Genomic DNA, 72,089 nt, shown 5'->3' with positions numbered 1-72,089 from the left:
GAATTCAACATTTCATTTATATTAGAAAGTGGATAGTGATGCTCCACCTACATACCAGATCTTTACCTCAGAACATAGTTACAGAGCACCACAGGAACCCAAGGGAAAGTTGCCTGGATGCCATTTTCACCTTGGTGGGCTGTGAAGGTGCCTTCAGACATAGCCAGTGATAGAGATAAATTAGCGCGAGAAGAGAGTTGCAGCTTTGCTCAGCCACCTGTCTTTTAGTGGGAAGGTTCAATCGTGGAGTTCAATATGAATATATCAGTGTTTGAAAGAAATCCATACAAGTCAGATTGGTCTAACTCTTGCTTAGTATATGTAAAACTTTAGGAAGAGCAAAATAAACAGGGGGGAAACTGGATGCATGGCATGAGACACAATTATTAGGCTGGCTCCATGGGGGAAAGCTCACACTTACACAGGTCTGTTTGATCTAGTACCAGCTTTCGCTTCCCCTTCTCTTCCTGGCAGCATTTGTGACAGACTCCCATCTAATCCCTGCACTGCTCTCCTGGGAGAGCAGCGCGGGGATTGGCCTGAGCAGGCTGAAAAGACACTCCACTCAGGTCAGTGAGTATGTGGTGCGCATGTGGGTTTTGGTCAGCCTGAGACAGCCGGCCGAAACACAGATGTGCTCATAGCACTTCCCTTCCCTTCCCCCTCCCATGCCTCGGCCCGCCCCTCCCTACAGCGCTGGCTCACAGTCAGCATTAAAAAATAAAACGCTGCTACAACATCATTTTATTTTTCATTTGCTGGCTCTGAGCCAAGTAGTGGGGCGGCGCTCCTACGCAATTGCGGAGGAGCCACCGCTGCAGTGTATGTACATACAATAGGCCAACCTACTATGAAATCAAGGCGGCGCTTTGAGATATCAGCATGTCAATTTAAACAGATAGTAATGTGTTCCTCATACTATTTCTATGAATCTTGGATTTTATGGTGACCAGGAAGAAGTGTATATTGCTGTTAACCTGCAGACTACATAGGATGCATGAAGTGGTCCTTACTCCCTCTGCAGCATTAACTACGTAACCTCTATAAACAGAGCACGCATACAGAACCAGCAAGTTTGCCACAGCACGACAACTCTTCCCAAACAGGTCATATTACAACCACACTCCAATGCTAGGTCTGGTGGCTCAGTGAACTAATATGTCCACTGCAAGGGCCTGTGGTCAACCGCATGGTCACAGGTTCAAATCCAGACAGGTTCCACTCAGTCTTTTATCCATCTGAGGCTGATTAAATGAGTACCATTGAGTTGGGTAACAATAAACATCTGTTATTCAGTGTCAAGATACCTCCAGGTGAACGTACACTTTACAAATACACATGTTATGCTGCGAACATTGTGGCAGTTGCAAGCTATAAAAGTGTTAGTGTAACATAACATATGTTTCCCATGAAAATCTTCACACTACATGGCTCTCTGTTAACCTTTGGTGGCAGATTTCTCCCCAGCATGGGATATGCAAACTCTCACCAGGGTAAGTAAGAAAGCTCTGAGCATCTGAGGTTGAAATCAAAAGTTCCGACTATCAACAGAAAATACAGTGAACATAGCAGTTCAGTGGACAAAATAATATCTTTATTCATTCGTGCATTTAATGTATGTATGAGACTTTATTCAGCGCAGGCCAGGCTCTTGTCCACGCAGGAGGTGTTGACGTCAGCCAACCGTACAGGACACGAAACCTGGGCTAACATCACCATCAGTTTAATTATCGGCATTGTAAGCTAAATGACCGTGTTACGTGTACATTTCTATGACGCCCTTTGTGTTGAGTTGTCCATTTCACCACCGTCGGACTCCTGCACACCCCTCCTTTCCCTCCCACCCTTCAATCAATCAATCATAGCATTTGTATAGCGCGCTACTCACCCGGAAGGGTCTCAAGGCGCTGGGGGGGAGGGGTCCGTTACTGCTCGAAGAGCCAGGTCTTGAGTTGCTTCCTGAAGGAGAGATGGCCCTGGGTCAGCCAAAGGTGGATGGGGAGGGAGTTCCAAGTCTTGGCTGCCAGGTAGGAGAAGGATCTTCCTCCGGCGGTGGCTCTGCAGATGCGTGGTACGGTGGCGAGGGTGAGGCTGGTCGATCGTAGCTGGCGGGTGGGCGTGTAGAAGGTCAGGTGGTTGTTGAGGTACTTGGGGCCCAGGTCGTGGAGAGCCTTGTGTGCGTGGGTGAGGAGCCTGAACGTGATCCTCTTGCTGACGGGGAGCCAGTGCAGGTCTCTCAGGTGGCCGAAGATGTGGCTGTGTCGGGGGATGTCTAGGACGAGTCGTGCGGAGGCGTTCTGGATGCGTTGGAGTCTTTTCTGAAGTTTGGCTGTGGTTCCGGCGTAAGGGTGTTCCCGTAGTCCAGTCGGCTGGTGACGAGCGCCTGGGTGTCCGTCTTCCTGGTTTCGGTGGGGATCCATCGGAAGATCTTACGGAGCATGCGCAGGGTGTTGAAGCATGAGGATGAGACGGCGTTGACTTGTCTGGTCATCGAGAAGGAGGAGTCCAGGATGAAGCCCAGGTTGCGTGCGTGGTCCGTTGGCTTGGGAGTGGTGCCCAGGGCAGGGGGCCACCAGGAGTCGTCCCAGGCGGAGGGCGATGATCCCAGGATGAGGACTTCCGTCTTGTCTGAGTTCAGTTTCAGGCGGCTGTTCTTCATCCATTCGGCGACGTCTTTCATCCCTTCCTGGAGGCTGGTTCTGGCGGTGGCGGGGTCGTTGGTGAGGGAGAGGATCAGTTGGGTGTCTTCGGCGTAGGAGATGATGTTGAGGTTGTGTTGGCGTGCGATGGCTGCGAGGGGGCTCATGTAGACGTTGAAGAGGGTTGGGCTGAGTGATGATCCTTGTTGTACGCCTCCGATGACTTCGGTGGCCTCGGATCTGAACGGGGGGAGGCGGACTCTCTGAGTTCTTCCGGCGAGGAACGAGATGATCCACTTCAGTGCCTTTTCTTGGATCCCGATGTTGCTGAGGCGCTGTACTAGGGTGCGGTGGCAGACAGTGTCGAATGCTGCAGAGAGGTCCAGGAGGATGAGGGCCGCTGTTTCCCCGTTGTCGAGCAGGGATCTGATGTCATCGGTGGCTGCAATCAGTGCGGTCTCGGTGCTGTGGTTGGCTCGAAAACCGGACTGCGAGGGGTCGAGGGATCCGTTCGTCTCGAGGAAGGCGGCTGGCTGTCTGTTGACGGTCTTCCCGATGACTTTGGCAGGAAAAGGGAGGAGCGAGATGGGGCGGAAGTTCTTGAGGTCGGTGGGGTCCGCTGTTGGTGTCTTCAGGAGGGCGCTGAGCTCGGCGTGCTTCCAGCTTTCCGGGAAGGTGGCGGTGTGGAAGGAGGTGTTGATGATGTCCCGGAGTTGGGGTGCGATGATGGAGTCGGCCTTGTTGAAGACGTGGTGGGGGCAGGGGTCGGTTGGTGATCCGGAGTGGATGGTGTTCATCGTGCGGGTGGTGTCTTTGGTGCTGACCGGGGTCCAGGCGCAGAGGGTGGTGGTGGGGGGCGTTGGTTCGGCGGTTGGGTAGTTGGTGCGCCAAAGCTGTTGTGTATGTCGGCGATCTTGCGGTGGAAGAACGAGGCGAGTGAGTCGCAGAGGTCTTGTGAAGGAGTGATGTCGTTGTTTCCGGCGCTGGGGTTGGAGAGCTCTCTGACGATGCTGAAGAGTTCCTTGCTGTTGTGGGCGTTGTTGTCCAGTCTTTCTTTGAATGCTGTCTTCTTGGTGGTGCGGATCAGCTGGTGGTGCTTGCGGGTGGCGTGCTTGAGGGCGGTCATGTTGTCTGTGGTCTGGTCGTGGTGCCAGGCTTTCTCGAGGGTGCAGCAGTTCCTCATGGAGTCCTTGAGTTCTTCGGTGAACCAGGGGGCTTTCTTGCTGCCGGGTCTGCTGGGAGGGTTCTTCAGTGGTGCGAGGTCGTCGGCGCATGCGGTCAGCCACTGTGTGAGGTTGCTGGCTGCTTCGTTGGGGTCCGTTGTGCTGGCGGGAGGGTTCTGGCTGAGGGAAGTGGTGAGCTGCTCGGCGGTGATCTTGGTCCAGCTCCGGCGGGGAACCTGTTGCGGGTGGTGGTGGGTCGTGGTTCTTCTGAAGCTGAAGTGGACGCAGCTGTGGTCAGTCCAATGAAGTCCGGTGGAGTGGCTGAAGGAGATGTGCTTGCTGGATGAGAAGACGGGGTCAAGCGTGTGGCCGGCGTAGTGGGTGGGGTTGTTCACCAGTTGCTTGAGTCCAAGGTTAGCGAGGTTGTCCAGCAGGGTGGTGGTGTTGCTGTCCTTGTTGTTCTCCAGGTGGAAGTTGAGGTCCCCTAGGAGGATGTAGTCAGCGGAGGGGAGGGCGTGCGGGCTGATGAAGTCTGCGATGTCTTCGCTGAATTGTGTGCGTGGTCCCGGGGGTCTGTAGATGAGGGTGCCTCTGAGGGTCATCTTGGGGTCGGTGTGTATCTGGAAGTGGAGGTGTTCGGCGGCGGTGAAGGTGTCGTCGGAGTTGGTCGTGATGCGGATGGTGTTCTTGTGTACGATGGCGATGCCTCCTCCAGTCTGGTTGACGCGGTCCCTCCGGGTGATCTTGTATCTGTCCGGGATGGCTGTGGCGATGTCGAGGGCTGAGGAGGCGTTCATCCAGGTTTCCGTGAGGAAGGCGATGTCTGGCGATGTTGTGTCGAGGAGGTTCCAGAGTTAGACGGCGTGTCTGTAGACGGAGCGGGTAGTGAGCAGGATGCACTTGAGGTGGTTGTTGCTGGTGTTCGGCTTGGCGGGTGCGGTGCAGGTCCGGAGGCAGGTGAACTTGCAGGTTTGGCAGGTGAAGGGTCCGTGGGTGCGTTTCGGGGTGGCTCGGTAGCAGGCGGGGTTCCGTCTGGAGTTGAGTGCGTTGAGGGTGGCGGCGGCGTACGTCCGTCGTGTGGGCTGGCATCTTCGGGGGCCAGGGGTCCTGGCGGTGGGCGCGGGCCAGGTGCGGACGGGCGCAGAGGGGCTTGCCTTTGGCGCGCCTTCATCGCGCCAGCGGCGCGCCCGCTGCGTGCGTCCGCTGCGCGGCCTCCATATGAGGGCAGAGGGAGGGAGGAGCAGCTGGGAGGTGGGAGCGGGGTGGCCAATGGAAAGAGAGGGGCGGGGCCACAGGGACGCAGCGGCGGGAAGGGAAAGCGGCGGGAACCGGGGCTAAACAGCGGAACAACAACAATGGGGAGACCAGGAGCGAGAGGGGGAACAGACAGAGAGTGACACAGGGATACAGAAAATAAAGGCACAAGGGTTAAGGCAAATCAGACAACAGTAGCGGCGAGGACAGAAAGAACAAGCATTTACAATGCAACGGTTTCGCCTTTGGAAAAGTTACAGCTATTGGCATTGTAAATGACAACATTTTTATTTATGTGTTGGCTTTGACAACATAAATAAATGGCATTGTCATTTACAAAGCCAATAGCCTAATCTCTCGCAAATGCAACATCTATTGCATTTGCACCCACACGCTCACACAAAACCGGGTCACAAGCAGGCAACAGAGGCACACACAAAACCGGGTCACAAGCAGTCAACAGAGGCAAGGACCAACCTCCTTTAAGCTTAGGATGTCAAGATGAAATAGGAAGCATCCCACACGTAAACAACGATTTTTCAGTATCTATGAACGTAAAGAAAACAACCAGGAAGAAGAAATAGGACTACAAGTTATACATTTTTCTTCATTGCATCATCCGGGTTTCTCACTGAATAGAAAGACATAAAAATACTTTTAGGAGCTATTATAGACGCAAAGAAACTAGAATATTGCTTAGTCTGGAGAGGATGTCCTCATTACAGAAAAACCTCCATCTGAGACAAACATCACAGTCTCTGATAGCGTTGGATGTGATGACCTCCCACATTCATCTGCCTCTGAACGTCAGATTGCATATTCTTTTATTTATTGCAGCATTTGTATAGTGCATCTGTGAAGGTCTAGAACAATAGAGTTGTATTTTTGACACATGGTCTGGCTGCTAATTGTAAGGCAGCTCTGAGCGAGGCCGATTATGTAAATGGGACAGTAGCCAGTATAGCGTTCCTAGAGTTCCCGCCTAAGATGGTAAGTGTATGTACAGCAGTTTTAGGTTGGTCGGGTGAGATGAGTTTACTGCATATGAGATCACTGCAGGAGGGTTGCACAAGAAAGGGCCACGGGCGTGTGAGGTGAGGCCAGGGATCAGTTTCTCGTTTGTTTTCTCCACAGAAATTAGCCAGTTTCCCAGCCCCAAATGGCCACCATGACAGATTCCCTTTTGATAGGTTAGGGAATGTACTTGATAGCGCTGAAGGCATAAACAAACAAGCATTTACAATGCAATGGTCTCGGCAATATTATAGGTAGAGCTATTGGTATTGCTCATTATTTTTGTATCTTTTTTGTATCCCTAAAAAATGGCATTGTCATTTGTATTGGCATTAGCTTTGTTTTTTGCATATGTGATAACTATTGCATTAGCAGAGAGAGAGTGAGGTAGTGAGATAGAGAGAGCGAGTGAGGTATTGAAATAGAGAGAGAGTGAGGTAGTGGAGAGAGTGAGGTAGATAGAGAGTGAGGTAGTGAGATAGAGAGTGAGTTAGTAAAGAGTGAGGTAGTGAGGGAGAGGGATGTTGTGAGGTAGTGAGATATAAGCATAGAGTGATGTTGTGATGTAGTGAGATAGAGAGTGAATGAGGTAGTGAGTTAGAGAAAGAGAGTGAAGTTGTGAGGTTGTGAGCTAGAGAGTGAGGTAGTGAGAGAGTGAGGTAGTGATGTTTTGAGAGAGAGAAATTGTGAGATAGTGAGGTAGTGAGATAGAGTGGAGTAGTGAGGTAGAGAGTTATGTAGTGAGAGATAGGTAGATAGAGAGTGAGGTAGTGAGAGACAGAGAAAGTGAGGTAGTGAAAGAGTGAGGTAGAGGGATGTTCTGAGGTAGTGAGATACAAACAGTGAGTGAGTTTGTGAGGTAGTGAGATAGAGAGAGTGAGGTAGTGAAAGAGAGTGAAAGTGACTTAGTGAGATAGAAAGAGAGAGTGAGGTAGTGAGAGAGAGAGTGAGGAAGTGAGACAGAGTGAGGTAGTGAAAGAGTGAGTTAGTGATGGAGAGTGATTTTTGGTGGTAGTGAGATAGAAACAATGAGTGATGTTGTGACGTAGTGAGATAGAGAAGGATTGAGGTAGTGTAAGAGAGAGTGAAAGTGACTTAGTGAGATAGAAAGAGAGAGTTAGTGAGATAGAGAGTGACGTAGTGAGTTGGAGAGAGAGAGTGAACTTGTGAGCTAGTGAGATAGAGAGTGAGTCAGCGAGAGAGTGTTGTAGTTATTTTTTGAGTGAGTGACTTGTGTTATAGTTAGGTAGTGAGAGTGATATCGAAATAGATAGAGTGATGTTATGGAGAGCGATGTTGTGAAGTAGTGAGCTAGAGAGAGAGTGAGGTAGTGTATGAGAGAGTGAAAGTGAGTTAGTGTATTTGAGAGAGAGAGAGAGTGCGGTAGTGAGATAGAGAGAGAGTGAAGCAGTGAGTTAGAGAGATTGAAGTTGTGAGGTAGTGAGAGTGTTGTAGTGAATTTTTGAGAGAGTGTGTCGTGATATAGTGAGGCAGTGAGAGTGAGGCACACACACAGAGCCACCCACACAGAGCCACCCACGCACAGAGCCACCCACGCACAGAGCCACCCACGCACACACAGAGCCACCCACGCAGCTCTCACAGCCCACACAGCTCTCACAGCCCACACAGCTCTCACAGCCCACACAGCTCTCACAGCCCACACAGCTCTCACAGCCCACACAGCCCACACAGCTCTTACAGCCCACACAGCTCTCACAGCCCACACAGCTCTCACAGCCCACACAGCTCTCACAGCCCACACAGCCCACACAGCCCTCACAGCCCACACAGCTCTCACAGCCCACACAGCTCTCACAGCCCACACAGCTCTCACAGCCCACACACAGCTCACAGCCCTCACAGCTCACAGCCCTCACAGCTCTCACAGCCCACACAGCTCTCACAGCCCACACAGCTCTCACAGCCCACACAGCTCTCACAGCCCACACAGCTCTCACAGCCCACACAGCTCACAGCCCTCACAGAGTTCCAATCCCACCTAGGCACTCTCCCACAGTGGCCGGAAGTGAGCCCCCCCCCCCAATGGGATGCTGGCAAGGGGTTAGTGGCCAGGCTCACCTGAGGGTCCCGGGGAGCAGCGTCTGGAGGCAGGAGGCACTGACCGGAGGGAGAGGCCTCCAGAGACAGCTTTCCATCTCTAACCTCATGTTAGCACAACACAGCACTCTCCCACAGTGGCCGGAAGTGATTCCCCCCCCCCCCCCAAGGGGATGCTGGCAAGGGGTTAGAGGCCAGGCTCACCTGAGGGTCCCGGGGAGCAGCGTCTGGAGGCAGGAGGCACTGACCGGAGGGAGAGGCCTCCAGAGACAGCTTTACATCTCTAACCTCATGTTAGCACAACACACACCTTGTTTGTCATGCTCCCCAGCCCCACACAAGCTCACCTGACCGATCTCGCCGCCTCCAGTCTGTGGTCCCAAAGCGATCGCCGAATCGTTCCGGTTTGGACGGGCTACTGGGTGTCTCTTGCCCTTTCTCAATCAGCCTCTGGGCTCAGCACAGGTCCAGGCCCGTCCTCACAGCCCACCCAAAACGGTGCAACCGGGCTCATTTCCTTTTCCGTGGGCCAATCTACCCTCGTGGGCAGTCAAGCAATGCAGGAGCCCCTCCGTATTTCTGGGTCTCCGCTGGCAGTTCTCTTGTTGAAGCCGGCTGCTCTCCCAGTTTACAGCCTCCGCAACAGTGCAGCCGAGGACGGGGGGTGCTGAACGATCCGGTCCCGGAGTGTCCAGAACGGTCCCTGGTCCTGCTGGCGGCGAGAGAGGCTCTGGGGCCTGGTGTAGCGAGGCACGCCAGGGCCTCAAGTTTCGCGGCTGCCCGGGGGCCCCTGGGTGGTGAGCGGGCCGAATGAAAGGAGAGGCGTGGGGCGGCTGGCGGTCTATACCCGCCCCAACGCTGACCCTGCCGGACTGCCCATATTTGTCATCGGTGGCCCGTGAGAGCTCAGCGGTGCAGTTGGCGGCCGCCGGGGTGATTCTGTCCGCGACGAGGAGACGCAGAGACGCCCAAACAGACAGCGAAAATACACGGAGAGCGGGAGGGGGCGGGAAACAGACAGGGGGAGAAGCAGAGACACCCACCGAAACAGACAGGAGAAAGAAGGCACAAACGGACAGCGAAAATACACGGAGAGCGGGAGGGGGGCGGGAAACAGACAGGGGGAGACGCAGAGACGCCCACCGAAACAGACAGGGGAAAGAAGGCACAAACGAACAGCAAAAATACACGGAGAGCGGGAGGGGGGCGGGAAACAGGGGGAAGAAGGCACAGAGGGAAACAGACACGATCTTACCTTCACTGCGAAGGATCCAAAATGGCGGACGCAAGCTTCCGGATTTTTAGGATTTGTGGGCGTGGTTTTGATGTTCTGAGTGACAGACAACGTCACTGTCTAAAGAACATCAAAAATTACGCCCCCAAATCCGAAAAGGACGGGGCTACATCGGAGTGACGGATCTCTCCTCCAATGGCTGGCCTCCGTTTAGGAAGCCAGCCAATGAAGGAGAGACAGGGCAGGAGGCGGGACCTTCTGCGCTACTAAGAGTCATTAAATCTCCGGCCTAAGACTGCGCAAGCGCAGCCTTTTAGGCCATCGACCTAAAAAGGCGAATCTAGCGCCCCGAAGATGAGACAAGCGTGTTACCGTCCAAGTGAACCACCTTTCTATAAAAAGTATTGGTAAGTACTAAACCATACACACTCGCAGACCCAACACACGAGGGCACCACACACACACACACACTCACGCACACGCATATCGCCACGCACGCACACCTCTCTCTGCTGTTGTACAGAATCCCTCGCGTGTGATTAAACATGTACTGCTGGCCTAACGTTCACTTGTACTAATGCTCTCCACACATGTTCACTTTTGAATTGCCCACATGCACACGTGTGTTTCCAGGGCAGCTGCAGCAGACACTGTGCGCAGCCACCCTGCAACCACGCAGCGAGGACGCGCGTCGTGCGCTCACATGTATGCGTGCAGCGCCTAGACACGGAAAGTGCTCCTGACAGGCGGTGACACAGGCGCACTGAAGACCTCCCCGGTGCAGCGCGTGCACAGCGGCGCGTGCACAGCATCCTCGGCCTCTTCTTTCCAGAGCACGCAAGCACACGTGAGGGGGTTTCATTTGTAGGAGGGCAGACCTCCGTCTCTTTATAATGCGCATTAATCCGAAGATGGTGCATCGAAGTGTCTCTGGAGCCCTGGGTGCATGCGCCCCCCCACACCCCTCCAACTTCGGAGCTGACCCCCCTCCTCAATGCACCCCTGTCGAGGCCCTGGGCTGGGCAGCCCTGTACACCGGGGTGCAGAGACAGGAGCTGACCCCCCTCCTCAATGCACCCCTGTCGAGGCCCTGGGCTGGGCAGCCCTGTACACCGGGGTGCAGAGACAGGCAGCAGCTTTGTGCCACACACACCAGTCTGAAACTGCATGCTGGAACGGCGTGTGTGTGTTTATGTGCACCACGGTGTGATGCTGCGGTGCACACAGGGTGGGTGGTGATGCGGCGGTGAACACAGGCCCAGGAGGGCCTGATCTTAAGGCCCCGAGACCTTCGGCCACAGCCCTGAGCGCACAACGAAGCCTGACTCCTTGAATGCAGTGTGGAGGACTGGGGCACGGGGGGGGGTGTTCACATGTATCACCACGGTGGTGGTGACGTGGTGCACACAGGCTCAGGGGGTCCTCGAGGCCTCCCGCCTCAGCCCTGAGCGCACAACCAGCCCTGCCGCCTTGAATCCGGTGTCGAGGGCTGGGACACGGTGTGAGGGGGGTTTTGTTGTCACACAATCCTTCACACGATCCGGGAAGCACGTGCATTCCCGGTTTCCCTCTTAACTCCACAGTGAGCCCCGGACGACGATTCCCACAGCAAAAAAACAAAAAGAAAGAAAAATGAAAAACAAACAAACACCCGTGGGGGCCGCCGCCCCTCCCGGAGCCTGTTTGTGGGACTTGTTGATGTACGGATCGCATCGGAGAAGCCCCCCCCCCCCCGACAATGCACTGGGGGGGGCGGCCGCTGCTGGCAGCCACCTATGTCTGTCTGTCTGTGTGTGTGAGTCTGTGTGCGGGGGGCTGATTCTCACGGGGTGCAGTGTCTCTGGGCTCCCCCGACGGAGAGTCCTGGCAGGGGGGGCTGGTGTGAGAGGCCAGTGCTGGGGTCGGATGTGTGACTTTACACCTTGTACATTTGCATTTTTAGGTCTCGTGACCTACAATGCGCGCAAGCGCATTGAGGGATCGAGAATTCAAGTGCTCGAAATCCTCATGAAACCACCAGCTTTTTGCTGGCGTTTTCATGAAGTTCACGTGGCCACAGGCACGCGCTTTTGGGCCATAAACTAGCGTTTCTCCTCCCCCTCCCCAGCCAGCTTCCCCCAGGCCGTAGCAGCACTCCTCCCACACCAGCACCTCCCCTCTCTCTCCCCGCAAACACAGCCTTGCCCTAGCAGCACTCCTCCCACACCAGCACCTCCCCCTCCCACACCAGCACCTCCCCTCTCTCTCCCCGCAAACACAGCCTTGCCCTAGCAGCACTCCTCCCACACCAGCACCTCCCCCCTCCCACACCAGCACCTTCCCGCAAACACAGCCTTGCCCTAGCAGCACTCCTCCTCCTACACCAGCACCTCCCCCCTCCCACACCAGCACCTCCCCTCTCTTACACCAGCACCTCCCCCCTCCCACACCAGCACCTCCCCGCAAACACAGCCTTGCCCTAGCAGCACTCCTCCTCCTACACCAGCACCTCCCCCCTCCCACACCAGCACCTCCCCTCTCTTACAGCAGCACCTCCCCCCTCCCACACCAGCACCTCCCCTCTCTCTCCCCGCAGGCACAAGAATATGTGAAGGCTGACATCACTGGAGCCTTTGTGAAACACAAGGGCAGGGTAGATCGACATCTGAAGACCATCACAGGAGCAGCACACAGACAGACATATACACACAAATGAAGCCACGCAGATATATTGAAACTTTCATCCTGCAAAGGCACGTGGCAGTCTGTGTTATTTAGTTTTTGCTTTTTACATTTTAATAGGCTCACAAACCCAGGATGCAAATTTCAGTGGGCGAAAGGGGCAGAAAGTGACACGCATCACACGGGGCACTGAACAGCAATACAGACACATGGGCAATAAACGTCCAATGTCACACTGACAGTCACAGTAGTTGTGCAGAACACGCTACCTCACACACGCCACGAGCATTTGATCTTCTCTATCACAAGTGCGTGTCTGAATGGACTTCAGTCCAGTTTAAGCGGACACACAAAAGAAATATCTAAACCTTAACATGACGTCAGCATAAAAGAAAACACCCTCACACACGAGTAACATCGGCTCCAGAACCAAAACCTCGCCGAAGGCTGCATCGCCTCCCCCCTTTCACCCCCCCCATACAGTAAGAACTTCAGTCTCCCCTCCCACCCGTAGCCCCCAACCACGCGTGCATTCTCGTCGGCACTAGGTCTGTGGAAAGGCATTTAAAGAGCAGGGAAGTTCACTTCTCTTCCTGCACAACAGCGGCTCTGTCTCACAGACCCCTCATATTCGCAGACCAGAACCTCGCGATAGTCTCGCGGCTGAAGGGGTTACGTGAGGCCAGGGCTTTCCAATCTGCTTCCCGTGCACCTAAGCACCTTTAGGCAGGCGGGGTGGGGGGGATGGGAGGAAGAGAGACGTGCGCACAGGAAGAAAGGGGGAGGGGGCTGGGTGCACGAGGGCATGCCGAGGCACTCTGAGAATTAAAAAAAAAACAAGCATTTGCAATGCAATAGGTCTCGTTTTAACGCAAATTTAAGCTATAGGCCTTGTAAATGACAAAGCCTTTTATTTATGTTCTAAAAACCAGAACGCAAAAATAAAGGGCATTATCATTTACAATGCTAATAGTTCAGACTCGCGTAATTGCGAGACCTATTGCATTTCCAATGCTTGTTTTCTGTTTGTATCTTTTATGTAACGCATGTAATCCCAAGTCCTTATGTTTTGCACCTGGTTCTTATGTAAAGCGCTCTGACACCTTCGGGTAAAGTTCGCGCTATATAAAATCGCATAAAATAAAATAAATAAAAAATAAAATGTAGCTGGTGTGAGGTGGAGAGAGCGACAGTGCTGGAGGTGGGGGAGGGTCGAGTCCTGCTGTTTGACACCCCCCTCCCCCCCATCTCCGTTTTGGGGTGAAAGACCAGCGTCCATAAGTTGATTGAGTTTGCTTACCCCTGTGGATGGGGGGGGGGGCTGTACCTTCACCTCGGTACAAAGGAGCCTGGAAGTCCATTTTCCACTTTAGTGCGCTGTGGCCGCCGCTGACCCCTCCCTGCTCTTGCTGCTGGTAGCGGAGCGAGCCTGCGGTGGAAGGCGCTGCACCCCCACTCACCCCCCTCGGAAAGCCCGCATAACAATCCCATCACGGCGTCATTTCTGGCCTAAAAAATACGCTGTTCTCAGAAGGGCCGGATGAGGACGGCCGTCGGGCGCGTGCGCCACCCCAGTGTCCTTTTTTGATCCCATGGGCTGTATTGGCAGTAGTGCATTTTCACACTTCTGTACTGCATCCCTTGCACAATGCAATAGTGAACCGATGTTTCGGGAGTAGATAACGTGCACGGGGGAACTTTAGCACAACTATTTCGGGGTCGCAGTGAATGCAGAGGAGTCATTTTGCGCGGATACTTGTGCATCACACAGGTGAATGTTGGGACAGATATTTAGAAATTGCACAGACTGCACCGACCTTTGCGCTAACAGTGGCAGCGACCAGTCGGGGCAACATGTAATGTTGGCGCTGCCAGCTCCTGTACATGATAGGTTAGGGAATGTACTTGATAGCGCTGATGGCATAAACAAAAAAGACAAGGAAAGGCACGGACAGCGGGAGGGGGGCAGGAAAGGCACGGACAGCGGGAGGGGGGACGGGAAAGGCACGGACAGCGGGAGGGGGGACGGGAAAGGCACGTACAGCGGGAGGGGGGACGGGAACGGCACGGACAGCGGGAGGGGGGACGGGAAAGGCATGGACAGCGGGAGGGGGGACGGGAACGGCAAACGGCAAGAAAGGCAAAGCAGAAGGCAGCACTCACCTGGACTTCTTCCGGCGGCGGTCGGCCTGCAATGACCAAAACAAACCTTCCCCCAAAAAAAAAAAATAGGAACCGCCCACCACCGCAATGACGTTGTCAAAGGGGCAGGATGAGTAAAAATGGCCGGAACGCCCACGAATCTGCTCCGGCCATGACGGACAGATCTCTGTTCCAATGGCTAGCCTCCATTTATGGAGCTAACCAATGGAACAGAAGGGCGGGACATGAGTACACATCTCTAGACATAAGATTTCGCCCTGCGCGAACGTCTGCTTGCGCAGCTTTCGGCGAGGCGAAACCTAAAAAGGCACAAGGGTTAAGGCAAATCGGACAACAGTAGCGGCGAGGATCAGGACACACACAGGCGCAGGGGCTGCGTGGCGGTGAGGGGAGCGACCTGCCTGCCGGGTGACCCTTCCACCCCGTGCATATCCACTTTTCGGTTGGGTTTCCTTTACGAGTTTCTGAAACAACAACATTTGATTCCGTTGTTGCTTCGAACCAACAAGAAGGCTGTTTAGCTGGATGAGCAGTGGGTTACTGAAATGGCGGGAAAGGCAAATACAAGGTGCACTTGTTCGCTTTTGCTACAGTAAACTGGGGTGAGGGTAAACCCCCTAGACATCCGCGGTGCTTTCATTTTTGCTGGGAATTGTTCAGAGTCTCCCACAGGGTCAGGACCACTTACTAAGGGGTCCATAAATCACTCGCACCTGTGACAGAGCAGCGTCACATCTCACGCTCAGCGCTACAGGTGTAACACCCTCCCCACAGCGCCGCGCATATGGCTGCTGCTGCCTCCCTTATGAACGAGCAAACGGGTCCTTTCATCTCGGGCAGTGAAATTCCAAGGGTTAGATAAACAGGCCCGTGAATGGTACCTCCTTGTGAATGGTCCCTCCGGGACCCACACACAGTCAGTGAGTGAACGCGTCTGAAGCACCCACTCGCTGCTTCGAAAACTTGGGAAATTGGGACACCATGGGGCTTATTTAGTTGACCTCCACTTCCGCTTGACTCATGGACAGGGGCACCGACGGACAGAGCGGGGCCTCATACTCCCGAGCGGTTGCCGGGTGAGGTGAGGTCTTCACCCACACAAGGCTGGGAAGAAGACAAGCTTCTCTCCCGCCAGTGGACGTCTAAGCAATTAAGTTCCTGGTAGATATGTATCTGTCTATTAGTAAACTTGTTATTTTTTCATTTTACACATCACTTGTAGTTATGGTTGCAGTAGCTGCTTTACACCGAAGGTCCTGAAGAAAGCCGGGGCAACGCCCCATTGGCTGAAACATGTCGACCGTCCTGCACAGCGCCACAGGGTAGTCGTTCTACCAGGCGTGTTTTTAACCTTTGACACACAGATTTCTTCATGTACGCTCTTTCAGAATCAGTGTAGTCAATTTTATCTATCACCATCACTTGAGCACTGCATATTATCTAGTCCACTTTATGGTAAACATCATGGCTAGATTTCTGACATCCATTTTCCACACCGGCACTATATGGTCGGACGTGGTATGGATTGATCAGCAATTCCCACGTGACGTTAACTCCACCACGAGGGTGGTCTGATGGGAACTATTCTAGCTTTGGGTTACCAATATCTTTCAACAGCATTGGCTCACTTACACATCCCACTGTTTCATAGTCACAGGTATAGTTGCATACCATCTTCAGACCTGTTCTGCTCTGTTGTGTGTTTTGCTTATTTACAAGCCCCTTGCGCCACTTTTGTGTCATTTTAAACATGGGAAAAGTGACGTAGGGGTTGCGCAAGGGGCTTGTAAATAAGCCCCATGATTTTTACGATCGCTGTTACCCCTTTCAAAAGTTTTCAAATTGATACTGTTCGTTTGTCACTATTGTTTCCTTTGGATTCCCTAGTTCGCTTCCCAATTTTCCGGGTGCCTGTAGGCAAAAAGAACAGACACGCGTGTCATAACATAATCTGCCAAAGAAAGGCAAACTCACGAGCCCCAGTATTTAATTTTGCTTTGCATGGCTAGAGGGATCTCTCTAAGTGGCAGTTGGTGGGGCCAAGGGGGGGGAGAGAGAGTCTTCAGGGGGCACAGCTCAATGTTTCTAGTTACAGAAAGTACACACATCTCGCACCCAGACACACATACACACAAACATAGGCACTCACTGATACACCCCCTCCCCCCAATTCAATTCAAATGTTCTTTATTCGGCCAAGATAATGATCATAATAGCACATACAATATAAAAAAAAGAAAAAAAACATTATAGACCCTCCATTCAACAGCAGCAAAAAATACAGTAACTGGATACAGCAATTCAAAATGTCAGTAGAGAATAGTTTTTTTTATAAAAGCTAAAATGCACCAATCCTAAAGACTATCATAAAACTATCTGCTAAAATAAATTAAAGTGCATCGTTTTTCCTTAATCTGATAGCAGAAATAATAAAATTAAGAACAGCAGTACATATATCAAATGAAGCTAAGCTTTGTAAATACAATAGAGATTTGCATGATACTCACACACACACATATATACGCACACATACACATTCAGGCGCATGCAGACACGCACAGACAGACATGAAACACACAAACACACACTTTTGCTGAAGTATTTATTTAATAGGAACCTTATTTTGGCCTCGGATCAAATATGTGAATCTCAAGAGAAGTGGTTTAGGGCAGGTCACCTTGAATGAGATGAACATGGCCCTGAAGGTACTAAGGATTCTAATTTAATTGAAATGTATTTTATAGCACTTACAACCCCTGACAAGGCATTGAAGCGCTTTTTTTCGATGAGTAGCACTCTACGCCGGAACACAAGATTAGTAGTTAGTAGGTAAGTGCAATTCTTTTGTTTTGTTTTCGCTTGTGCATTAGTTGACTTAGGATCATTCTTTTGATTTCTTGTGTGTTTAGTAGAGTTTAAGGAAAGACTAATGGGCATATTATCAAGAGGGGGCGATAAAATTATCGCCGCTTTAGCGTCAGTTTTCGGCCGAAAAGCGGTGATAATTTTATCGCATTATTAACAAGGACACACTAGCGTGTGTTTCCATGTTTTAGCACCCGTTTTACTCACGCCTCGCATCGCATCGTTAATGAGATGCAAAGTAGGCGTGCCTCACGAAACTTCACCGGAAAATATCACTAACGCAGCTTCGTGATATTTACAACGAGGCCCCGACTGTCGTAGCGATTAAAATAATCTCGCTAACTTGCCATCAACGCAGAAATCTAACGTCTGCTAAATTCCTGACTGAGGCATGCTTAACATGGGAGGTGGATAGGTTTAAGGCCACATGGTTGTATCAGCAAGCTTTTCTCCATTTTGCATTAATTTTCGCTGGTTTTTCAGCGATGTTGGGTCATTTCCCCGCTATTGCTGGATTTTATATCGCCAATGCGCTAAGAGTTGTTAATACAGCACTATCATGGTGATATAATCCAGCGATAGCCAGCGAAATAAAAAAACGCGCTAAGCACGTTCAGCGATAATTATCGCTGCGTCTTGATAATATGCTCCCAAATCTATTCTCAGTTGTTCTTCTGACGCTTGCTATTCTGCTGGCACAAATTCTACTGAACATTACAGGTCATAATGTTTTAATCTTTTTTTGCAATTGTTTATAACATAATGGACAGGATTTAGAGCACTTGATCTGGTCACCAGACTACAGTAGACAAGGCCAGATTAAGTTGTTTGGTCATGGGGAGATTCAGTAATTTGCCTAGAAATATAGGATGTTGCGCCGATGCCAGGATTCCGAACTGGTTTCTCAATACCAAAGGCAGTAGGTGTGGCCATTGGATCACATTTCCTCGTACGCTTCATACTGAAGGCACCCTTTTAGAAGTTAATGAGTGGAATGGATGCCAGATTTAAGTTTTACTTGTTCGATTGCAGAGAATGGGATCCAGGACTTGGAGTATGTGGATAATTTTTTTATGTCGAAACTAAGATATTTACAGCGGAGGTACCCGCCTCTGGTTTTTAAAAATCAAGGTGTAAGGACAAGTAAAGATGCCAGTGATTATATTCATAATCTCCCAAATGGAACAATGTGTTATAGGACCTTAATGTTTTTAGGGGGTCTATGAATGAACTGCACCTACTAAAGAGAAGCGTATTGCATAATAATATATTATAATATGTATTTGCCATTCCTTAAAGATCTATATTAATTAATCCAATTAATTTGAATATTTAGTATTTGAAATCAGAGCACAATACAGAACACGAAAGGGGTTTGTTGTTAGAGCTCTGTAGGTAGCTCAGTTCTGGCATAATGAAATACTTCATGATAGAAGGGCATTATGACAGCTCTTGAGGTTGCTCCGTATTTACATTTATGTATTTATATACATACATCCAGACATCATTCAGCAGTGCTTTATGGGCTTGGAGAGTGGCCGGTGTTTTAAGGCGTGGGCAAAGTGAGCAACTGCCCAGGGCCCCAGCTCTCAAGGGGCCCTCTAATGGGGAAGGATCAGTCAGTAACAGTCCTGCTGTAATAACCATGTAAAATAAGAAAAAAAACTTTTTTTTACTTTGTTTTGTGCTATCAATTGACTACCTTTCTGGGTAACACCATTGAATTGAAGTGTTACAAAAATGTTTTTTTTTTAAAAAATGTTTTCTAAAAATGTATTACGTTTTGAATCATGTATGTTAAATTACTGTTGATCTCTTTGTAGGTCTAAGCCTTTAATAAAAAGTCTTGAAATCTTAAAGCTTGACAGCATTGCAAGCGTAAATGATTGGCTGAGCGTAACTTCAGTGAATTGGGCATGGCCAAGAGCCAAGTCCAACCGAAAGAGCTGCAAGGCAGAACTGTTCGTGACTGTGCACAAAGCTCCTCCTGTAGAGTCCACCGTGCTGAGACAGGGCATGGTTCTGGTTCTAGATTGACCACAGACACACAGCCTGACTCATAAGTGGGGCAGCAAACTAAAATTCCCTTTAGGCTCATCTTTGCTGCCAAACACAAGTGTGATGGTCCCAGCTCCCCCTGTCAACTGTGAGGAATGCAAAAATGTCCGTCTCTGAGAAGGTTGGGATTCCAGGTATGGGGCCTGAATTTATCCAGCGTTTGTTGGGTGGGGGTGGTTCTGTCCAATGTTGGCACTGCCACCTGGAGGCTGTAAATCTCCCTCCAGGGTCTCTCGCCCACATCAGCCCGCTGTATCTCCGTCTGATGCCCCAGAACCCTCTCCACCATCCATCTTGCTTTGAAGATAAGGTTTTTGCTTTGGGCACTTCAATTTTAATTTAATTTTTCTAGTTGTTTGTAACATGGTTTTGGTGGATGGCACAGTTCAGGGGTGCCAGGCTACTTCACAACACAGCACACAGTATGTAACATGCACACACAGGGCGTTTGAATTCACAGGCATCACGAAGTGGATCAAACCCCCAACTAAGACACTGCATCAGGGGCTGAAATGGAAAGATGAACTCAATATTATAGTGACTTTATAATGGGGAGTACTATGTGCAACAGGGACACTCCATCCCGTTGTGCAGAGACCGATAGTGGCCGAAGATGATGGGTGTATTTAATCAGGGATCGGCCGACTGATGGCGGGAACATCATGTTAGGGGTCTGAGACTTTTGTAGTGCCAGCTGAGTATGATGTACCATTTTATGTCAACGAAGGGGGCTGATCCCAGGCAGTGGCGGCTACTCCGCTATGGCGAAGGAGCGTCGCCCCACTGCCTTTGAGCAGTGTTAAGCAAAGGAAATATAAAATGATGATAACCGCCCAAACCAGTGATGGACACTTTCCCCTTTCTCCATGCAGGCTGCATTACAGCCTGCATGGAGAACAAGCCCAGGCTCCCATTCCCTGGTTGAGCGTCCCACAAGAACGCTCAAAACTAATAACAACGCTGCATTGCAGAGCTGGGATTGGTGAGGGGAGCCTGGGTGCCTACAAATCACAATGTTGCATTGCAGCATTGTGATTGGTGAGGGGAGCCTGGCTTCCTGTCCCACAACGAGAGCAGGAGCAAGGAGCAGAGACGTGGCAGCGGGACCGGCGGCAAATTAAGTGTTGTCATTTTTTATATTTTTTTTGTTATTCAATGCTCTACCCCATGCCCCCGGTCTCCCACGCCTGCCCCACCGCCTGCGAGTCATGCCGGTTGCCACTGATCCCAGGATCCTCCAGGCTGATCCTGCTGGAGGCGTGCAGCCTGACCGACATTAGCTTATGATGAGGGTGTATTCCATGCCATTTGCTTATGATGGGGTGGGACTGTGTAGTGTGACATGGTAGACTATGGTACGGTTGGAAGTGGCGATTTGTGTGATGGTCATTTCATGTCTTGGCTGGGGTGAGGTGGTGAAGTAATTTCATGCTTGGGCTGGGGTGAGGTGATACATTTTAGGGTCTGATAGAAGGCTCACACCTAGGGCAATCCAATTGGTAACATGCACCAGTAAGAATAAGTGCACACAGTAAGATGAGTCACTCTTAGGCCCTTACTTGAGGTAAAGGTGCTAAGGTTTGCCATTATCTGAAGTAATCGTTGAATTGGAAGCACTTTATTTGATATTCTCCATGAGAGCAAGAAGGGTGTTCCCACTGGGTGCACTTTCAGTCCTTGGCCTCTCGACAGGCGCTACCAACCTGCAAGGCCAATGTTGCGTTCAGGGTGGATTTTGAGTGACCAAGGAAAATATAAATAATGCATCAGTGAACAGACTGGGTTAGTATGATTGGGTGGGCTAAAAAGGTCAGACTGACGTCATTATTGTCGGCTAGAATTCCATAAGGAAGGAGAAATGAGGACATCACTTTTACACAAATGCTTTTTTCTGAAGGCTCAGCTTTCCTCATTGCCAATAAATGGGTTTCTCGGTGGATATCTCCATGTTCGCAGCTTCTGCCTGTGCTAGGACGCTGAGGTGAATATCCTGCCTTGAGATTATGGAGTACATGAAAGGTCGTGGTGTGTAGTTTCTTAACTTCACAAAAAGCATGGCACAAGGCAATGTCTTGTTGCAATATCTTTCCACCTCCGAATTACCCGTATGACGTGGAATCCAGGAGACTGGCAAATTGTCCAACGGTTATCCTGCATGGTGCTTCTATAAGGCCTTTAAAACTTTTAAACATCGACCTTTCTTAAATTGTGTAGCGCGTGAGAATTAGTAGCTTGATGACTTTCTTTTAAGTTTTACATTTATTTGAAGAAAAAGATATATATGCATACATAGAGTAATCATAAATAAGAAATCATACAATATGCAAATTTGCAATACAAATTGGAAATAATACAAAAGAACTAGAATAGTATATGAAAAAGAGGAAGGGGAGAGGGAAACAAGATGGGAACAGAGGGAGGAGGAAAAAGTAAAAAGATTCCTAGTTCAACATTGTTTTGAAGCTTGATGACTTTCTGTGTGCTATTTCCCTAACAATTGATTTCTTCTGGACATGGGTAGTCCCTAACATTGAAACAATACTGGTGCTGCATCTTCTGCAAGGGCTTTGTTTCTTGCATGTATGTATTAGGGGCGTCTGAGCAGTTTGCCCCCTTTCCGCTCCTTTGTTTATTTGTCAGTCTCTTGTGCTTTTTGCCTATATCTCATAGTAAAGACTCACTTACTGATGTACATTTTACTAAGCCTCAGGATGGAAAATCGAAAACACAAGACACACAGAGCTGACATGAGACACAGAGGCCTCAAGTACAACTTACTAGCCTCACTCCCAAACACGACATACACAGACATCACTCCCAGACACCAACACACGCCTCACTGCTAAATACAAAAACAGAAGTGTCACTGCTAAAGTAGAGACACATAGGTTTCACTGCTACAAGATAATTCTCATGCATGCTGAACACAAGACACACAAAGGCGTTTTGAGGCATGGTCAAAGTTTGCAATTGCCAAGGGTTCCCACCTTCTTTGGGAAAGTGATTGTATCAGTACACATTCATGACATTATAAGTGTGCATAACACCATTTTTTTGACAGCTGAATGTAGAGTGCAATATCTGGTCTACCAAATCTTGACCGTCACACTCTCAGGCCATAGAAGGTAATGTAATGAAAAAATAATCTTTCTGTGTCATGTCTCTCACCTTACTTCACTTCATCTCTTCTACCTCACCCCTTACTCTTTAGTCCTCTCTTTTTTTCTCTAACTTTCTCTACATTGGCATGTATGTACTCCTTCTGTTTCTCAATTCTCTCTATGCGTCGCCTATATCTACCTCATCTCTCTCAATATTTTCTCTACTCAGTCCATCTCTACTTATGATTTTTCCTCTACCATTCTAAGTGCCTACCTCTTTATCTCTCCCACTGTACATCTCTCACCATCAGCTCTCTCCCTATACAACCATTCTATCTGTGCTTTGTTCCAATCCTATTCCCTTGTTTCTCTCCTCCATCAATTTTCCCTTTCTCTGAACCTTATTTCTCGCTACATCTCACTTCTTTATCTCTATCTTACTCTTTCAGTCCTGTCTCTACCTCCCCACACCTATACTTCATTTCTCTACCTCAAATATCTCTCACTGACTCTTCTCTATCACACCATGCTCTCTCGCACTCACTAAACTCTCAATTTACTGCATCATTAATTTACTATCGCTCCTCTCCGCTACCCCTCTTTCTACTTCTGTTCCCTCTACCTCACTTCTTTTAGTACATTGCTCCTTTCTCACTACCTTTTTTACCTACCCTGTCCTCTTTTTCTATATCTATCATGAAATCTTCTTGGGCATCTCGCTCTGTTCCACCTTTTCCTTTTTTAACTCACCCCTCTACATTACCTCTCTCCCAACCTCTTTTTCTTTTTACATCTGTCTAACTCACCCCTTTGTCTCTATCTATACCTCACCAACCCTTTCGCTCTACGTGTTTATAAACGTCGCCTCACTATCTCTACTTAAACTCTTTTCAATGTATTCTACACTAATTACTCTCTACCGATCACTTCTCACTCTCTGTCATTGTGTGCTCCTAGCTACTCTCTTTACTAAGTCTCTTCTTTCCACATCTCCTCTCAATTTGCTCCTCTTTCTCTACTTACCATCTCTTGTTGTACCTTATGTCTCTGTTTATGTTTTGCTCACACTGCTCTCAAGATTCCCAGGTCCATGCCTGAGTAGGCGATGCAGTCCAATATTTGCTCTCCTTTATGTGACTTGTGGTCCTGGTTTTATAATGAGAGAACAGAACAACAAGAACTAGATTGCAAAACAAAATCCTCATAATTGAGCTACTCATGAATGGATCTGGGAAATGTGAACGCTATTTTCTCTCTATCACTGGTTTCTATACCTGTCTACCTCTACCCAACTGTGTCTTTATCTCTCTCTCTCTCTCTCCCTCTCTTAACTCTTCTCTCTTTCTACTTTACCTCTATTTCTCTACCGCAAGCCTCAGTGTACCCAACTCATCTTTCTCTCTCTCTCTCTCTCTCTCTCTCTCTCTCTCTCTTGTTGAACTGTATTTTAAAATGACCCACATGACTCCATTTTGTGTTGCCATGCTCTCGGCAACCTGGTGAAGAATTGCTTTCCACGTCCCTGTTGAAACTTGCACAACCCTCCCCGCTCCTTGTGGTCGAGCCGATTCCGAGAAGCTGCCTATGTGCCTCACCCCCCCCAGTTGTGCCAAAGACTCAGCCACATCCTGTCCATTGTTGGTAACTCAGCCTGTCACAAGCAACTCCTGTGCCCCGTGACCACACCAACTGATCGAGAAAGCACGAGGCTGTGCCCCGTGACCACACCAACTGATAGAGGAAGCACGAAGCTGTGCCCCATGACCACACCAATTGGGCAAGGAAGCACGAGGCTGTGTACATTGTGCAATCAGAGACAGATGTCCCCTGGCCATGATTGTGCCACATAAGACTGACAAAGAGATTGTCTGATGAGGAACATGTCAAAATGAGGAGCTTTGTATTGTGCAAATGGGCCTTGCTAGCGCTATCAATATGTGTGCTCTGCGGAGTAAAGCAGCAGTCTCCATAGAATTGTCTTTGTACCATTCTGGGACCCTGTCCTTAGCTCGAGCTAATAAATAACTTACTTCCCTCCACGGCTGGTTGTCCTGGTCTCTTTGGTAATGTATGATTCAAGCAAGAAGTACCCGTAGATTCTAGGTGTCCCTGCACCGCTGGCTTTGACTCTCCTAGTGGGGAGGGGTCTCCAAAAAGCCGGTTCTACAATTTGGTGCCCATCGTGGGGCGTCTTCGGTGGTCGTCATCGAGCCTGGTGGTCGTGAGGAGTCTGTGATCGATTTCTAAGCGAGGCGCGCCACTACATTGGCTGAAAATTGTCTTGGTGGGCCCGAGTTCTCCGATTGCGTGATTCCTCCCTCTAGTGGGCTACCCGACTGCGGCCCCGACTGACGTCCCAGTTCTGGTTCCTAGTTTTGGGAGAGCGGGACCTTTGTGACACCTGCCATGTGATGAAAGTTTAATGGTCAGGTAAGAGTGGGAGTGGCCCACTTCTTTGGAGAATTGTATTTTGGTTTTGGGTATTGTTCGACTTTTGCAAAAGCCGAAGCCAAAGGGTAAGTACAGTTGTATGCTGTAAACATTAGATTTTACCCTTTGATGTTTGGAACTAGTATACACGTCTAGAGATGCCTGGATTTAGTAAGTTTCAGAAATGGTGGGGTTGTTATTGTACACAGGACTCCGCATTGGAGGAATCTTCTCCAATTCCTCCTTTGGGAACCCCTATTCATGAAGTGTATGCTAAACATGGTGTTGGCCCGATTATGTTTTGCTCACTTTGGCATAAGTATACACAGGGTAATGCTGAGTTACAATGGCCAATATATGGTAGTTTTGAACCTCCTGTACTAGCTAATTTAGAGGAGAAGTTGTTTCAAAGAAAAGCTAGACCTGCGATGTTTGATTCCTTTCGGGTTTGGCGCAAGGAATCCAAACAGAAAGAAATCAAATTCAAAAAGAGTGAAGCTAAAGTAATGCGTATGAGTGTGATTCAGAAAGCCCAGGATCATGATTATCTGAGAATAGAAGAGGGTATAATAATGCATGATAGATTACATCGAATGCAGGTAGATGGATGTTACATTACAAATAAGGTTCCCGAAAATGCCTGGGACAAGGAGTATGACCCTCTCATGTCCTCCATGTTGAGCACCCCTCCAACTTATACCCCCGCCATGTATCCGGCCCTTGATTCCGCACAATTGACTCACGCTACTGCTCCAGTTGTTGCCCCTGCCCATGCCCTGGTTTGTTCGATTCCTCAGCCATTTGTTCCCAACGCCTCGACTGTTCAGGCCACTGTACCATTGCAAGTCCACTCTTCCCTTCCCCTTGTTGCACCTTCCACTGGTCCCGTACCTGTCCAACCAAATATGCCTTCAACTCCCGTTGCAACCAACCCATTTCTTGTTGACAGTCATCCGACACCTTCCCCTAGTGCAGGGCTATTAGCGGATGCTTGGTCAGTGGTCCATGATTATATCCCTTATGTAACTCCACATAGACCACCCACTCCCAGACGGCACACTTTGCGCAGACAAATAGGTAATACACAGGAACAACTCGCTATGGGTCAACAAGCTCATAGGTGGATGGAAAGTAGCACTGTGTACACCGCTCAGGATATATGGATGACAATGGATCAGTGGACGCGCATACAACAGATTGACATTTTTTGTGAAATGTGTGACATACTGATCCAAATGTGGGAGGATTTTGTAGAATCAGGTCCACCCCCAGGTCTGTATGACCTTCGCCATAAGGTTGAAAAAGGGGACATACAGGGCCCAGCACTATTATGCGATCCAATCACGCTGGTAGCCTACAGAGACTCCTTATCTGGTGGTACGTTAAATAAGGGTTTTCCAATGAGGGAGGTACAGCCTGTCTGGAGAGTACGGCGTTGTTGGCATAGATGGCAACCCTGACACACCGGCAGGTTTTAGACAAATGTGGGTCCATGTCCCTTGGAAAAGGTCTGACATCCTCCAACTTAAAAGCCAATTGCCTGACCCGCGTAAGAATCCAGCAGGTTATTACAAGGAATTAACCCAGACACTCCAATCTTGCATGATGACTTTAGCAGATATAGATATGTTAATGGGACAGGTAGTACCGACTGAAGTATGGTCTAAAATACGCCATAATGATCAGGCAGAATTTGGCCATATGTGGAAAGAATTTGAGGAATCGGACAGGGCTCGAACTGGTTGTGAGAAACCTGGAAAAGATGTTGACACCTCACCGTATTAATTGGGACAGATTAGCTGCTTGCAGGCTAAAGAAAGATGAAAGTGTCTCTGACTTTTTCACACGATTCGAAAGCACATTTACCGACTATAGTGGACAGGACATGACTTCAGAAGGGGGACAGCGAGTGTGGATAAATTTGTGTCCAATCTGTTACCAGAGCTTGGGTCTAAGCTTAAAATGTCAGAAAGTGCATGGCCCATCTCCACCCTGTCTGGCATTTTGACAATGACCCAGTACTATGAGAATAGGGAGAATGAAGAGTGAGATAGAACGGATAAAAAGACTAAAGACTTAAAGACAAAGGTCTTACTCCAACAAGCATACCTGACCCCGACCCAAAACAGAGGTGACCCTAAGTTTCAACGAATAGCTCAGAGACCTGCCCCTGTGACTCCTTGCCCGCCGCTGGGACCCAACCAGTGCGCTTATTGTCACCAGGAGGGTAATTAGCGCGATGAGTGTCCCTTGTTGGCTCAGAACAACTCTGCCCCTGCTGACCGCTTCACTTCCCCAGAGAGGACGAAGTCGAGGCGGGCCTAGAACGCAGTTATAGGACAAGCGCCCCCTTATGCAAGAGAATAGATTTGATACCGCTAATTATGAAGACCGCAATTATTTTACTGAGGATTGTGAGCCTGAAGAAGGGACGGGGTTCCTGTCCCACTAGGGTTGCCAAAGACAAGAGAAGGGACCTGTGCCTATTCCTGTTGACCAGAAGGGACCGTATGTCCATGTTACAACACTGGGCTCTACGGAGACATTTTTGGTCGACACTGGTGCAACCAAAAGTTCTATTGCTAGGTCTAAAGTCCCTGGGGCCCCCTTGTCTGGCGCAAATAACATTTCTGTGGGATTTTCTGGTACCCCAGTATTTAGCCCCGTTTCACAACCACTGGAACTAACGATAGGACCCTACACAGTTGATTCCCCTTTGGTTATGACTTCCACATTTGTTGGGTTTAGATCTGTTAAAAAGATTACATGCCACCATATACTGTTCTCCTGATGGGGTTGACATCACTCTGGGTCCCCCTACCACACATCCAGTATATTTAGCCTCCTCGGATCCAATTCCCCAGGAACTTCAGAATGTCCCTCCTGCTCTTTGGGCCCAAGGTGATACTGATGTCAACCTTTTGTCCATACCCCCCTTTTCTGTTACCCTGAAGGAAAATGCTCGCCCTTCCCAACTTCCCAATACAAAATACCCAAAGAAGGGGAAAGGGCCTTACTCCAGATCATTTCTGAACTTGTCGACAAGGGTGTGGTTGAAGAGACAAGAGGAAATGTGTGCAATAGCCCAATTTTGCTTGTCCTAAAACTCACCGAACCTTCCAAGCCCCCTGTTTATCGTTTTGTCATTGATTTACGCGAGATAAACAAAATAGTAGTTCCCCAGTTTCCTGTGGTCCCAGATATCACCACCCTACTTACTATGGTTCCCCCGTCTGCATGTTTTTTCTCTGTCATCGACTGAAAAAATGCCTTTTTTAGTATACCAGTCGATGAACAGAGTAGGGATCTTTTTGGATTCTCATTGGCAGGACGAAGTTTCTGGTTCTGCAGAGCTCCACAAGGATATGCAGAGAGCCCCTCAATTTACAGTCAGGCCCTCAAGGGCCAACTTGATTCCCTGACCCTACCCCAAGGTACCACATTACTCCAGTACGTTCATGATTTGCTTATAGCGGCAGACACCGAGGAATTATGTAAAGAAGCTGCAATTAAATAGCTCCTGCATCTAGCACAGATCAATCACAAAGTTTCCCTCTCCAAACTCCAATATTGTCAACATGAGGTGACCTACTTAGGTCATCTCCTGTCGAAGGAGGGACGCTGCCTCACCCCTGAACGAATACAAACAATCAGTAAAATGCCCCCACCAAACACGCAGAAAGAGGTACTTGCTTTTATTGGTATCACCTCCTACTGCCACCAGTGGATACCCAATTTTTCTTTACTCATTAAACCTTTACTGACCCTCACACTAAAAGATGTTCCCCACCCACTCCCTTGGATAAATGAGCGCCAGCATGCATTTGAAGAACTGAAAACAGCCTTGTGTTCGGCCCCGGTGCTAGGCACCCCTAGTTATCAGAAGCCCTTCACTCTTTTTGTACACAAGCATAATGGTTGCGCATTATCAGTGCTAACACAGTGTTTTGGTGACAGACAACGCCTCTGTGCATATTTTTCTGAAGTACTAGACCCCGTGGCCCGCGCACTACCCAGTTGCTTGATACTGCACTTACAGTTATGGTTCCTCACGCAGTTGACACTTTATTAAATAGGACAAAAACTCAACATCTTACTAGTGCACGTTTGTCCGGATATGAATTGACACTCTTAGCCAGTCATATCACCATCCGCCGCTACACTACACTAAATCCAGCCACATTGTTATCCTTTGTTGATGGTGACACTAATTCTGATCTGCATGATTGTGTCCTCCGGACGGAGGAAGAGACTAAAGGCCGTGTGGATTTGACTGACATACCCCTCACTGACCCTGATGGTACCCTGTATGTGGATGGTTCTTGCTTCAAACTTCCTGATGGTAGCACAACTGCTGCCTATGTTATCACCACGTTACAGACAGTAGTGGAAAGTGAGAGAATACCTTACCAATCAGCCCAGGCCACCGAGTTGGTAGCACTGATAAGAGCGCGTGAACTGAGTACGGGGATGGCCGTCAACATCTACACTGACAGCCAGTACGCCTTTGGCGTGGCCCATAATTTTGGGCGACTTTGGGCTGAGAGGGGATTTTTTACTTCTCACAGTACTAAAATACAGCATGGTCATCTGGTCAGCAGGCTGTTAGAAGCATTGACTCTTCCTTCAAAGATAGCTGTGGTCAAATGTAGAGCCCACAAGAAAGTGACTGATGACATAGGAAGGGGTAATGCATTTGCTGATCAGACTGCAAAGGAAACAGCTAGAGATGTCTCTACCCGTATGTATGTAGCTGGTCCCTCAAACTGGGTACCGGAGAAGGGGATGCATGAGGATACTATTGAGAATGTGAAGGAAATACAGGCAGAGGTGACTGGAGAGGAAAAGGCTCTCTGGGAAGAGCAAACAGGCCTATTAAATGAGAATGGCTGTTGGACGGATCTGTCTGAACAACAGCGATGGTTGTTACCCGATGCCTATGTTTTGCCAGTGGTCACTATGGCTCATGGCCCGGCTCACATTAGTGCAAAAGGTATTTGCAAATTGCTAGCTCCGGTATGGCAAAACAAACACATCCCAAAATATGCTGAGAGGTTAGTCAGGAATTGCATGATTTGTTTGATGCATAACCCGGGAAAAGGCACACCAACACCTGCTGGGAATTTTGCACCCCCATCTTACCCCTTCGACGTGCTCCAAATAGATTACATACAGATGGAAATATGCATCGATCTCCGATATGTCCTGGTAGTTGTGTGTGCCTTTAGTAAGTGGATCGAGGCCTACCCCCTTAAGGACAACACTGCTATAAGCACTGCCAAAATACTGTTGAAGGAATTTTTCCCCAGATTTGGGATGCCCAGAATTATCTGGAGCAACAACGGAAGCCACTTTACAAGAGAAATAATGAAGAAAGTGTGTGTAAGGATGGGGATCAGACAAAAATTCCATGTCGCCTCAAGGATTCAAAATTATTCTATCGGGCTATACTTACCACTAGCCCATATGCTTATGCTTTATCAATAATAATAATTCAGTCGGCAATGGAGAAGGTTAAATCGTTTATTCATCAAAATGCAAGCCCTGACAGGGGAGCCTCAGTCTACACGACCCTCGGAGGTGCACAGAGGAGACTGATTACATGTTCAAAATACAAAGCATATATACGTTTCATGCGTTCACGATGACACCCTACAAGGAAAGATACAACTTGTCCGCAAGCCAGGAGGAATACCCATATAAGGCACAATTGATTTGCTAGTAGCCTAGGCCTAAGCTATTCCGGGGGCAGGTCAGTAAGGTGCCTCCCTGTCTATCTGTAGCCCGGGGAGTACAGGAACAGGCTCTGCTAGAATGTGCGCATCCCACAGACAGGGCGGTGTGACCTTGGGTTTCCTTGAGCTACAAGCTAACAACTATAGCAGGCAGCTTGGCTGCCGTCGTGGTTTCAAGCAGAAAGCGTAATCACGTGGTTTCTGGGAAACAGCACTTGTACGTAGAGAAACGAAACAAAATGGCTCCGGTCATACCAATAGGAGCAAACAAGTCAAAAGTGAATCATTGATTAATATGTGACTATAATGTACTCTAATTTCATGATTATATAATTACGAGGTTATATTGTATATATGAGGCCAATAATACGTGTTATCAAATTTAGATCCCATCAGACGGCCCTTTTGGCCTACTATAGCCAATATAACCAGGTTCATTCTACGAAAACTCCCTCATCGATTTGCATAAGATCTGACACCTCCTTTTGGATCATCTGCTTTTCGGCTTTGGCTTAACGAGAAAAGTTCAAAGCAGATGTTATCCTTGCTGCACAGAATGAGCAGCAGGCCGGGCCACATTGGAGACACAGGCAACACGTAAATATTACTCCAAAAGCTCCAGCAAGCACCATAAATATCTTCCAACCCCAAGTAGCTAAAATACCCCAAAACCAACTACTAAGGGACCAGGTGCCGTTATCCACATGTGCTTCGCTGGCTAGTCGATGTAGTTTTTGTATAGCAAGGTAGATGGTAGGGGCCGAGTCAGGAATAAACACACAGCAGGAGCTGCCGATCACACGACAGGCTCCTCCCCTATCGGCAAGGATGACGTCAAGAACCATCCTGTTCTGAAGCGAAACAAGCCTCGTCGCCTGAAGCTCTACAGTAATGTTAGTTAAGATCCCAGTGGTGGTCTGGACCACGTTCTCAACTATTCGGGACAAGCGTCTTATACTGCGACTATTGAATATAGGTCCCCAAAAGGGGGTGAGGCCCTTGGCAAAATCCTCAAATTGCTGCAGGAAGGTGTCTGTTTGATCAGTACTGTCAGTGTCAAAGCTCCTAATATTTCGGCTAACCACTACCCCTTTTTGAACCAACTGATGGATTCGGTGATAATCGGGCGGAGCAATATACACAGGAGGGTAGAGAAACAAGAGATAGCAGCTTCCTGCCCAACCCCTTGGAAGCCACGGGTATGCATTTTCACCACATACGAAATATACATCCGGTGGAGTAATCATAGGTGGGGTACTATATACCTGTGTAGAGTGTAGGTATAATTACATCTACTCTTTCCTACCTTAACATGGCCTCGTCCCTGTATGCAAAAGGGAGAGGTAGTATTGATAATGGGGATCGGCAATGCTTTGTCATTCGTAACATTTCGTTCCTTAAAATGTTGGAAATACATAGTGTCATTAAAAAGTTCAAAATCCTGCATTTCCTCCATTAACCACGTAATATTTTTGTAATCTGTATATACATTCATGCAAGCATTGGGGTCCAAAGAACCCTCTCCGCCATTTCCTTCAGCGTCAAATCCTTGATGTTATTCTATATACTTCAAAATGGCCTCATAGTCTTTTTCAGTATATATCTTTGGTTCGGCTACATAATGTGAATACATCAAAGATAGTAATTGGAACCAGGCTTCACAGCTAGCTAAATAGGACATTGGTAAGGAGATGAAGAGTTCGTGCTGATGCATCACTGAGGGAAGTAACCCACATACCCAACAATTTGTTTTGTTCGTGGTGCTGTGAGTCTGATGCAACATTTCAATAAAAGCATTTTTCATATAGGTTTCTCTATGTCTTGCCTTATGAGGGGGCAAAGAATAGAAGATATGCTCTTCCGGGGCAACAGTAGTTCCTAACAGCTTCTGTACAGGGTGCTGAAACTCTAAGTATACAAATACACACATCATAATTACTGTAATGATAACAATAAAAGCAACGAATGCCACCTTCACTCTGGTGGACCATCCGGAAAACAAATGCATATTATCCACATATCGCCGAGGAGCCAGCGGTCTTTCATCCTCCATTGCAAATTGAGCAAAAGGAAACATGCTCTCTAAAAGTCCAATTCTAACTCGGTCCCTTACTATAAGTCCAAAACTATCTTTGTATCCACAAAGCACGCACGCCACCAGAGGGGATCTTCTTTCCTGTGTCCGTTTAGAGCCTCACAGGCAGACTCTTATCATCCATCCAAAGGAAAAGATGGCAAACAACTTCCGTCGTCTTGCAGAACAACCGCGGCCCTCAACTCAGTCTTTCTTTCTGAACAGAGCTACTAAGCACAGTGTTCCAAGCTCTCAACGGGTTCAGTCCAGTGTCTCGCTCAGTACCCCAGTGTGTCTTATCTGATGTTTTTCAACTCAAGTCTTTCCCTAACTCCTTCCACGAGAGACTGGGGTACTGCGCTGTTTTCGGGGCCGCAGGTCGTAGTTACAGCGACCAGGTTGCTCCTGGTCGGCAAACAACTCGGTTGCAAGAGCATCAGATGCATTCGAACCCTGTGATGCACCAGAAACAATGGCCTCCGCTGATTGAGCCGCCGCCCTGTCACCTGGGGGCAACGCCTCACTTGGCTGCCCCTCTTCTCGGGCTTCTGAAAAAGGTACAAGGCTCTGAAGCGACTCTCCTTCTTGGCTTGGGATTCCTTCGCGGTTTTGCAAATCAAAGGGCAAAGGGAGCGGGAGGCGCTTCAGATGGCTGACATGTATCCAGTGCTTGCGCCCATGCACCTTCACGGCCGATCTCGTGGCAAGTATGACTTGGTAGGGTTCGGACCACTTCGGTTGAAAAACTCGATGTCCGCTGATAGTTTTTCACCAGAACCCACTGGCCCGGTTCCAACCGATGTCCAGGACCCTCTGGTAGCGGCCGCAATGTCTCGGATACCTGTAGATGAATAGAACGCAGATCTTTAGTCAAGGCATACAAGTAGTCCGTCATCAAAGGATAATCAATATCTCTAAAGGACCTGGGCATAGGGACTCCCCACACATTGGCAGGACGGCCAAGGATTAGCTCATAAGGTGATAACCCCGTTCTTGTGTGTGGCGTTGTTCTCAGAGACAATAATGCTAAAGGGAAGACATCGGGCCATTTTAATCCAGTACTAGCACAAATTTTGGCCATCTTCAGTTTTAATGTACTATTATATTTTTCAACTAGACCAGCTGACTGGGGATGCCTGGCTGCATGAAATTTCTGTCTAATTTGTAACCCATCACAAACACTCTGAACCAGTACGGAATTAAAATGTGTCCCGTTATCAGACCAAACAATCCGAGGTAAGCAATATCGGGGGAAATATTCTTTAACCAAGGCTTTGGCAGTTGCAACTGCAGTGGCTTCCTTGGTGGGGTAGGCTTCAACCGATTTACTGAAAGCGCAAACCACCACCAATACATATTTCAAATTGTTCACTCTCTCCATTTGTATGTAATCTATTTGTATAACTTCAAATGGCAAGGATGGCGGTGCAAGATTTCCACTCAGGACAGATTCTCTGCCCCCTGGGTTGTAACGTAAACACACAGGGCAGTATTTAACCATATGTACTGCAGTTTTGGGAATATTTGGGTTATTCCAGACTGGGTCTAACACTGCACAAATACCTTTTGCTCCTATGTGTGCTGGACCATGAGCCATGGTCACTACAGCATATACTAATGCATTAGGAAGTAACCAACGCTGCTTCTCAGTTCGATCTATCCAACATTAATTTTTGTCAAGTTGTCCCACTTCCTGTTCCCATCTTTGTGCCTCATCTATGGTAGCTTCTTTCTGTAACTCTTTTACGCTTTCAATGGTATTGTCAAACACAGATGTTTCCGCCACCCACCAAGCTGAGGCACTAGGAAACATTGGAGTCATCTTAGTTTGTGCTGTTTCCTTCGCTACTGAGTCAGCATAAGCATTTCCCTTTCCCGTAGAATCAATGACTTTCTTGTGAGCACTGCATTTTATGATGGCAACCTTATCTGGTAGTGTCAAGGCAAATAACAATCGGTCAATTAAAGGACCATGTTGAATTTTCTGCCCATGCGTGGTAAAGAAACCCCTTTCCCTCCACAGCCTCCCAAAACTATGGGCAACGCCAAAGGCGTACTGGCTGTCTGTGTAAATATTTACTCTCAGGCCTTTACTCATTTCACATGCTCGTAACAAAGCTATTAATTCAGCTGCCTGAGCTGAGTGATGTGAAATCCTAGCGGTTTCCACCACCGTTTTCAAGGTTGTGATAGCATACGCAGCTGTTGCGGTACCATCCGGCAATTTAAAACAAGAACCATCAACATACAACTCTCCTTGGGGTTCTGGTAAAGGGGTGTCAGTAAGATCTACACGCCCTTTTGTTTCCTCTTCAGTTCTAAATATACAATCATGGATATCGTCCTTTTTATCATTGGAAGGGAGAGGCAATAATGTCGCTGGATTCAATGTAGCACATCTTTTGATTGTAATGTGGGGTGCAAACAATGTCAGTCCGTATCCTGTTAAATGAGCACTCGTAAGGTGCTGGGTCTTAGTTCTATTTAACAGAATATCCACAGCATGCGGTACCATGACTGTGAGATCTGTATTCAAGACTATACCTTCTGATTGTCGGATAGCCACTGCTACCGCCGCAGTGGCCCTCAGACAACTGGGAAGGGCTTGTGCGACCATATCTAGCACTGATGAAAAGAAGGCACAGGGTCTCTGTTTTCCGCCAAAATCCTGTGTTAATACTGAAAGGGAACAACCGTCCACCTCGTGCACATAAAGTGAAAAAGGCTTCCGGTAATCCGGGGTACCCAAGACAGGTGCAGAACACAAAGCAGATTTCAAAGAGTCAAAGGCTTCCTGACATTCATCCGTCCATGGTAGGGGTTCATGCACATCTTTGGTAGTCAAATACAACAAAGGTTTAGAGAGGAGTGAATAGTTAGGAATCCATTGGCGACAGTAAGAGGTTATGCCAAGAAAAGCACGGACATCACGTTGAATACGAGGTACAGACATGTTAGTAATTACAGATATTCGTTCTGATGTTAGTCGTCTCCCCGCTTTTGACAGTAAGTGGCCAAGGTAGGTCACTTCCTGTCGACAATATTGAAATTTGGAGAGGGAGACTTTATTTCCTTTATCAGCCAAATGATGTAACAATTTCACGATCGCTTCTTTGCAGCCTTCTTCTGTATCGGAGGCCACCAAAATATCATCCACGTACTGGATAATCGTATTACCTGCGGGAAAAATTAATTCATCCAGGACAGCCTTCAAAGCCTGGCTATATATGCTGGGACTCTCTGTATAGCCTTGGGGTGCACGCGTAAATCTAAAGCTTCGACCTCCTAATGAGAATCCAAAGATATGCCTGTTATCCGGATGAATTGGAATGCTAAAGAAAGCATTTTTTGAGTCTATTACAGAGAAATAGTGTGCCGTAGGGGGAATCATGGTGAGAATTGCTGTAATATCTGGTACTACAGGATATTGAGGGACTACTATTTTATTGACTGCTCGAAGGTCAATCACAAAACGATATGCAGTCTTATAATCAGGGGCGCCATCAATTGGTGTCTTCTTCAGAATCGGCAAAATTGGACTATTACAAACGTTAGCAGCTGTTTCTTCCACTACCCCCTTGTCAATGAGGTCACGAATGATATGCAACAAGGCCTGTTCACCTCTGGTGAAATCTTATACTGAGGAATGCGTGGCATCTGTGCATTCGGTTTCAGTGTTATTGACACAGGGGCTATTCTTAACAGACCAACATCGGTGTCCCCTGTCGCCCATAGTGTCCGAGGAATGGTAGAGAATTCAGGGGGCAAAGTCTCATTTTTAGCAAAGTATTGAGTCACTTTCACAGGTGGTTTCTGCATTGTCAGAAAAACACCATCGGGGGAGCAATAAATACGTGCATGTAATCTCTTCAAGATGTCTAACCCTAAGAGGTTTTCACCACAATTAGAAGTTAGAAGAAAGGGTGTATGCATGGAGATGGGACCTATTGTAAAAGGCAGAGGTTTTGAAACGGGGCTCACTACCGGTATTCCAGAGAATCCTACTGATACATTATTTTGGCCAGACAGAGCTGCCCCTGGGGCCAGTGTATGGGCGACTGAACTACTCATCGCCCCAGTATCCACTAAAAACTTTCCCGATGTACCCAACAGTTCTCCTTTTACATAAGGTCCCTCTTGGTCAACTGGTACTGTAATATGGCCCCCGCTCTGTCCATGGCTGTCTCATGCGTAATCTCGTTCATCATACCTGTCATCCTGATAAGTCTCGTTGTAGTATTGTCTATTCTGAGGGTCATCAAAATGATTCTTACGAGAACCCTCATGTTGTGACTCCTCCCTTCTCATGCTATTTCGATCTTTGTTCCCTCGACCCCTTCCTCGTCCTCTACTAGGTCCGTTCCTTCCCAACAAAAGAGGGCAATCCACCCTCCAAAGTCCTTCCTCCTTACAATAGGAACATTGGTTTATCCCAATATTCGGAGGGCCTCCTCTACCCCTTCCTGCCATCTGGCCTCTTTGAAATAAGCCTCGCACTCCTCGTCCTGAATTTTTCCCTCTACTGACTTGCTGCAGTAGCACTCTCGTTTTTAAGTCTTTAGTCTTTTTCTCAGATTTTTCATTACTCTCATTTTCACAATGTTCATAATATTGGGCCATGCTAAGGATAACGGATGGGGCAGCTGTAGTCCACGTACTTTCAGCTGATTGAAGACGGGACATAACCTCCAGGAGCAAATTCGTGACAAATCTGTTTACATATAATCGAATTCCCCCCTCTGTCGAGAGGTCCTGGCCACTAAAATCTATGAAAACTTTCTCAAACCGAGTGAAGAAATCGGACACACTTTCATCCTTTTTCTGTTTACACGCTGTCAATTTATCCCAATCTACTTTCCTAGGAGGGAGAAGAGTCTTCATGTACGTGAAAATTTTATCCGGCACTGCTAATATTTCGTCCCTGGGTTTCTCACCGGGTTTCCGTTCCTTATCCCAATTTTTTAATTGATCCCATATTCCCCCCAACTCCGGGATATGGTCAGTATCATGTATTTGTCTCCAAATATGTACTGGGATCAGGAGACCCAAAAATAATTCAACATCCGCTACGATCATAATGGCGGAATTGGCAGCTTCGGTCAATTCTTTATAATAAGCCGTAGGATTCTTACGGGGGTCAGAGAGCTGGGCTTTTAGCGTAAGGACCTCGCTCCGTTTCCAAGGGGTGTAAACCCATTATTCCTGAAGCCTAGCGTCCACACGTGCTCTGGTGATATTACCCCCATTGTCTTTTATCTCGGGTACTTCCGGGAAAAAGAGGGGATGCACCTCCCTCATGGGGTGCTGAGCTCCCCACTCGGCGCTCTTTCGGTGCAATTGTTCCAGATAATGCAAAAGCGTTGTTACATTCTGATACACTTCCTCAGTTTGGAGATGGAATTTATGAGCGTGATCCCTTATATCACGCAATATTTGAGGCGGAAGTCCTTCCTCAAAATGCTGTTCCCATAATGAAATCAATCGAATCGCCATACTTTCCAAAGCCAGTTGTTGTGCCACTGGTTCGAAATCTTTCATGGTCCTCCAGATATCTTCGAAAGTATAAATAGCATTCCGCATCCACTGGGATGCCTGAATTATAATAGCTCTTCTTTCCTCCGTCCCCAACAACGACCGAGTGTAAGCTCGTTGATCACTCAAGTCAGACAACGGTCGCTTGGGGGTGGCTCCTGGGCCAACTGTATTTCGGAGGTCTAAAGTGGTCTGAGTCGGAGGGGAGAGAAACACCGGGTGCAAAGAAGAGGGGCGGCCGCATCTGGCCGAAGGGATATTAAGGGTGATGTAGTTTGTCGGAGAGAAGGAGGGGAGAACGGAGCATCAGGTCCGGACCCTCCGGGCGGGGCCATAGCAACCGCCCCTATCGGTGTTATTATGCTTGATGCAGCTCCCAACTGATCCGCCCGTACCAAAGGTACGGCTGGGTACAAACCTTGCGGAGAATAAGGGGGAGGTGGACGGGCTTCCAGCAAATCTTCTAACTCATCCCCTGTCTCTGGTCTGGCCACATAGCTTTTATTTGTTTCCAATCGAAACTGTCTATCCATTCTTTCAATATTTTCTTCCACCTTCCCCTTATCGTACGCTACTGCCTTCTGGGTAATCGTCTGTCCACTCTTCAGCCTTCCCAACTTTTCTTCTCTGATCCGTCGTCTTTTTGCCTCCTTCAACCATAAGTTCAAGGAGTCAAACATAGACTGGCGGCTCTTCTTCATAAACAATTTATTCTGTATATAATTAATCTTTTTCTCATCAAAGGTCCCTGTAAGAGGCCATTGCAACTCCAAATTATCTTTCGTATACCTATTCCACATGGTGTTAAATAGGATTAGCTGCAACCCGTGTTTAACATACATATCGAAACTGGGACTACCCTCGGGAGGGGCAGGTTGTTTTTCTTCGAGCCGTGTACCTCGCCGACAGCAGCACTCAAAACATATTTTACTGAAACAAGGCATGATGCAATTTGTGTTCACAAAAATTCTAAAACATCCACACACTTGGACGCGTCCTTCTTATCATTCACTCATACTGTTTTCATTCAATCGTCACAATAAAGTGCTGTAACAACCGTGTAAGGCAAATGTACTTGAAAGGCTAGGCAAATGACCTCTTCAGATACGAACAGATCCCGTCGACTCCTGTTCGGGGAATCGATTCAAAAGAATTCCAGACCAACAAAATACACCAACAAACAGGAAGAGTCATTCGACTGTTCTGAGAGCACCTGATAGGCGAACCACGAACTCTCTCACAGGCCATCCCATGGTCCTGTTCTGGTTGGGCCGGGCATCTGGACACGTCTCCAGAACCCTAGCTTACCCAGTTGCTCCCAGGGCTTTCCCGGAGAGAATTCGGCTGAGCGAGCAACGCCGTACTCTGCTAAGGCATCAGATGTAGTCTCAATTATTCACCAAACAAGTCTGTGGGGTCTCTACCCGCGCAGCCCCTTCGCCGCAACGGTAGATCCCCAGATTCCCTCGTGGTCCGGCTTCCCCGGCCACCTTCAAACAAAGACAGTTAACTGTTATCCAAAAAGAAACACTTCCTCTGAGTGATCCTTATCCAATCAAATGACAAATATCACTCACCTGGTGCACTCAGGTCGATTGCGAATTCCCCACTGCCGACACTTAGACAGACCGACACAGTCTGTTCTTCTCTCGGATTAAGCCCGTAGGACTCCGGCGTAGGGTCTTCGGTAGCTGGGAGGGATACTGGGCTCGAGAGTGGAACGGCTTGTTTTCATATCACAAACGGGTGTCTCAAATCAGGATCATCTTTCTGTCCACCCACTCGGCCAGAACTCCTCCTTGTCCCGTTACCCCTGTTTACAGGAGGGGACGACCCTATCGGGAAGTCGCCAACTGAAGGATTCAAAATTATTCTATCGGGCTATACTTACCACTAGCCCATATGCCTTTATCAATAATAATAATTCAGTCGGCAATGGAGAAGGTTCAATCGTTTATTCATCAAAATGCAAGCCCTGACAGGGGAGCCTCAGTCTACACAACCCTCGGAGGTGCGCAGAGGAGACTGATTACATGTTCAAAATACAAAGCATATATACGTTTCATGCGTTCACGATGACAACCTACAAGGGAAGATACAACTTGTCCGCAAGCCAGGAGGAATACCCATATAAGGCACAATTGATTTGCTAGTAGCCTAGGCCTAAGCTATTCCGGGGGCAGGTCAGTAAGGTGCCTCCCTGTCTATCTGTAGCCCGGGGAGTACAGGAACGGGCTCTGCTAGAATGTGCGCATCCCACAGACAGGGCAGGTGTGACCTTGGGTTTCCTTGAGCTACAAGCTAACAACTATAGCAGGCAGCTTGGCTGCCATCGCGGTTTCAAGCAGAAAGCGTAATCACGTGATTTCTGGGAAACAGCACTTGTACATAGAGAAACAAAACAAAATGGCTCCGGTCATACCAATAGGAGCAAACAAGTCAAAAGTGAATCATTGATTAATATGTGACTATAATGAACTCTAATTTCATGATTATATAATTACGAGGTTATATTGTATATATTAGGCCAATAATACGTATTATCAAATTTAGATCCCATCACGCCAATCACCCCCGGTCAGCGGGTTTGGTTGAGCACCACAATGGAACACTGAAATTGAAGATGGCAAAAAAACAGGCTGACACAGGACTATCTTGGCCGGACGCCCTGCCCCTTGCCCTCCTATCAACTAGAGCGACGGCACATTCTCATACCTGACTATCTCCGTACGAAATAGTGTTTGGTCGTCCAGCAAATGTTTGGGGAGTACCCCGCCCAAAGAAATATTCTGATATTGAATTCCCGTTGTTGATTGATTATTTACATGAATTGACCACTAACCTACGTCTCATTCATCTTCAGGTACAAGATATCCTGCCACCCAAACCCGAGGGCCCTGGTCACACCATCCAGCCAGGCGACTGGGTCTGCATCCGCAATTTCCAGAGAACAAAGAACTTGGAGCCGAGGTGGAAGCTGCCCCAGCAAGTGTTGCTGGCTACCAGGTCTGCAGTGAAGGTGGCAGGAAGAAAAAACTGGGTTCACGGAGTGCACTGCAAGAAGGTGCCTCTACCACACGACCGGTGGGTCAAGGAAGGCCTGGCAGACGATGAATGTGAGAAAGTCCCACGCTTTGTACCCTTCAGTGACGCCAACCTTGCCTGGGCTTCATCTGAACAAGAGGACGACGACATCCTGCAATCTGCTGTTCCTCCGCATCTGAGGTTGCGGGACACTCAACAGCCAGAGCCTTTGTTTCCTGATCAAACAATGCCCAGGTCCACCCGGTACAACCTCCGACCCAGAAAAAAAGGACTAAAGAGACAAAGGTCCATGCCCTCTGCTTGACATGGTCCGACAAATGGCTGCAGGGCTGTGAAACACCGGCGCATTTGACCGGAGAGGGTACAGCGGACCGGAGCGTACCAAAAGGACTGCCGGAAGCACTGACCGGTGAAGCAACCACCAATCACAGGCAGCAACTAGGGAAGACCAAGTGAAGCAGACGGTGACCAAAATGAACACTGAAAGCTTGAAGAGCAAAGAAATAAAAAAACAAGAGTACATAAAGACAATACGTGGCTGGTACTCGATCTATCTAATCGTACTAATGACTATTTCACTGGTACTGGCCTGCCTCGGGTGGGTAATACATGCTGCCCTTGCAGCACCTGAGCCTCCTACCTCTACAGAATCACCTCATCAACATGTGTCATTACCTACCCATGAGAAAAACTGAAGGATAGGTTTCTTCAACAACACTTTAATTCAAATGTTACACCAGCACCAGCTTGTGGTGAACACAACAAACTGTTGGGTATGTGGGTTGCTGCCCCATACTGCAAGCACTGGGATGTCCCTGATTCCTGCACCTTTTTCTCGAGCTGGTTCAGCCCTACGGCTGGTACACTGTGTTCTTTGTCGCATTCTATTCAGGTGACACATCCACATGATCCCTGGGGAAGATCAGTACCAGACAAGCATTCCGCCACATCATGGCTGCGGAGTGGCCAAGCATGGATAAAGATTCAGCAGAAAAGAATGAATATGAGAACAATCATGGGTCTATTTATCCATAGAACATCTACAATGGTGGGGGAAGGAAAAGACTTCCACCTCTCAGGGATCTCCCTGTCTTCCCACATCCCGGAAAATACTGCATAAAAAGCAATGGAACAATATGGGTGGGGCAAAGTGACTGCGCCTACACGCTCCAGCTCAATGGTTCGACTCTCCCAGCTCTAGTGTCCTCACTGAATACGTACTTTGTGTGTGGGAGTAAGGCCTACACTTGGCTGCCCAAGTCTTGGGCCGGCACCTGTTACATTGCGTGGTTACTCCCCCCCACCTACACAGCCAATGCAACACACCACATCCAGAAGAGAGGTGTGATTGACGCTGAAGACACAGCTGGCCAAGAGTTTGGGGACTTTGCTAAGGGGTTCCTCCCCTTTTGGGGCCATATGGTCAATAGTCGCAGTCTGCAACATCTCACAAGAGTGGTAGAGGCCAACATCAACGCAACTGCCGGTGCCCTCAGTAACATCACGGCGGAACTTCAAGCAGACCGCCTCATGACTTTACTACGACCTCAGTATATAGGTCCATATGACATTATCAAGATAATTAATCCAGTGAGGGTCAAGCTACGGCTTCCCCCTGAATACACTATCCACCCAGTGTTTCATGTTTCACTGATCAAACCATGCCACCCTTCCACATGAAAAGATACCCCACCGCCCACCAGTTCTGATTATTGGCCAACAATAGTACGAAGTTTACTGTATCCTGGACTCTAAACGATCTCAGTGAAAAATACCTTATAGATTGAAAGGGTTATGATCCTTTAGAGAGTTCCTAGAAACCGGCCTCCTCGGTTCAGGCCCCCTTCTCGTTGGGCGATTTCATGCCCTCCACCCCACCAAACCACGACCTTTTGGAGGGGGCGACAGTCAGGATTACTGCCACAGCTCACCTCTCTTAACTATCACAATAATCTGGTATGACTCAAATCATTCCTCCCAACACTTATAAATGAACAAATGTCTTGTACCCTAACTTTTTACCATATTACATGTTGTTGGTAATATGTAGCTGCAGTTGGTGTTCCACGGTTTGTTTGAAAAGGCTTAGTAGCTTATGCAAATGTTTTACCATGCATATGCATGGTCATGTTTCAGGCACCACAAAACCTTCCAGAATATCCACCAGAATAAGCATCAAGCAACCGGCATAGCTGACGTCAATGGGAAACTGCCGGAAGACAGCCCTCATCAAATTAATTCCCTGCACCTGTTCCTTGCTATAAGCAATTAAAACGCAACCTTTGTGAACATTCTAAAACACCCTCTAGAAAACAGCCTCATCAAATTAATCATCTGCACCTGTTCCTTGCTGTAAGGAATTAGAACGCAACCTTTTTGAACATTCTAAAACACCTTCTAGAAGACAGCTCATCAAATGAATCATCTGCACCTGTTTCTTGCTAAGAGCAATTTGAACTTGACCTTTGAGAACATTCTAAAGCACCTTCTAGAAGGCAGTCTCATCACGTTAATTATCTGCACCTGTTCCTTGTTATAAACAATTAGAATGTGACCTTCATGGACGTTCTAAAGCAGTCTTATTTGAAGACCAACCACACTGCTCCCCTTCGCCTGCCACTTACCTGTTTCACTGCTTCCAGGACTCTGTCTTGCCAGCTCCCTTGCTCCTTACACATCGACCTCACCACAAAGGACATCCCGCATCAGTCTCGCACCTGGATGGCAAACAAGAAGAGAAGGAGAGATGCATCAACAGATCTGATGTTGCTACAAGCTATACTCAGTCGCAACTTTGTGCTTACAGACAAGGTAACCAGTGATTTTGGTCAGCTTGTACATTCCGTTTGCAGGGCTCTGCCAGAACGTACTTGGGTGAAGCTAATCCCGTCCAAATTAGCTTGTGGATTTGATGCTGGAATCATATTCACTACAGTTATGAAACATTGATGAAGGAACCTCCATGGACTATTTAAAAACAACTGACAACAAAACTGAAGGTTGGCTGAGAGATAAAAAGCTTTCATGAGGTGATACCTTAAAAGCTAATACTAGACTAAAGCCTTATTATTTGTTTGTTTATAGGTAACATACCTTCCGGTACCATTCATCAGACTGGTGTGAAAGTCTGCTGCAGTGTTGCAGTTGAGTAGACGAGCCACAGCATCTTTTTGACTCCACACACTCTCTCCATCCCAACCCCCTAGCCCTAGGGTTTACCACTTCTGTAAAACTAGGGCAAGTCTCGAGAGGATTCGGCAACTAGTGTTGCTTCCTCATTGAAATCACCTGTTATCAAGGTGGGTGGCATATGACACAGTCACTCACTCACCCATATAGCTGCTTACACATCCAGTCACTCACCATACAGCCACTCATACAGCCGCTCACTCACCCACATAGCACTTACTCACCAATACAGCTGCTCACAGACACTCACTAACCCATACAACTACTCACACACCCAGTTACTCACACATAGATACACACAGTCACACAGCCACTTACAAAATATATGTTAGAAATAGTATCACTCATTAGTAGTACACAAAGTATACTCTTGTAACTTTTGCTGTACCTTGGTATATATGTTTAACACTCATAAACTTTAGGAAACAACCACAATTACTGGATGATGTCATCAGTGTTGTCATCAGTGATGTAATTTGAGTTGTAATCAGTGATGTCATTTGAGTTGTCATCAGTGGAGTCATCAGTGATGTCACTGACCATGTCCTGAATGTCAACCTCAACTGGATTTTCCGCAGGGGCGAGATGCAAGTTCTCATGCTAAGTCCCAACTTCTCTCATGTACGTCAATGTCCAACAAAGTCACAGCAAGACAGGTGCAATGGGGGAAGAGGGGAAAACAACGGAAGAGAAACTTCCTGTCCAAGGCGAGCATCAGGAGGGTAGGTAACCTTCGGATACTTCCTATGTGTGTCTATATAAATAGAACAGAATATAAGCATCAATTTTGGAAAGGAACAAAGTGTAATTCAGTGGTAACTTGTTTAGATAAATATATATGTATACATATCACAGTAAACTACCTGTTAATTTCCCCTCTTCCACTATGTATGGAATGTTGGTAGATGCAGACACAATCATTATCTAGGCAATTAAAAGAGAGCAATCAGGTGTTATCTACTTGGAGCAGTATACATGTATATGCTAGGAAAATGTGACAAGTACTATCCTATATTTTGGAAAAATATCTAATCAGTAAAGTGCCCCAAAATCAGATAACAAAAATATATGGACCAACTAAATAACAAGTCTTTATCAAAAAGGCAATCAGGTGTTGGCATCACCCACTTAATCCAATAGGCGAGGGTAGTGGAGGAAAAGGGTTTAGAAGGTTTTCTTAAAGAAATGAGGTGTTGAGTATCTGAGGATGTTCTCAGATGCATTGTGTTTTGTTCATAAATCTTAAGACATTTCCCAACACAACGTTTTGGTTGATCCGGAAAGTAAGGATAGAACACAGTAGTTAGGCATGTTTTTGTGTATTTGCTTATGGAAAAAAGAACGCCTGTGGGAGTAAATTGGTGAGCTGAAACATCCAACATTTTAACATCAGACAGACGTTTTATTGATATTACACACAAAAATATTGTAAGCTTTGCAGATAACATTTTGAAAGAAAGATCATTATTATCTGGCCAGGGTAAAACAATTTCAAAACAACATTACATCCCACAGTTGACTGATTTTCGGAATAGAAGAGTTACAAAATGTGATCCCTTCACAAGGAGGAAGACAAGTGGATGTTCTCCCATGGGTTTTCCATTGATGGAAGGATGGTTTGTGGAAATGGCTGACCTTTAAAGGTTTATATTTCGAGAAGTTTTCCCTCTGCTAGTTTGGGCTGCCAAGATGTTAACAATGAAAGTTATATCCGCTGAAAAGGGATTGATAGATTTTCCCAAACATCAGCTTGACCATAAAGCCCAAGCTGTTTTGTAAGCATTGGTGGTACATAAAGACCAGGCTGATTTCTAAGCATTGGGGACCCATGATTTATTGATGTTTTCAGTAGCTTCTGGTGAAATGAAAGGGATAGACTTGGAATTCCCCTATCTTCCAGACAGAGAGAGTGGTGGAGTTGTCTAGAACTAGATTGTAAGGAAGTCCTCGCGGGTTCAGCAGAAGATTGGGGAAGGAAGGTAGGAGGACCGGAAAATCGATTGTCAGTTCAAAGAGAGAAGGGAACCATACCTGTAATTGCTAAAATGGAACTATGATGACTAAGGTTGTCTTGTTGTTGTCTGACTTGGGCTAAACCCCTGTTGATCATAAGAAAAGGAAGGAAGGCACAGTTGATTGCTGAGGACCAGTTTTGTAAAAAGGCATCTGAAGCTAACGCTAGTGGGTCTGGGCACCAGCTGCAGAATTGGGGAAGGTGAGCCCTGAGTCTGGATACAAACAGATCTATTTGAAAAATACCCCATTTGAGAAACAGGGACTTGAATACCGAAGGATGAAGTCTCCAATCGTTTGAGTCGCGAAGATAACAAGAATGGCAGTCGGCTACTAAATTGAGATCTCTTGGGAAATATTCTAACCGGACAGATATATTGTGGCGAAGGCAGAATTTTAAAAGCTCTTCACTAGTTCTGCTAGTGGTTTGGATCTGGTGCCGCCAAGATGATTAATGTAGCGAACTGCAGTAATGTTGTCCATGCTGAGAAAAATTAAGCAATGCTATTGGAAATGGGATTTTAGTAGGCTAGAGCATGTGCCAAAGCCAGGCAGAAACCACCGCTCCAGTCAGGATAAGGGAGTTACACTCCTAAAATAACCCCTACTAACCCCTTGGTAACTTGGCACGAGCAGTCAGGCTTATCTTAGAGGCAGTATATACAGCATTTGCGCATAACCAACAGTAATACAGTGTAAGTACTACAAAAGCGCACCACACTAGTTTACAAAAATATCCAATATTTTTATATACTTAATACAAGACCAAAAATGAAAAAAATCCACAATACAATACTTAGAAATGTTCAGTTATCAAAATAACCTTGAAAAACAGTTCCTTAAAGTCGATAGCTCTGTCCGGTGCTATCACGGCGTTGTAAATAAACAAATCCAAACAGTTCTGGCTGACCGCGGCGTCGTGGGCCAGCTACGGTGTCGGCAATACACGCAAACAGAACCTTTCAGAAATGCAGGGAGTCGGCAACCGCTCGTTGAGCTTCTGAAAGCATGGCATCCGCAGACGTCGGTTCTGGAGGTCGGTGCAGTCAAGTCAAGTCAAATAATTTATATAGCGCGCTACATACCCAGAGGGTCTCAAGGCGCTTGAGGAAGGGTGGGGAATTACTTGTCGAATATCCAAGTTTTAAGTTGCTTTCTGAATGCTAGGTGGTTCTGAGTGAGGCGAAGGTGAGTGGGGAGTGAGTTCCAGGTTTTGGCAGCCAGGTAGGAGAAGGATCTTCCTCCCATGGTGGTTTTGTTGATGCGGGGTACGGCAGCAAGGGCTTGGTTGGAGGAGCGTAGCTGGCGGGAGGGGGTGTAGAAGGAAAGTCGTGTGTTGAGGCATTCGGGTCCGAGTTCGTAAAGTGCTTTGTGTGTCGTGGGTTAAGAGGCGAAATGTTATTCTCTTATTGACGGGGAGCCAGTGGAGGTTTTTCAGGTGACTAGAAATGTGGTCTTTGCGCGGGATGTCTAGTATGAGTCTGGCTGAAGCGTTCTGGATGCGTTGGAGTTTTTTCTGAAGTTTTATGGTGGTGCCGGCGTAAAGGGTGTTACCGTAGTCCAGGCGGCTCGTGACCAGTGCGTGGGTGACCGTTTTTCTGGTTTCGGTGGGGATCCAGCTAAATGTTTTTTTGAGCATGCGAAGAATGTTGAAGCACGATGATGAAACGGCGTTGACTTGTCTGTTCATCGAGAGTGAGGAGTCCAGGATGATGCCCAGGTTCCGTGCGTGGTCCGTCGGGATGGGTGCTTTTCCAAAGGCCTCTGGCCACCAAGAGTCATCCCAGGTGGAAGGGGAGGTGCCTAAGATAAGGACTTCTGTTTTGTCTGAGTTCAGTTTCAGACGGCTGTGTTTCATCCACTCGGCTACTTCTTTCATTCCTTCATGTAGGTTGGTTTTGGCGGTGTTCGGGTCTTTGGTGAGTGAGAGGATCAGTTGAGTGTCATCAGCGTAGGAGATGATGTTGAGGTTGTGTTGGCGTGCGATGGTCGCGAGGGGGCTCATGTATACGTTGAAGAGAGTGGGGCTGAGTGAGGATCCTTGTGGTACGCCGCAGATGACTTCAGTGGCTTCTGACTTGAATGGTGGAAGGCGGACTCTCTGAGTTCTTCCGGTAAGGAACGAGGTGATCCAATCCAGTGCTTTTCCTTGGATTCCGATGTTTCTGAGGCGTTGTAGGAGGGTGTTATGACAGACTGTGTCGAAGGCTGCGGAGAGGTCAAGGAGGATGAGGGCGACTGTGTCTCCATTGTCTAATAGAGTTCGAATGCCGTCTGTTGCTGCGATGAGTGCGGTCTCAGTGCTGTGTTTTGCTCAGAAGCCGGACTGTGAGGAGTCGAGGGATTTGTTGGTTTCGAGGGAGGTGGCGAGCTGGCTGTTGACGGCTTTCTCGATGACTTTGGCCGGGAATGGTAGGAGCGAGATGGGGCGGTAGTTTTTGAGTTCGGTGGGGTCAGCTGTGGGTTTTTTCAGAAGGGCGCTGAGTTCGGCGTGTTTCCAGCTTTCCGGGAAGGTGGCAGAGTTGAGGGAGCAGTTGATGACGTCTCGGAGGTGTGGTGCTATGATGGAGTCAGCTTTGTTGAAGATATGGTGAGGGCATGGGTCTGTGGGGGATCCTGAGTGGATGGAGTTCATCAGGCGGCTGGTGTCCTCCGTGGAGATTGGGTTCCAATCAGTGAGGATGTTCAAGGGGGGTGAGGGTACGGCAGAAGGTTGGGTGGGTTGGTCTCCGTGTTGGTTGTTGAAGCTGTTATGGATGTCTGCGATTTTGTTGTGGAAGAACGAGGCTAGGGAGTCGCAGAGGGTTTGAGAGGGAGTGATGTTGTTGGAGTTGGCTGAGGGGTTGGTAAATTCTTTGACGATGTTGAATAATTCCTTGCTGTTGTGGGCGTTGTTGTCTAGGCGGTCTTTAAGTGCAGCTTTCTTGGCAGTCCGGATCAGTTGGTGGTGTGTGCGGGTGGCTTTTTTGAGGGCGACCTTGGTGCTGGTGTTTGGGTCTTTTTTCCAGGCCTTCACAAGGGACCGACAGAGTTTCTTGGATGTCTTAAGGTCGTCGTTAAACCAGGGGGCGTTTTTGCTGCCTAGTTTAATTTGACGTTTTTTCAAAGGTGCTAGGTTGTCGGCGCTATTGGTTAGCCATTGAGTGAGGTTAGTGGCTGCTTGGTTGGCGTTTGAAGAGTGGGCCGGGGGGTTTTGAAGAAGCGATGAGGAGATCTGGTCGATGGTGATTTTGTTCCAGTTTCTTCGCAAAGTGGGTTGAGGAAGGTTGTGGGTTGTGATCTTTTTGTAGACAAAGTGAACACAGTTGTGGTCCGTCCAATGGAGAACTGTGGTGTGACTGAAGGAGATATGTTTGCTGGAGGTGCAGATGGGGTCGAGTGTGTGGCCTGCGTAGTGAGTGGGGGTGTTAACAAGTTGATTGAGTCCGAGGTTGGCCAGATTGTCCAGAAGGGTGGTGGCGTTGCTGTCGTTGCTCTTTTCCAGGTGAAAATTGAGGTCTCCCAGTAGTATGTAGTCCTCGGAGGGGAGGGCGTGGGGGGTGATAAAGTCAGTGATGTCTTCACTGAATTGTGCACGGGGTCCTGGTGGCCTGTAGAGGAGGGTGCCTCGGAGTGTGGTCTTGGGGTCGGTGTGGATCTGGAAGTGAAGGTGTTCGGCGCTAGCGAGGTTTGCGTCTGAGCTGGTTGAGATGCGGATGGAATTCTTATGGACGATTGCGATGCCTCCTCCTGTTTGCTTGATGCGGTCCTTACGGATGATCTTGTAGCCTTCCGGGATGGCAATGGTGATGTCTGGGGCTGAGGATGCGTTCATCCATGTTTCTGTTAGGAAGGCAACGTCCGCAGAGATGGTGTCTAGTAGATTCCAGAGGTCGATGGCGTGTCTGTGGACCGAGCGGGTGTTGAGCAGGATGCATTTTAGGTGGTTGGGGTCAGATCTCTGTTTGGTGTTCGTGGATGAGGAGTTGGTCTTGGTGCCGTTAAACTTGCAGGAGATGCATGTGAAGGGTCCATGGGTGTGTCCAGGAGCGGCTTGGGCGCAGTTGGGGAGTCGGCCGGGGTTAAGGGCTAAGAGGGTGGAGGCGTCGTAAGTAATGCGGGTGCGGTGGGTGGTACGGGGGCCAGGGGGTCTGGCGCTGGGCGCGGTCCAGGCGCGGACGGGCGTAGACGGGCTTACCTTTGGCGCACCTTCGGCGCGACCGCTGCGGCTGAACGCTGCGCGAGTATTCATCTGTCATATGCGGATAGTGGAGGGGAGGGGCGAGGGAGGAGCAGCAGGGAGGCGGGTGCGTGGTGGAGGGGGCGGGCTCCGGGCAAAACAACAACAACACAGATAATGGCGGCTGAAACGCGAGTGCAGACCGGGTTGGGAGAAAGTGATTATGTTATTATCAGTAAATAGACCAGCGATGCGGCAATGCGGGCTAAGCAACACAGGCACTTTGATTAAATGAGCAAATGCAGGCACAGTCGAGCAAACAAGCGGCACGCCAAAATAATTATATAATGCTAATGCACACAATAAAATAATGCTACAGGCACGTTTAAGCGCTAAATGAGGTCAGCAGCGCAATGCACACGATACCAGGCAGAATTAGGCAGGAGTCAGCAAGGGTAGAAGGGAGCGACCACTTCTAACGAAGTCAGGGCGGTCACAGGAGTCAGGCGGTGCAGGAGTCGTCGCGGCCCTTGTAGTCACACGCGTTGCAGATCCAACTCCTCTCTGTTGAAGTTAGGAGCACTGGCGTCAGCAGGCGTTAGGTGCTGCGGGGCGAAGTGCAGCAGTGCGATGTGCGGAGACCTCAGGTCACAGTGCAAGCAGCGATTCGGTGGCTGCGTCAGATGGCGTTGACCATGAGACCAGGGTTGCGGTGCAAAGGGAATGCCGTGCTCGTCGCGGTGCTGGCAGGTCGCAGTGCAAGCAGCGGTGCTGTTGTTGCTGGAGTGCTGTCGTCTGGAGTCAATGGCGCCGGCGTCAGTAGGCAAAGGCTGCGGTGCGGGATGAGGGTGGTGCATCGTGTAACTTTATGACCGGTGCCCTAGAACCACAGTGCAAGCAGCGGTGTCGATTTCGGCATTGAGCGTCGTCGTCAGGGAGGCCAAGGAGTCGTCATGAAGCGAGGCGGTGCGGAGTGCAGTGCCCACAGATCGTGGTGCGAGCAGCGGCTCAGGGCGGCATCAGCAGGCTTCGTCGGTGAGACCAGGGTCGCGTTGCGGCAGTGCCCTCTACGGTACCTTCAGGACACAGAGTCGGCAGCAGCATCGTAGACGGCGTCAGGTTGCTTTTTCCTCTGTTGTAGCACAAAACACACAGTCCCCAATGCCGAGGGCAGAAGAACTTGAAGTCTTTGCTGTTCCTGAGAATTCTTGAACAGGGGGCAAGCTCTACCTCAAGCCCTTGGAGAAACTCATAAAATTAGATTGCAGAAAGTTAAGTCCAGTCCTTCACTGCCCAAGACAGAAGCAGACACTGCAGGCAAACACAGCAAAGCACACAGCAAAGTGGTAGTTCCTCCTCACAGCTTCTCCAGCTCTTCTTCTTGGCAGTCTTCTTGATCCAAAAGAGTTCTAAAGTTCAGGGGTCTGGGCCCCAATATTTATATCCCAAAATACTTTGACCTCTAAGGCAGAGAGTGTCTGTGTCCAGCCAGAACCCGTTCTGCCTTCTCTGGTGTGACTTCCTGGCAGGAGGTGGAGAAGGCATGGTCAGAGGCAGACCAGGACCTTTGAGGTGCAAGGAAATCTCCTCCTCCTTCCCCAATTGCAGCCCAGGTCTAATCAGCCCTTTCCTGACCCACCTAGACTATCTGGAGGCACTACTGCTCCCCAGCCTTCTGTCACCCAAAATCCAGACAGGCTATCCACATTCCAGCAGAGGCACACGGGATGACTGAGCAAGAAAATACTTACTTTCTAAAAGTGGGATTTTCAAACACAGAATGTAAAAATCACCTTCACTAAAAGATGAATCTTTAGATTCTGAGTTCAGGCATACTAAACTTTATTTTCCTACCTAATTCTCCGGGCCAGTTATGTTTATAAGATGTTATAAACAAACTCCCCATTCTGTCCTATGGGGAACAGCTAGCCTTGCAATAATGAAAAACGAAATTGGCCGTAATTCGCTATCAGGACATGCCACACACACCAGGGCATGTCCTACCTTTCACATACACTGCACCCGGCCCACAGGCGTACCTTGGGCCTACCTTAGGGGTGGCTGACATGTAAGAAAAGCGAAGGTGAGGGACGGGCAAGTGTGTGCACTGGCCAAGTCGACATGGCAGTTATAAACTGCATGCAGACTCCTCAATGGCGGGTCTGAGTTACCTTTTCAGGGCTACTTACGTGGGTGGCACAATCAGTGCTGCAGGCAAACTAGTAGCATTTGATTCACAGGCCCTGGCACACTCATTGTGCTTTACTAGGGACTAACAAGTAAATCAAATATCCAATCATGGAAACACCAATCCATACCACAATTTACCACAGGAGCACTTGCACTTTACCACTGATCAGCAGTGAGAAAAGTGCGCAGAAACACTACACCAGCAAAAACAAAACCGGGAAGTCAGAAAGCAAAAACTCAGGGGAAACATGCCAAAAGATGCCAAGTCTAACAAATGCACTTTGTTTTTATGCTAGGCTTCTGATTACAAAGGAGTCTGCCAACATCTCTAAACAATTTATATGCAATCAGGACTCCACGTGTGACTATGTACCCCCAGCCGAGATTGGACCACACCAGGCACTCCAGTCTGTCTGGCTTGCATCAGATTCTATTACAAGATCGGGGGTTGACGTGAAGCTGGATCAGCCATTCCAGGCTATTAAATAGGCCACTCAATACACAAAAAATGGTGTGATGCCCTCTGGTTATGTTTGGGGAGAAATCCCTCTTATTCTGGTTTGTGTGATCCTGACTTCCTACTGCTAATGTCCCGACACCAGAAGGGAAATTCCAAGAATTCGACTAAGTAAGCCCACTCATGTAATGTGACATGCTTCATCATTTGCCACCTCGTTCCACCCTGGTGAGATGGTACTACCAGGGCGGACTCAAACCCAGGTAGGGGCTGACCTGGGGGAGTTCTTTGAAATAATTTTTTTCTCTGGATAAAATACTTGGCTCCAGTACAGTGTCTTGAAAAGCCTTAGGATATGCCACAAAGTATCCTCCAGGAAATGGTGTTCGTGGCTGGAGACACGTGACCAGAACCTAGGGGGAGCACTCGTACCCCCAAAAAATGAGGCAGAGGAAACAACAATGAGAATGCAATGTGCCTCAAGCATATGTGGAGAAGTGTGGCTCAAAAGGTTAGAGCGGCAGACCCTGATGCAGAAGGTCTGGCCCGGGACCAGGGTTCAATACCCGCCTCGGCGGGTCTTGGGCTCAATTTCCTCCGACCTGATATTTCTCGCCTCGGTGCCTATTCTAATCATGGGTCCCACTCTGCGACTCTGGGCAATAGCTTGCTTAATCTCCACAACGGCCCCAAAAGCGCTGGGATGCCTGGTTTCACCCAGTTTTCCATTGGCTAGTTGTTACAAAGCCTCATGGGATTTGTAGTTTCTATGTTCTCTTAACTGCTGTTATTGAAATAAATGCAAGATTAGAGAAGTATAATAGGAGCCTCTGGTCTTGCAAAAAAATTAAACTACAACTCTTGGTTTCTCGAAACTACCAGAGCCATGCAAAAACCCACCTCACAGACAAGACAGGTTCTCTACGCAGTGCATGCTGGGACTTGCCAGAAGAAGTGTGCATGAGTTCACTCGAAGCGGTGCTTTGTTTGTGCCGGCGGCCAGCATTAGCACTCATTTCTGGAGCGCAAGACTTATTTCTCACCATCGGGCTGACACAGACCGAGAAAGACAAGGCAAAAAAGGCATAAAGGAGGAGAAAGAGAAAGACAGGAAAAATAGTGACAAGCGTAGAAAGAAGGGGATAATGGATGGAAAAGAACCAGCAAAAGTGAGATACATTGACTGGAAAGTAGTGGAAGGAAAAGACATGAGGAAGTGACCATGGATGGGCAGCCTTGGTATTTGGCAACCCTGGCATTCGATAGAACCAGCGCAAGGATCCTCAGAAAAACCTTGGGCCCTCTCTCTGCACCTACTTAAAAAAATAAAATTAAAAAGCATCGTCCCAAATAGTCTTGAAGTGCTAAGAGATCCAAGCAGCTGCATTAAACTCTTACTCAAATACCACAACGTAGAAGTTTCTGTCATTATAAATTGATATAAAAACATAACATAGCTACAAACATTAATAAACGGTCTAGTGATATTTATACTACTAATTTTCAAACAGGAAAAAAATAAAATCACACTAACTTAATTTATTTATGACCATTCCTTCAGCTTCGTCCTGCTGTACCTAAAACGTAATGCTCTTAACTTGATGACCTGAAACGTATAAAACCAGATTTCAAACCTGTCTGCAGCACATACAAAGAAAAGAAGTGCGTCACTGCAACGCGGAAGAATATGCGACTAATAAATTCAAGCACTAATCAAATTTTTGTATGGGAACCGCACCTCAAGACATTGTTGCAATTGGAGAAGCAAGAAAATATTAGGATTAACGAAGAGGTGTAGCTGGAACACACACAGAAAAAAAAACTTTAAAAAAAATGCCACTCACCGGGGCGGAACAGCTCCTCCCCCCACCCCTTACAATTAAACCCCCGGTGCCCAGTGAGTGCCAACGAGGTACCTGACGCTAATACAAGCAAAGCCCGCTCAGTAGGGCGGGCAATCCCCATAATTAGAGCCCCCGTGCGACGAGGACCCATGGTACCAGGCTTTAATGCGAGTAAAGCCCTCTTACAGGGGCCTGCAGCCCCCCACAATTAGAGCCCCCTGCGCGCAGGGGCCCCCACTGGTACCTGGGGCTAGGCTGATTGAATCCTGCTCTTTATTTGCAAGGGCACTGTAATCTGTTGCAGATGTGCACACAAGGTGGCCGGCAGACGGTTCCCACTGCCCTCCTCCGTCTTAATCACAGGTTTACCCCCCAAAAACACACTGCGGAGGAAATTCCACCTGGATGAAACCAGCCGGCCCAGGGGACCAGCTTTACAGTGTGTTTAATTCCCGAAATCATTAAAAAACACATACCTCGGCACGACCCTCCGCCTCGGTAGTCAAATACACATTTTATAGCCTGTTCTGCAAGCAGGCGATGAAAATATTACATGAGCTGTTCTTCCTGTGATGTTTCCTGCTAGAATTTGGTTTCAGCAACACGTTCCTCGTCAAGTGCGCTGCATGAATAATTGTCTGTGATTTTATCCAACATTAAAAACGGTTTGAGAGATAAAAGGAACTCTAGTATAAGTGGGTGTATGGTTGCATGAATAGAATATGTAATGGCTTATTTAAGTATATAGTTTTACATTATGTTTTGTCTTTTGTTTTTAAAGAAAACAATTTTATTTGCTTTTCAACATCATCACAACAACAACACACCTTCGCTGGTCCACACAGGGAAGCTGCAACAAGGATCCATGACAGACAAAGCAAACACTACCCCCCACCCTCAGACTTTCAAGACCCTCCGAGACCATAATAGGACCACCTCTTGCCCCACACCCTGGCATGTTCCTTTAGACAGGTCCTCAAGATATAAATAAGTTTCTCCAACTTTGCGCAATGGTCTATCCCGCTCTCCATTCTCGTAGTGGTGGGCTGACGATCTCTTCCAGTTTTTTACTATGTCTCTCTTGGCCAAGAGTATCCCCATACTCACCAAAGTGGGTCTCCCCAGGGTCCTGCCAATTAGTCTGGCACCACCAGTAATGCAATTTTTTAGCGAGGCCTCGATTCTTTGTCCCAGAGCGTCAGAGAGAGTCTGGAAGATGGCAAGCCAATATCACTGGCAGAGAGGGCATCCCACACCATATGGAAGAAATCCCCTGTGTTGTCCTGGCACCTCGTGCAGGTAGGCTCAGGGATTCCCTTCACTTTCCACAGCTGTCTGGGTGTAAAGAAAGGTTAGCGTAGAAAATTAATTTGATTGAGGGGTAATCTAGCTGACATTGCCTGGGTGCATGGTGCCATGCAGGCTTCAGTCCATTCAACATCCTCCAAAGGTCACACCCAACCCTCCCTATGGGGCCTTAGGTGTAAAAGGTTGCAGGGCAAGTGATTCACCAGGGCTCTATCTACCTGCAAATGCCTCCATTCTACATTGGTCCCAGGAGTAACCAAGCCTCTAGGGCGTTATATTCTGGGGGCGCCACGAGGCCCCCTGGTGGTCCGCCAAGGCATGTCTAGGCTGGAGATAGCAGTAAAACTGGGATTTGTGAAGAGACAATTTTGTTTGAAGGGTACTGAAAGACTTTAGGGGATCTCCTTCCCAAATATTGAGCAGTTTCGACACCCCTATCCTATCACTGTCTCTAAAGTCTTCCAGCTGCGTCACATGAATCACCCACCGGCCAGTCCAAAGCAGTATCTCCAGCGTGACCCTGCGGTCAAATTCTTCCAGCGCAACGCGCCCCTCCAGGTCTTGAGCACCACCCTGGTCACTTCGGGGAGGGACTGGGGTATGGTCATCCCATATAACAAGTCTGAGAGTCTGTCCAGGCCTATCAATGCAATTTCCATCCTGAAGGCCGGGTCTGCCCTCCCTCCATGCACCCAGTCATTCATCACCAATGCCATGGCTAGGTCCCCGTCGAATGTCGATTTGACACTCTTGGGAAAGGAGATCCTGGGAGGTTTCCCCTCCCATAAAAACTTACAAGCTTTGACTAGTGATTTGAGACCAATAAGCGGTAGTTGTGGAGTGTATACAAAACGCGTGGAAGGATCATTATTTTATACTGGGCTACTCTCCCTAATAGATTGAGAGGCAGTTTAGTCCACTTATCTAAGCCTAGCTGCACTGTTCGGGGGAGGTATTTGCAACCTTCTACCAGGACTTGTATACCTGCAGACCTCGACCTCCCTGGCAGTTGGAACACCCGCTGCCGGTTGGACATTCTTCTACCCTCGATCCCCATCTCCCTGGCCAACGCATCACGACTGATGAAATCGATACCTCCATGTCTGACTTGTCAGCAGGCAAAATACTTGGCCTGGTGGATTCCCAGTGGAATACCATCAGAAGTTGTGCACTGAATTGACACCCTTTCTGCTCAAGCTATACACCAAATTTACAGAGAAAGGAATTTCCCCCCTAGGATTAATTTAGCCTCTATAATGGTCATCCCTAAACCAGGCCACTCTCCCGACCACTGCTTCTCATATATACCCATTTCTTTGGCCAATGCTGATGTCAAACTCTTTGCCAAGGTCCTGGCCAACCTTTTACAAGCTGCCCTTCCATATCTGATCCACGAGACCAATTCATGTGCTAAATTCATGCCAGGGCGAAGCACACAATACTGCATCTGAAGGGTCCAAGTGGCACTATCTCGCATAATTAACTCTCACCTTCTTGCAGTGTTACTCCTAGTAGACTTGTAAAAAGCCTTTGACACAGTGTACTAGTCCTTCCTCTAGGTTGTCCTAGAGCGTACCGAACTGGGAACTTACTTATGTAGACTCATTGGGACCTGTGCCAACCCTTTGCACAGGTCCAGGTCAATGGATCACCTTCCACTCTGTTCCCTATTCGCAGAGGCACACACCAGAGCTGCCCTCTCTCCCATCTATTGTTCACCTTCGCGAATGAACACCTTGCAGGGCTTCTCCGCTTTTCATGGGTGGTCTGGGATGGTGGCCCAGAAGAGAGAATCCCACTCTATGCGGACGACGTCCTGCTTTTCCTTGCCGACCATCTGACCTCGGGTCTCAATGTCTCCACCTTCTTGACAAACAGGAGGGATGGTTGACCTCTAATGTTACTACCAGGCATCACAGTTCATTGTTATCAGCGATTGGTTTGGTGGTGGCTGGGTCGACCCGATTTGGGCCTAGACAATATCTTGGGCATTTATATGTCATGCCGATATCCAAAACCCCCGGAGATAACCCAAGTAGTCTTCTTGAGTAAGAGAGATCCTCCCTCCGGCTCCTGAGCTGGGATTACGACTGACAGGATGACCCCTCACTGGAAGGGGATGTGGCTGCAGCACGACAGGCCAGGAGGGGTTTCATAAATGGGACACTATAGGCTTCAGGATTCTTGGGGGTATGAACGGGGTCCCATATACTGACTTTTCAGGACTTGTAAGACTGATATCACCTCACCCAGACACAATTCTATAAACATCTACAATTGCCTAACACCCTCGCTGCCAACTTCTAATTTGCATATAGCCAGGTTCTGAGCTGGGATGGTGCAGTGAGCTAAAAAACGGTGATGGATCAAGCCCTGATCTTTGGACTGGGTAAGAGTGGTCTGCTTAATTCAGACACTCTGTTCATCACCACCCCCTTTTCTGAATCATTTTGTCCACCATAAGCGTGGAAGGGTATACTCAGATGTGAGTCCCTTGCTCATTGCACCATCAGGATTCAAGCAAGCCGGGCCGACGACGGCTGAAATGCCAGAAACCGGTCCCCGGAAGCTTGTTTCCTTCCCAGTATAAGAATTGGCTTGGTAGTTTGGTTTGCCCTGTTCCCATCATGCACTGGGACAGGAACAGACTAATTTGCATATAGCCAGGTTCTGAGCTGGGATGGTGCAGTGAGCTAAAAAACGGTGATGGATCAAGCCCTGATCTTTGGACTGGGTAAGAGTGGTCTGCTTAATTCAGACACTCTGTTCATCACCACCCCCTTTTCTGAATCATTTTGTCCACCATAAGCGTGGAAGGGTATACTCAGATGTGAGTCCCTTGCTCATTGCACCATCAGGATTCAAGCAAGCCGGGCCGACGACGGCTGAAATGCCAGAAACCGGTCCCCGGAAGCTTGTTTCCTTCCCAGTATAAGAATTGGCTTTGTAGTTTGGTTTGCCCTGTTCCCATCATGCACTGGGACAGGAACAGACTAATTTGCATATAGCCAGGTTCTGAGCTGGGATGGTGCAGTGAGCTAAAAAACGGTGATGGATCAAGCCCTGATCTTTGGACTGGGTAAGAGTGGTCTGCTTAATTCAGACACTCTGTTCATCACCACCCCCTTTTCTGAATCAACTTCTGTTAAACACTGAAATCCCAGAATTTAACCCCCTTGTGGCTCGATTATTAACAGGGCATATTGGCCAGGGTGCCATCTCCCAATTTTACAGCTGTCTTATTGTTAATGCTCCAAAACATTTTGACATGCTGAAACGCTGCTGGGTGGAGGTGCTAGAGTGGTCCCTTGACCTGACTTGTAGAGTGACCCTGTTGGGCATTGTGGGCGACCTTGGTGGCTCTCGGGCTGACTGAACATTTATAGGGGTTGCCTATCTGACTGCAGACAGAGACGTTGCCCCAAAGTGGTATTCCCCATGTGCCCCCTCCCTGGCGGAGTGGAGGATGGGTGTGGACTGGTGTGCCCAGCTGGAGAAGCCTATTTATGCAACATGAGCTGCCTACAAAAACACAAGATCTTTTGGGGTAAATGGGGCGCCTATCATAGTTTGGGTTTTTGATTTCTAACTTTGAGATCTGTACTATGGTGCTAATGAGCAAAAGTGGATATTTTATTACTGGTGGACTTATAAACATTAATAAAGTTTGTTATCAGAAAAAATTGAAGAGAGCACCATCTATTGAGCCCTGTAACAGTACATATCTTCCAAGAGCATCCCGTGTCCCCAGGGAGACCACCAGCATAAGGGATTTATGGATCACTATGGCCACTCCCCTGAACCCTCAAGTGAACCCCACAATTACAACATAGTATAACCATATCTTCGTTGGAAAGAGCATTGTTACCCCAAAAGTTGAGTTTCTTTAAGCAGGACAATTCGGGGCCATGAAGTTGAAGGAAGGGCATGACAGCTCCCCTCTTAATATGGTCGATCAGCCCATTGACTTTAGAAATGTAAAATTAGTCATTGTGGCTGAAACAGTGATTTAGAGGCAAGTATGTGTGAGTAAGGTGTGGAGGGACCCAGCCTCAAGAAATTTCCACTGGCGCCTCCGCAGGATCTTTTACTGTGGTTGGGGCACCCGACGGCCCTCCCTGCCATCCATCTGACTGCCTATCTCCACTTGGTCTGGCCACCGCTGCGGCAGGATCAGCTGCAAGTGTTTCCATTCTCTTACCCCATCCCATGCCTATTCAGGACTATCAAAGAAGTGTGATTTGCTACTGTCAGACTCACTGGGAACAGGAACATGTACTCTAGGCCATAGCAGTGAGTTTCTGCTTTACTTGGTCATACGATTTCCACTTGAGTTGGACTCGGCGGGTGGAGTCTCAAAAGATCAGCAGACAACTGCCCTGATACATGAATTGCCCTTGCCCTGTGAAGGATAGTGTCCCTGTTGTAGTAGTTGAGTATTTTAGCAATCCTTGAGCAGGGTGGAGCCCTCCGAGAAGGTTTCTTGGCAGAAAACTGTGCACTCTCTCCACCATGAAGCAGTTCGACAGACATTCGCCTTCAATCCACGATGACACCCATTGCTAAAAAAAAGCTCTTGTGCTGACCCCTCCTCTCCCTCTGGAAACACAATAAAGCGGAGGGTACATCAGCGAGCCCTGTTTTCAACATCCTCAACCCGGTTGGTAAGTCCCTTCGGAATTGTAGATGGGCATCACTTCCATTTTAAGGTCTCGGACCGTATCCTCCAGCTCGGAAATCTGCCCTTCTGCCTCGGTTACTCTAGCCGTGGTATTTCGCTGGTCTTGACATAGAAGGCCGACTTCTGCCCGGACGTCACCAATCTTAGTAACAAGAGTCAAACCTAAGTCCTGAATTGCCTGTAGGATCACTGTAGGGTCTCCTATTCTTGTTGGTCATCATCCGGGGTTATCTCCTCCGTTGCCCCCTCAATCCTTCCCGATGGTATAAAAAATGTGTCAATTTTGGTTTGGGCAGGGGTGCCGGGGGTCGATTATGAAATTGGCCGGGGGAGCCAGTCTTCTTATGAAGTAGAGCTAGTGCTCCCGGCCCGCCTGCCACGCCACCAGTCGAGTGTGGCCAGATATAGGAGAACTTGGAAGGGAGGACAGCTATGGTCGCCTCTCTCTGCATCCTTCTGCTCAATATCTGAAGCACTGTATACCCCCAAAATTCAGCCAGGGTCATGCAGATAGTCCACAATGCAAAACACAGTTAGCCTGCCCCTTCGCGAGGTCGTAGCGGGCGGCATGAGCAGTTGGGTCCTGGAAGTCCGCAAGGAGCCCCCCCCCCCCCAAGGAAAGGAGACATGGAAACTGAAAGCCCACCTCAGGTCGGGGTCCCATGGGGAGCAGTCCAAATAGGAGTTTGAGCAGGAGGAGACCATCCGGACCCACACTTCCGCCAGAGAAGCAGCACGCCCCAAGGCCCAGGAGGCAGGTGGCAGGCCGCCCCAGTGAGTGGAGGCAATTCCAGTCCTCGCAGCCGTCCCTCTCACGGCCAGGGTGTCATCTAGCAAGGCCCCCGAGGCCTAAACAGGTCCACTACATCAGGGCACCGTCTTCCATCCAATCGATGGGAGGGGAGCCACTTCTTTGTTTCAGCCATTGACCTCACAGCGCACTTTAATATCGGAGCAGCTCACGGAGTCGCGCCCTGACCCGTCCTCTTTTGGTGGCAGATGTGCCACAGTCGCAACAGGAGAATCTGCCTCAGGGCTTCAGCACATCACCCCCGGCATCCTCTTGTTCCCCAGGCTCATGGGTGTCTCTGGTTGGTCCCATGACGGCTTGGCTCAAGATGGTTAGGGGCAAATCGCAGCGCCAGCTCAGTTCAGCCAGAGGCCACCATCTTGCTGTGTCCTCTGGCCGCTCTTTTGCTGTACCGCCATGCCAGAGTCCCCCTGCTGATCCGACCTTGACTCCTGGCAGCCGCCCTTGGGCTCCTTGGACCAGACACCACCCGGAGAGAGCTGTAACAAGCGACAGCCCAGGCAAATTAATGGGCTTTATTGGAGCTTAGTGGGAGCTCAAAGTAGAGCGACCACGATCTTGGCTATCCATATCCGCCCCCATTATATTATGTATTTAAAATATATTGTTGCGTAATTCTTATCCTATATTTTAAATCAACCTAGAAGTAAATTTATTTTCTCTCATTACTTCATCTGGGGCCAGATGTACGACCCTCACATTTTGCAACTCGCAAATTGTGACGCTTTGCGACTCGCAATTTGCGACTCGCAAAGTGAAATTTACAACAGTGTCTCAGACACTGTTAGCGATTTCTAATGGGGTCGCAAATTGCCTGCCTCATTAATAGTCATGAGGCAGGTGATATTTGCGACCCAATTAGGAATGGCTAGCACTCCCAGGGATGGTGGCCTGCTGGGGTCAACAGACCACCATGTCTGTGACTGCTTTTTTAATATAGCAGTTTTTTTTAATGTAGCCCGTTTTCTTTGAAGGAAAACAGAATGCATTTAAAAAAGAAAAATCAAACGTTTCAGTTTTATTTTTTTAGAGTAGGCAGTGGTCCCTGGGACCACTGCCTGGTCTTAAAATATATTTTCGCACACACTGACGAAGGGGAAGGGGTCCCCAGGGGGACGCCCTTCCTGTTAGCGAGTGGCATACTGCCTATTTGAAGTAGGTGGTAAAGTTCAAGTGTTTTGCAACCGCAAATGCATTCGCAAAACAATGGTACATTCCATTGTGACTCGCTATTAGGAAGGGAAGCCCCTTCTCAATAGTGAGAGTCGCAAATGCTATTTTGCGTGTCACCAACTCGCTAAACAGCATTTGTACATGCCAGGGCTCTTTTTTGCGGTCGCAAACGGGCCAAAATCCCGTTTGCGACTGCAAAAAACGGTCGTACATCTTGTCCATAGTCCTCTCGTTATGAGAGCTGTTATCAAATGGGCATTCTACATTTATAACTTTCAAATAATTTCAGAAGCTACTTTGTATGGTTTGTGATTATTGCTCTGATGTTTCTTCAGATGTTAGGCAGTCCCTCCACTATTTTCTGCGTGGCTAGTTTCTTAGTGGCAGCATTAGGAATTAAAACGAAAAATTTCGAGACAAATGTATAAACATGATTGTTTTTTATAAATGAATTGTATTTTAGATGTCTTATATGTGCTTTCACTGAAACTGTATATATATGAAATGCTCAAACTTCTGTATGTATGAATTGTTGCTTCTTTTATGATTTTAATCAATCGAATAAAGTATTTTGACTGACTGACTGACTATTATTGCTATACAACATTCGAATTAACATTTTTGAACACAAAACATATAAAGAAATGTAATTTATCAGTTTGTAATTCTCCTGCAATGTGCTTTTTTGAATAGCACTTCTAACAAGTGGGTCATGTGGTCATAGTTGGTTTATAGTAACAAAATGAAGGTGGTACGACACTGATAAACCAAAGGCATGGAGAAGAGCCATTCACAAGCAGAAAATACGTTGTCAATGATATTACATTTTTAGAGGGAAAGATGTGCACTGTGGGTCGGGTTTGAGATGGATTGGAGTGGTGGGAATACATCTGACCTGACTAAAAAGTCAGGACTTGGGAACACTTGTGAGCTCTGGTAGGCAGTGTTTGACTTGTAAAAAAAATCACAAGTGCCAAAGTCCCAAAACATTTTCAAGGTGGTGGTGGCAGGCACCACCCAAATCTGGTGCTGCTCAAGGCTACTGCACGTGCTGATCCTGTCATTCTGTTCTTTTCTCTGACATAATTCCCATGTCAACCCTATTGCTATGTAGAGTGCTTTATTGATCCTACCCTTGGCTACAAATCCCTCCACGACCATTGACTGAACTTTCACCAACCCGCTAGACACCTGTGCTTCTCTTCAGTCGCCCTTGTACACACTGCCCACATCTGTTGCAGCTGTAGTGGTGGCCTCTCCCTCTCCTACCTCGTTGCCAAGACCTGGAACGAAATTTTCCTCCATACCCGTACAGCCCTCGCGCTAGCATACTTCAGAAAGAAACTGAAGACCTGGCTCCTTGATGGAGAGACAGTGCCCCAATACCCCTAGGGGTGAGAATGTTGTGCTTTACAAATGCTGTCAATCAATCAGATTGATTGATTTACACAACAGAATGTAAAAATCAACACATTGATTATCATTACTTGCTGATGCAATATTAAGGGACCTCCTCTATGAGACCGTGGGGTCAGGGAAAAAGAGGAGAAAAGGTATACAGTAGTATCAAAATTTTCCCTCATCGACCAAATTATTTACATAAAGGAAATGCTTCACATCATTACACTATTCAATTTAAAAAAGTACACTTTATGAACACAACATTTTATCTCAAAAATTCGTTTTTATTTGTATCAAAAAGTTCTTGATTATTTTTTATTTTTTTGTATTTCATTTCTTTTTTTCTAAATTCAGTTCATTTAACACGTGTCAAGCAGTAGACATCAGTTCTACAATGCATATGTTCATTGATACATATATTCCTCTGCTACTTCATATATTTACTAAAAACAATTACATAAAAAACACACCTAATGTCATTAAGTCCCCCTGGATCACTTCATTCATACATCACAACTCTCATACCACTATTCCCACTCTCACAACATCAATACCAACTATATCCCAACTAGGTACTCAAGATGTCTCTATAAAAGTGTATGAGACCCAGCACTAGAATGGTCTACGCGCGTTTCGGTGCATTTAATAGTTGTCCGAAAACCACCTTCTTCAGGACCTTGTAAGATATATCACATATGGACTCCAGGGGACCTACAAATACATATACAAAATATTAGCACAGTGTACTATCATACAAGTGAGTTCAAATCTAAAAACTTTTTTTCATTTTAATTGAATTGTCTGGTCCACATTAATCCAGCCCACAACCACCCAGGTGAGGAGGTGACAGTGATATGTCCCATCAAGTCAGGGACATAGGCGCAGACACAAAAATGTAAGGCTCGCTCTGCAATGTAGTTACACAAACAGGATTATTACATATAGTCCCCCTAGTTTTCACTTCTACTTCTACTAACCAGTTTGTGTTGAGAAGAATTGGTATTCCAATATCCCTATGATATCATTAGAGATACAAAGTTATCCGTTTTAAAGGTCGGAAAGTTTTTTGTCAATGGTTCCTATGATGAGAAAAAAATATAAAAAGGAACCACTATTAGCGTTCTTCTGTCAGAAGATTATATGTAGCAAGATCTCTAATAGCCTCATTTTACCTACTTATGCACACAGATTGAGGTCCGCATATTGTACAGGGGCCAAGGATTTATTCAAATTTTCTGATATCCAGCGATAATATTATCCTATACATGGGAAGATAAGTGATGTTGTAATTTTTTCTCTCTCATGTACTAGGGCATCCTCTTATGATTATTACACCACAGCTGTTAACTCTACTAACCTTAGGAGTAGCGCCCTTTTAAATATCCCTTGGTTGTGTCTGTGCTGTAGATACTTTTAAAAGTCACTCACGGTGGTCCAATACAATCTCCTTTGCAATACCTAGAGAGGGATACGTGTGCACACATAAATACTCTGCATTACCATATATGAATTTAGGGTATTCTCTAGTAACTCGTTCAACACCACTATTCATTCAACTGACCTTGAGAATGGCGTCCTTTCAAATTCCCCTTATTTGTATCTGCGCTGTGGATAGTTTTGGTTTTCACCCGTGGTTATCCCATAGAATCTTTTGTGCAATACCTATAAGAGGATATGTATACGCACATCAATGATCCATAGCCTTTGATGCCATATATTCGAATAAGAGTTATTATACATGGTAATGCCGTTTTTTAAAAAAAAGCAACTTCTATGTTATCCTCCTAGTGATGAGTTGATCTTATTTCATGAATCCAGTTTTCATCTCAATCGCTGTAGTATGACAAATGGCATTGTCTGAGCCCAACCACAGAGTCAAACCCAAGAGACCCGACAAATGGAAGTCCCACGTTCTCACTACCTCACTGCCAGTATGGAGGGCTCAGCAGACTCCGACTATTTTTACCGTAGTTCAATCAACACACGACCCATTCCCATTTGTCAGAGCCCGACCCCAGAGTCAAACCCAAGAGACCCGACAAATGGAAGTCCCACGTTCTCACTACCTCACTGCCAGTATGGAGGGCTCAGCAGACTCCGACTATTTTTACCGTAGTTCCATCAACACGCGACCCATTCCCAATTGTCACTACCTCTCATGGCCTCTTACCTTCTCTCTTATGACTCCTCCATGGTCCTTCAACCCGTTGTGCCTTTGCGAAGTTTAGTTCGAAGCAAGCCGCATGTTTGTTGACGGCTTTTAAATACTCTGCGCCCTCTTCCTGCTAAATCGTACACTGCGAGGTATCGCGAGAAGACGCGGTGCAAATTCCATCAGAAATAGAAACAGGACTTAACATGAGCACCATCTTGTAGTGTGCAGCGTTACTATCGAACTTTCACCTATCGCCATAAACAATATACCGGGCTGCAAATACTTCCAGCTTTTGAATGTAAGGAGATTAGTAGTAATAACTGGCATTTAGACAATGCTCCTGCGGATATAAATATTCTTAGGCTCTTATCCAAAATTACGCCTCAAAAAGGGGGCAGTAATGATGTGATAGTACACAGATGCATAAATTATTTTGTTACAAAATGATTTCAACTACTATGTTACTCAAAAAAGTTATAACCGCAGGTAGCACCAATACTAGGAACAAGAGGGATCTCAGTTGTTATCATTTCTTCATATTGTTAATGAGAAATACAAGATCTGAACGAGACACAAGTATTGTAATGATACTTGGAGTACTCTTTAGGATTTAAATAATTTATGCATCTGTGTACTATCACATCATTACTGCCCCCTTTTTGAGGCGTAATTTTGGATAAGAGCCTAAGAATATTTATATCCGCATGAGCATTGTCTAAATGCCAGTTATTACTACTAATCTCCTTACATTCAAAAGCTGGAAGTATTTGCAGCCCGGTATATTGTTTATGGCGATAGGTGAAAGTTCGATAGTAACGCTGCACACTACAAGATGGTGCTCATGTTAAGTCCTGTTTCTATTTCTGATGGAATTTGCACCGCGTCTTCTCGCGATACCTCGCAGTGTACGATTTAGCAGGAAGAGGGCGCCGAGTATTTAAAAGCCGTCAACAAACATGCGGCTTGCTTCGAACTAAACTTCGCAAAGGCACAACGGGTTGAAGGACCATGGAGGAGTCATAACAGAGAAGGTAAGAGGCCATGGGAGGTAGTGACAATTGGGAATGGGTCGCGTGTTGATGGAACTACGGTAAAAATAGTCGGAGTCTGCTGAGCCCTCCATACTGGCAGTGAGGTAGTGAGAACGTGGGACTTCCATTTGTCGGGTCTCTTGGGTTTGACTCTGGGGTCGGGCTCTGACAAATGGGAATGGGTCGTGTGTTGATTGAACTACGGTAAAAATAGTCGGAGTCTGCTGAGCCCTCCATACTGGCAGTGAGGTAGTGAGAACGTGGGACTTCCATTTGTCGGGTCTCTTGGGTTTGACTCTGTGGTTGGGCTCAGACAATGCCATTTGTCATACTACAGCGATTGAGATGAAAACTGGATTCATGAAATAAGATCAACTCATCACTAGGAGGATAACATAGAAGTTGCTTTTTTTTTAAAAACGGCATTACCATGTATAATAACTCTTATTCGAATATATGGCATCAAAGGCTATGGATGATTGATGTGCGTATACATATCCTCTTATAGGTATTGCACAAAAGATTCTATGGGATAACCACGGGTGAAAACCAAAACTATCCACAGCGCAGATACAAATAAGGGGAATTTGAAAGGACGCCATTCTCAAGGTCAGTTGAATGAATAGTGGTGTTGAACGAGTTACTAGAGAATACCCTAAATTCATATATGGTAATGCAGAGTATTTATGTGTGCACACGTATCCCTCTCTAGGTATTGCAAAGGAGATTGTATTGGACCACCGTGAGTGACTTTTAAAAGTATCTACAGCACAGACACAACCAAGGGATATTTAAAAGGGTGCAACTCCTAAGGTTAGTAGAGTTAACAGCTGTGGTGTAATAATCATAAGAGGATACCCTAGTACATGAGAGAGAAAAAATTACAACATCACTTATCTTCCCATGTATAGGATAATATTATCGCTGGTTATCAGAAAATTGGAATAAATCCTTGGCCCCTGTACAATATGCGGACCTCAATCTGTGTGCATAAGTAGGTAAAATGAGGCTATTAGAGATCTTGCTACATATAATCTTCTGACAGAAGAACGCTAATAGTGGTTCCTTTTTATATTTTTTTCTCATCATAGGAACCATTGACAAAAAACTTTCCGACCTTTAAAATGGATAACTTTGTATCTCTAATGATATCATAGGGATATTGGAATACCAATTCTTCTCAACACAAACTGGTTAGTAGAAGTAGAAGTGAAAACTAGGGGGACTATATGTAATAATCCTGTTTGTGTAACTACATTGCAGAGCGAGCCTTAAATTTTCGTGTCTGCGCCTATGTCCCTGACTTGATGGGACATATCACTGTCACCTCCTCACCTGGGTGGTTGTGGGCTGGATTAATGTGGACCAGACAATTCAATTAAAATGAAAAAAAGTTTTTAGATTTGAACTCACTTGTATGATAGTACACTGTGCTAATATTTTGTATATGTATTTGTAGGTCCCCTGGAGTCCATATGTGTTATATCTTACAAGGTCCTGAAGAAGGTGGTTTTCGGACAACTATTAAATCCACCGAAACGCGCGTAGACCATTCTAGTGCTGGGTCTCATACACTTTTATAGAGACATCTTGAGTACCTAGTTGGGATATAGTTGGTATTGATGTTGTGAGAGTGGGAATAGTGGTATGAGAGTTGTTATGTATGAATGAACTGATCCAGGGGGACTTAATGACATTAGGTGTGTTTTTTATGTAATTGTTTTTAGTAAATATATGAAGTAGCAGAGGAATATATGTATCAATGAACATATGCATTGTAGAACTGATGTCTACTGCTTGACACGTGTTAAATGAACTGAATTTAGAAAAAAAGAAATGAAATACAAAAAAATAAAAAATAATCAAGAACTTTTTGATACAAATAAAAATGAATTTTTGAGATAAAATGTTGTGTTCATAAAGTGTACTTTTTTTAATTGAATAGTGTAATGATGTGAAGCATTTCCTTTATGTAAATAATTTGGTCGATGAGGGAAAATTTTGATACTACTATTATCATTACTTGCTGCCACTTCAAATCAAAAGCAATCCATATTCATGCAGAGATAAATTGAGCCTGACTTGTTCTATGCCTGGTCTGAGTAATTTGCCCATTCGTTTTTACTTTGCATTCTGTTTTTGTAGCACATCATTCATAAAAGAAGAAAAACTACAGGTGCAAGAATGTGTTGCTCAATCATGATTGCAATGGTAGCATGCCTAATTGGACCAATTGGAGAGATCCTATTTATTTTGGCTGCGGTTCTAAAATGGAATTTCAATCTGGCCACATCAATGGCAGGGGAGGCCTGTGTAGCCCACCTTGACTCATATAAGTCAATAGTAGGCGGGTCAGTGGCACTCCCTGCTTAGGATGTGGCGGAGACATCTAGTAATGTTGCATAGCAGAAGGCGTTCTTGCATGCAACATGTGCAACTATATGAGGGTGTGCAATCAATCACTTCCATTGTGAATATCAGCACCTCAATTAAATACAGGTTCTCAACAATGAGTACCGGCATTGAGTCTTGGTAAATGCCTGCTCAAATTAGGCACTGATGGCTGAGAGTGTGCTGCAAACAGTGGGCATTATGAATATATTACATTGCACAAACCCGAGAAGTCCAAACAGTTAGAAGCACCATAACCTTGAAGTAGCACATGGCAAGTTTTGGTGGTTGGTTGAGACAAGTGAATATGTAGGTGTATATTACTTAACAGCGTGTGAGAGTTGGATGGGTAGCAGGCCACGAATAAACACTAAAGTAAGCCGTTTTTATTGGATCTATTGTTTTGAAGAGCTATGCCGTCTGATGTTGGATGGGAGATATGAGTGCCAGGGAGAATTAAATATTATTACAGTTGTTAGGTTAATAGCTGTATTGATGGGGATGCAAAGGTAATGAGCTATTTATGCTAGTATGGTTTTGCAGTACTGTATCTTGCTCATATCTCATGTGTTTTAACACATTTTGAAAGTATAAGAGGGGAGAAGTGGGTAGATTTTCAGTTTGTTAAGCAGGTGGACCTTGGCAGATATGGCTGGCTGTGGCAGTGGTAAATGTCTCTAGCAACACAATTGCACTGTATTGATTGTACTGTATTGAAGTGGCATTTACATAGCACCTTTTTACCCCTCATAATACACAACGCGCTGTTAGGATGGACAAGAAATAACCATAGACGATGGACAACCGCATATATACGGGCAGCACTTCTCCCCCTGGGATTGCAGACACTCTCTGACCAACAGACAATAAACACTTATGACTACCAATAGCCAGAATATCTCGGACAAACTGGGATCTTTTCAGTAAGATTGAAACTTAGGCTATAGCAAGACCGGTTTCTCGCCTTGGAAAAGCCCCAGACTTGTGCACCGTAAGGGGCAAAACATGTGTCGGCTGGTTGCAGCTCAGGTATTTCTGTACTAAACAAATGATGCTTGAAGAGCACCAAGAGCTTGTAACATGATAAGCATGATACAAAAAAAGTATCATATACTGTATTTATGCATTGAGAATAACCTATCTGGGTTTTTAATCTATGCACTGTATATGACTAACCTATACCTTGGTCAAAAAAATTAAAATCAACTCAGTTTGGTATGCTTGGCTGAAAGAGTGTTGCTTGTGGTATGGCCTATAGGTAGTTTGGAGTTGTCCATGTGGTATGGAGATGAGCTCTAAATGTTGTTGCAGTCAATCAATTTCAGGCCATTGCTGCATAGGGTGAAGAGTGAAACAGTCTGAGAGATAGGATCGCAGTTCACGTATACACATTAGTAGTTCTTGTATTTTGAGGGTTGTTGAAATTATGTTCTAAGGAACATCTAGGACTATTGGTACTGCTGTTTTACATTCCACACAATTGCTTATTATCTTTAATTTCTTGGGGAGAGTGTTATATTGTCTCTCTGTACAGAGAAGAGGCTCCTGCCCAATAGGGTTCTTCGAAAATGGGGGGATGATCAAGTGCGGAGTCATTCTTCTTGTGATGGGCCACCGGTGGAGGTCCTTGAGGGCACAAATAATGTGGTTGTGCATGGTTAGGTTTAGAAAGTTATCTACCTGCTGCATTTTGCCTGCATTGTAATTGTTGATCAGGTTTCTTCGGAACGCGATGTACAGTCCATTGGCACAGTCGAGTCACAACATCACAAGCGCCCTTGAGGCCTTGACTCTGTGGGGAAACTCAATGAGTTGGGTGATATATCTTTGTATTCTTATGGTGTAGATCTTGGCAGGCAGGGTTACATCGTGCACCAAATTACAATTCAATTATGTCTTATGAAACGTGTAATATGGTGGAAGGGATATTTGTTATGTTTGTGATGGAGTATCCCATCCACCAAGATTGTAATCAGGCCCTTAGTTATCCTGAGATTGAAGTAAGAAATTAGAATCTAGGATCACTCATGGTCAGTGATTTGCATTAAAAATTCAAAGATTCCAGGATTTTCCCAAACCCACAATATAACCCCAGTATCAGGACAAAGTGCTTCACCTAAAACAGTGAACTTTATTTAAAAACATATATTGGTGTACCGTAAGGAACTGAGGCCATTGACCTGCAAACATTTTGAATGGATTATAAGATTAATTACATTCCTAAGATTATCTTATGTTGCCACTGTTGAAGTGGTAG

This window comes from Lissotriton helveticus, chromosome 7 (genome assembly GCF_964261635.1).
Source record: "Lissotriton helveticus chromosome 7, aLisHel1.1, whole genome shotgun sequence".
In the NCBI taxonomy this organism is placed as follows: domain Eukaryota; kingdom Metazoa; phylum Chordata; class Amphibia; order Caudata; family Salamandridae; genus Lissotriton; species Lissotriton helveticus.
Note: the sequence above shows the minus strand (reverse complement) of the source record.